The sequence below is a fragment of the Eleutherodactylus coqui genome, chromosome 6, assembly GCF_035609145.1.
Source record: "Eleutherodactylus coqui strain aEleCoq1 chromosome 6, aEleCoq1.hap1, whole genome shotgun sequence".
In the NCBI taxonomy this organism is placed as follows: Eukaryota; Metazoa; Chordata; class Amphibia; order Anura; family Eleutherodactylidae; genus Eleutherodactylus; species Eleutherodactylus coqui.
This window is the reverse complement of record NC_089842.1, coordinates 84,397,607-84,469,695: the sequence shown is the minus strand read 5'-3', so window position 1 is coordinate 84,469,695 and position 72,089 is coordinate 84,397,607. Positions and strand designations below refer to the sequence as shown.

Sequence of the window (72,089 nt, the reverse complement as noted above, 5' to 3'; positions counted from 1 at the left end):
CGATTTCGCGGTAAATTGCGATTTTGCGCGATCGCGATTTTAACATTACAAGTCCCATAGACCCCTGCAGAGAAAAAAATGCTGCGAATTTCGCAGGGAAAAAAATCGCCAGTGGGTGGGCGCCCTAATAGATACCCCCACAAATGACCCCATTTTAAAAACTACACCCCTAAGTGTATTCACTGAGGGGTGTCATGAGTATTTTGACCCCACAGTTTTTTTTCAGGAATTAATTCAATTTAGAGGAGAAAAAATAAAATTTCATATTTTTGCAAATATAACATTTTAAAGACATATGTTTTTCCTATAGTGCCCATGAAAATGAGGATTTACACCCCAAAATGGATACCCCCGTTTCTCCTGTGCTCAGAGACATACCCATTGTGGCCCTAATCTTATGTCTGGATGTACAACGAGGCCTAAAATGAAAGGAGTAGTCAGTGTCTTTCAGAACATAAATTTTGCTTGAAGGCGTTTTAGGCCCCATAGCACATTTGTAAAGCTCTTGAGCGGCCAAAAATAAACAGAACGCCCACAAGTGACCCCATTTTGAAAACTAGACCCCTTAACGAATTTATCTAGGGGTGTACTACCCATTTTGACCCCACACTTTTTGAATGATTTCAAGCAAAGCAAAAGGAAAAAAATGTGATTTTCGTTTTTTTGGCAATTCTGTCATTTTAAAAACTGCTTTTTTGTACAGCACACATATGAATGAAGCCTTGCACCCCAAAATGGATACCCCTGTTTGTCCCGTGTACAGAGACATACCCATTGTGGCCCTAATCTTTTGTCTGGATGCACAACGGGGCCCAAAATGAAAGGAGTAGTCGGTGGCTTTCAGAACAGAAATTTAGCATGAAGGTGATTTAGGCCCCATTGCCCACTTGTAGAGCCCTTGAGCGGCCAAAACGACAGAGAACCCCCACAAATGACCCCATTTTGAAAACTAATCCCCTTAACGAATTTATCTAGGGGTGTACTGTGTATTTTTACCCTACAATTTTTGAATAAATCTAAGCAAAACAGTAGGAAAAAATTACAATTTTCATTTTTTTGGCAGTTGTATCAATTTAAAAACAGTTTTTTTTTGTACAGCACACATAGGAATGAAGACTTTCACCCCAAAATGGATACCCCCGTTTGTCTCGTTTTCAGAACCATACCCCTTGTGGCCCTTATCTACTTAAAGGACACATGGCTAGGCCTATAATGGAAGGAGCACCTGCTGGATTTTTTAGGGTACAACAGAATAAATTCCAGGCTCCATTGCCCAATTGTAGAGCCACTGAGCGTCCAAAACGATAAAGAACCCCCACAAATGACCCCATTTTAAAAACTAGACCCCTTAAAAAATTAATTTAGGGGTGTACTGCGTATTTTGACCCCACAGTATTTGAATAAATCTAAGCAAAGCAGAAGGAAAAAATTACGATTTTCATTTTTTTGGCAATTTTGTCAATTTAAAAACAGGTATTTTTGTACAGTGTACATAGGAATGAAGACGTTCACCGCAAAATGGATACCCCCGTTTGTCCCGTGTTCAAAAGCATACCCCTTGTGGCCCTAATCTACTTAAAGGACACATGGCAAGGCCTGTAATGGAGGGAACACCCGTTGGATTGCAGGGCACAACTGAATAAATTCCAGGCCCCATTGCCCACTTGTACGGAATAAAAATTGACACCTTAAAAAAATCCCCCCCCCCCACACACAAACACACACTCCGCGCCCTTTTTGGCATTCCCCAAATTATTGATAAAAGTAATAATGTGAACTGTGTAGTATTTCCAAAGACAGGGGAAATTACGGAGGCTGGTTGGGATGGGTACATGGGGCAATAAAACCATGTATCTCCCCTCCTCTCATGCTTTTTGGGGGTATTTTGTGACCTCAGTAGCGGGTATGGGGTGTAAAAAGTGGCGGTCTGTGAGTCTCCGTAAGCCTGATGAGGTGCAACGGTCTCACACAGAAGACACTCAACAAGCTGTTCCTGGAACTGCATGAAGGCGAGCGTTCCCGGGGCATCTTGTAAATTACGTATTACAGGTAGTGGTCTGAATAACGCTGGGCTCACGCAGCCGTAGGTGAAATCCACATGCAGAGGCCTGTAGCGGATCCCAGCTGTGAGCCGGCCGTGACCCTGCGTACGACCGCGTTAAGGTACTGTGCATAACTGCCTACTCACACAGGGGGTGATGCGCAGTACATTTTTTTGTTTGTATTTCCCGCACCGTCACTTAGCAATGACGCAGGTACCCGTAGCCCGTATACAATGTAGTAGCGTATGGGCTGCGGGTATATCCGCGACCATAGAGTATAATGGGCTCTATGTTGCGGATATCTGCGGTAAAATAGAACCTGCTGCGTTCTCTTTTCTGCAAGTGGATTACACAATTCCGACCCACTAATGTGAGCGGAATTGTGTAATCCAATGCTTCTGATCTGCGTATTACCGCAGATCAGACGCATGCGGAATCATAATTTCTATCCGGTCATGTGAGACCGGCCTAAGGTAGATCGCTACCTTTTTATCACGTGACCAGCGACCACTCAACAAGGTCACTGCTCCAGGCTCTCGGCAACCGTTGGTCGCCAGGAGTTAGGAGATTTCAGGTTTCCTGGGCTCCCCGACTCCCGCAGATGTGTCCGGTGTTTTGCCGGCAGTTGCATGTGCAGAATCCGGGAAAGTTCACGGAGGAAGATCGCGTCGGGGTGCACATACGGAGGCCTCCGGTAAAAAGTTCCATCTCATCTCACCGATCGCATCGGTGAGGGGAGATGAACCTTCACCTTTTTTTTACTTTTACGTGATCGCCATTATCCATTGGATAACGGCGAACACGTGATCAGAAACCGCTCACCGCAGCCCCCCATGAATTCTCCAGGCTCTCGGCTACGTTTTGTAGCCAGGAGCAGGGAGATTTTAAATTACCCTTGCAATCCACGGCTTTTGCGCTGCGCCTGCCACTTTGGCGACGGGCGCGTGCGCAGAAGCTGGGGTAAGGTCAGCAGATAAATCCACGGGCCTTATGTACATCATTTCATCCTCCCTCATAGATATGATCCATGGGGGAGATGAAACGTAAGCTTTTTTAACTTTTTTAAAACTTTTTTTTTTTTACTTTTTTAAACTTTTTTTTTACTTTTTACCCTTTTTTTTTACTTTTTACACTTTTTTATTACTTGAAATGATCACTGCTAACCATTGGATAGCAGTGATCATGTCCCCGGTGAAATCTCTCTGCTCCTGGCTACACATGGCAGCCAGGAGCAGAGGGATTTTAAATTTCCCGGGGCTCGAGCCCCTCTGTGAACGCGCCCAATGATTGACATCGGGCGCGCATGCGCAGACGGGGACTTCGGGTCCCGGGACATTGGCGGACCTGAGGTGAGTATTTTTACCTCCACTCATGGATCGGATCCATGAGCGGAGGTGAAACTGGAACTTTTTTTAAATTTTTTTTAACTTTTTCGCGATCGCCGCTATCCACTGGTAACATCTCCTGGTTCCCGGAAGTCTTCAGGAGCCAGGAGATTTTAAATTTGCCGGGGGCTCCCGGGCTTCTGCGCATGCGCGTGACGTCATCTTCTAGCGCGCATGCGCAGAAGATCGGCGGCGGGTCTGGGAGGACCAGATCTCCGGGGGACACCATGGACAAGCCGGGTGAGTATTTTCAACTGCCCTGGTGGATTCGATCCATCAGGGCAGCTGAATCTTTACCTTTTATTGACTTTTTTAAACTTTATTGCGAAACTTTATTGCAATCGGCGCTATCCACTGGATAGCGCCAATCTCAATGCCGTGGGGGACTGCCCGCAGTCCTGCGGGCACCTACAGCATGGAGCTGTCACGTCCTCAGGCAAGTGGGCATTAATCCAAAGAGGACGCATAAAACTACGTCCTCTAGGATTAAAGCCCACTTACTAAGGACGTAGTTTCCCGATGGGGCCGTCACTAAGGGGTTAAAGGGGTTATCCAACCTTGTAAAATTAATGGCTATCTATACCTGATTGGTGCAGTTTCGCCACTCAGGATACCCGTCGATCAGTTAATTAAAGGGGTTGTCCCGCGCCGAAATGGGTTTTTTTTTTCAATAGGCCCCCCGTTCGGCGCGAGACAAACCCAATGCATGTGTTAAAAAGAAAAAAATGTTTAGTACTTACCCGAATCCCCGCGCTGCGGCGACTTCTTCTTTACCTTACTAAGATGGCCGCCAGGATCTTCACCCACGATGCACCGCGGGTCTTCTCCCATGGTGCACCGTGGGCTCTGTGCGGTCCATTACCAATTCCAGCCTCCTGATTGGCTGGAATCGGCACATGTGACGGGGCGGAGCTACGAGGACCAGCTCTCAGGCACGAGCGGCCCCATTCACCAGGGAGAAGACCGGACTGCGCAAGCGCATCTAATCGGGCGATTAGACGCTGAAATTAGACGGCACCATGGCGACGGGGACGCTAGCAACGGAGCAGGTAAGTGAATAACTTCTGTATGGCTCATAATTAATGCACGATGTACATTACAAAGTGCATTAATATGGCCATACAGAAGTGCTGAACCCCACTTGCTTTCGCGGGACAACCCCTTTAAAGGGGCCACGGTGCTTATATGAGCAACGTGGCCTCTTAAGTGTCCACACTAAAGAACACCATATTATTGATAGCAGCTATTCTGAGTGCTAAAGGCTGTCCTATTGAAGTGTTTCTGCCCCTACAGTCAGCTAATTGGTGAGGATCCTGAGCGGCAGACCTCCACCGATCAGATATTGATGGCATAGCCTAAGACAATTTTATAATGTTGAATAACACCTTTTAATAAGCATAAATGTATGGCAACTCTGGGAACCTTCACTAGGCTCTAAGCTCTTGTGCTAGCCCACTGGCACTCCACCATTGTGTCACCCCTCCAGGTGACTCTTTTGCTTTGACTACGGCATCTAAATAATTACCTGCCACAACTGGAGCTAACTTTAATTACGGCAGTTGTCAGAAGCTATCAACTGCTAAAAATAGCCCAAAAAATAGAAAGTAAAGCAGCATGCACAGTGCACAAAAAACCCCAGAAGATACTCATCCTAACGGATTTGTTACTTTATTAGGTTCCCGCTAAAACCAAGGCAACGTTTAAACCGCCATCCGCGGTCTTTATAAAAGCATATATACACAGCTATAGACATATAATAAACAGAAACAAAAAGCCCAAAATAGCTCATGATGTATATTTACGCAATACAGTTGGAAAGGTGTTAAATAGAGATGAGCGAGCCTACTCGGCCACGCCCCTTTTTCGCCCGAGTACCGCGATTTTCGAGTACTTCCGTACTCGGGCGAAACGATTCGGGGGGCGCCGTGGGTGAGTGGGGGGTTGCAGCGGGGAGTGGGGGGGAGAGGGAGAGAGAGAGGGCTCCCCCCCTGTTCCCCGCTGCTACCCCCCACTCCGCCAGCCTCCCCCCGCCCCCCGGCACCCCCCTGAATCTTTTCACCCGAGTACTGAAGTACTCGAAAATCACGGTGCTCGATCGAGTAAGTACTCGAAATGAGTAGATTCGCTCATCTCTAGTGTTAAAATGTTCTACTCAAAATATTAGGGTCTCAGCAATATTTCCTTTATGCTCCAGCACATACTGCCATCCTGCATACTGGCAACAGGTGGAGTATATCAAAGTTCACAAAAATCAACAAAAGTTCACAGTAAAACAACATATAAAAAAATAAAATAAATATTGTTGTTTGTATAGCGCCAACATATTCTGCAGCGCTTTTAGGTAATTTATTTATTACCTCTCACCAAGCTGGGTTCTCTTTTTACCAACCTCAGAAGGATGGACAGCTGAATTAACCCTGAGCTGGCTCCCTGAACCAAACAAGGATTGAACTTGCAACTTTCAGGTCATGAGCAAGAACTCACTGCATTTCTGTTGCCTTTACTCTTTGAGCCACACAAGGCTCACCAGTTTAGAAGCACAAATTAATAGAAAAAAAAACATTAAACATAGCCTTTAGTTAAACTTAACAACTTGCAATCCTAAACAAATGACATCTGTATAGATAATTATAATGTAAAGCTTTAACAATTGCGAAATCTAATATCCTAAAAGAGCTATAGATCATCTGACAATGGCATATACATGTTGTTGTAACTTGCAACAAATAAATATACACTGAACGAACCTATGTACAAATAAATCATCTGTATTGAACAACAATCATATCTAAAACAGTAAAATAAAGGTGATGAAATATGCATGTTTAGACAGCCAATAACACATAAATAACATTGGCAAGTGCATATTTAAATGGAGCCGGTCATCAACTATAATCACCATAAACTAAGTTATGGTGCTTATAGTTTAGGTTACGTGGAATTCAGTGAGCCTTTTTTCACACTCACTTGGCCCACCGTTCCAACAATGTCCCCTGGTGAAGTCAGCTCATGCATAGCCAGCCTGGCTCTTTTCAGAAGGCTTTGCACACGCTCCTATAGAGATGAATGGAAATGCACAGGCACTGCCTTCTGAAAAGAGTCAAAATTGCTGTGCAAGCACCGACTTTGTATATAGGTGATGCAATACATAAGCACACAATAGCACATAATATATAACTATATACATAGAATCTTATCACCAGATGTTATTGGCCATTTGTTGAAATAATTAACATGTTGTTATCATGTTAATTATCAAAGTCCTTGCATGTCCCAGTCATACAAGCTTATAGACATCGTATTGGTCAATGTCTGAATGCTGCCATATGATAGACTGTCAGGTATCTCAGTGTAGTCTTATGGCAGGAGGGCCTTTTTGGAAGTAAAGATATTGCATATTGTCTGCCTATTGGACACATACATTGTGAAATACAAAATTGGATGTTACATACTGTTTATGCTAGCTCTTAAATCCGGGCTACCATCCTACCTCAATTAATGACCAAATAAGCAGAGGCGCCAGGATACTCAGAAATTAACCGCTCTAATACACAGAGAGGGAAGAAATCAGTTGTGTACCTCTAGTAGTGATCTACAACTCAAAGCTAGAGGTACTAAGGAAAACTGCAAAGAAACTCCATCATACCCTACACAAGGATGTCTGTCTGAGAACCATATTCACGGACCTTCCACTTCTGTGTTACAGGTAACCTCCAAATCTCAGGAACTTCATAATCAGGAGTGCATTGCCCTCTGACACCTACAAAGGAACTTATCCCTGCAATGTAAGGAGCTGTAAGACCTGCTCACATGTACTGACCAAGGACAGGATATAAATCCCCAACACATAACAGGACTATAAGATCCTGGGGACATCCACATGTTCCACATCTGATGTTGTGTACCTGATCCTGTGCAGTAAATGTCCTGTTGTTTATGTTGGGGAAACAGGACAAAAACTGAAACCCAGGATGAGATCGCATCACCACACGATGAAAGAGAGAAAGACAGAATTACCTCTGGCTGAGCATTTTTCTAGTCACGGACACAACATACGAACGTTATTATACTTGAAGGCAATTTCAAGTCCCACTGTCACAGAAGAATTTGGGAATACAAGACATAACCACCTTTCATACTTTCAAAAATGGTATGAATCTCGGAGGTGTTTTGGCGTCAGCAGAGATTATGAGATACAAGAAACCCATAGCAAAGGTAACACGTTGGCCTGGTGGTGACCCCGTAATGTCAATTTAGAGACCATAAAAGTTTCACATCCCCTGTCACTGGACTCATTAAGTAAATACTGTTCTGCTCATCCCTTTCCAATATTTATCTAAGTGCTATTAATCACTACATGCCAGTGCCTTCTTATCATGTTCTGCAATTCATTTTAAGCGCAAATTAATCACACCAAGTTTGTGCCCTCCCATATTTTCATGTGTATATGTATTTATATAAATGCGTATTTAGATCTGTTCCATTATGCCTGTGTAAGTTTCATGGACCAGAACTACCACCAAGACTTAGTGCTTATTTACATGCAAAGATTATCGCTCAAAATTCACTCAAACAATGCCTTTTGAGCGATCGTTTTGCATAAAGTACTAATGGGCACTAATGCCCATTAGTACTTTATCAGATTCATTTGCATGTAAATGAGCCTCCAGCATCTGTTTGCATATCCTAGCATATGGCCTGGACTTTCCACTTAGCTGCATTGTCTTCGCACAGGCTGTGATCTGAATACAATGTAATCACCTTAGCCCGTGGAAAACACAGCATGCGGTCCCTCTTATCTTCTCTCTGGCTGAACTGTGGATTGTATGCTCACCTAAAAATCATCATTCACCTGAAAAGTGAAAGATCTGAGCATTTACATGCACCGATTACACTTGCCAACAAAAAAATATTTTGGAATGTTTCCTTAACTTTATGAGTCAAATCTTACTAATTTTGGGTGAGAAAAATGAATATGACAAAGAAAAAAAATTATTAGCTCTAGTTTCTCTGATCTACAGTAGATAGAAGTATGTTATTTTAACGGATTAAGAGAAGATGCTACATTTTAATTACATTTGCTAGCAACATTGAAAGTGCATTTGAAATTTTTTTTATTGACAGTTACATTCTAAGAGTTCTAAAGGGATGGAAGAATTCCTGGCAGGTGGTTCGGTGTGAAGAGAATCATGTGGTGACTGCATGAGATTGTTTTCTTTTGGCTTGCCTCTTGTGAGTTTCGGAACATCCCTACACACAGACCAGCAGTAATCCACAAGCATTGCTTCATTCCAATGGGCCTGATATCTTTGTTCCATTACAGAAATATCCTGGGGGAATCTTTCTCCGTGTTCATCACTGACACCTCCACAACTAGAAGAGAAAAAGTCTAGGTGGAAGTGGGGAAAATGGACTTTAAGGGACCTGTTGCATCCGAGTTGATGGTATTTTTCCAGAAGTTCTGTCACCAACTGAGTGTAGTTATCATCTCTTGTGTTGCCTAAGAATCCACAAATAATTCCCTTTAAGGCTTGCCAAGCTTCTTTTTCTTTTCCCTCCAAAACTTGGTCAAACGCAGGATCCTTTACAAGTTGTCGGATTTGTGGCCCAACAAAAATACCTTCCTTAACCTTTTCATCACTCAATCTAGGAAATTTGTCTCTTAAGTACGTAAATGCCTGTCCTTCCTGGTTCATACCTTTGACAACATTTTTAATTAAACCCAACTTTATATGAAGGGGTGGAAGAAGAACCTATTTTGGGTCCACGAGAGGCTCGGCAGCTACATTTTTCTTGGTAGAGTCAAGATTTCTTGCAGGCCAGTCCGCTTGCATGTAATGTGATTTCCTATCCCTACTGTCCCACATACATAAAAAGCAACAGTATTTAGAATACCCCAGTTGCATCCCTAAGAGTACAGTGAGGACTTTTAGATCACCACAGATTTTCCACTTGTGTTCAGCATATTTGATTGAGTTGAGGAGGGCTGTCATGTTTGCATAAGTTTCCTTCATGTGAACTGCATGACCAACAGGAATAGAAGAAAGATGGTTGCCGTTGTGAAGCAATACAACTTTCAAACTAAGCTTGGAGGAGTCTATGAATAGCCTCCATTCAGTTGGATCATGGTTCAAATTGAAACATTTCATCAAGCCATTAACGTCACAGCAAACAACCAGATTGGTTTTCTTCTCAAAACAAGGAAGCAGATCCCTCTGCACCCATGCAAGAAGATGGTTTAAAGGACAGAGAGTATATACCATTCTACCCAGAGGTACACGAAAAAATTAGATGGTAATCAAATGTATAAAAGATTAGATATATATGATACATACATGCTCATATTTAGATGTGAATTTACAAGAAAACCAACCCCCCCCCCCCAAAAAAAAATATTTTAGGGGGGAAGGAAATATACTTCAGATGACATTTCATAAATATGCAGAGAAAAATATATATATCAGTCTGTAAACATAAATGTTATTAATAAATAATATCACACACAAAGCGCAAGGGTGTTTTATATATAAGGAAAATAGCAATAAGCAAATAGACACCCTGGATGTAAAAGGACGGAGCAGGAGACCATCAGAGGACCAGAACAAGCAAACCTTAAAAAAAGCAAAAAGGAACAACATAAGAAAGTACAAATACTTACACCTACTAAATACCCTAAACAAGACTGTAATTAAAAAAGAAGGTGGGGAGGGGGGGGGGGGGGGGCAGAAAAAAGAGAGGACCCCTATAGGGACCTATTATATTTAGGTCATATAGTGATAGTTGATATAAAGTCCCTTAGGGATTAAAGTATTAAAATTCTAGATACATCCTAATTCTTTTTTCTTTAAGTATTACCTGTGCGCATAAGTGGATTTATGCTTTGTTATACGAGAATGCACTTCCATTGTCATCTCCCCGATGTACATCACCCCACATGGGCATGTAATAGGGAATATCACATAGCATGACAGACATGAGTATCTATTTTTAATTTCGTACTGCACCCCAGTTTATGGATGATAGACAATATCACCCTTTATGATATTCCCACAGCAAGAGCAGTTGCAGCAGGCAAAGGTACCGTTTTTAGCTGGTGCAAGTTTCTTCCGTCGCATCAATTCACCTGCATTGAACAGTGGTTTAACAAGTGTATCTCTCTAATTCATATTTCCCCTGTACGCCATGATGGGAATAGTCTGGAACTCTGAGACACTATTACAGCCCCTAGTGAGCAAAGACCAATGCTTTTTAATGATGTCAGAAATCTGTCCACCACAAGGAGTGTATGTAGAAACAAAAGGTATCCTCACAGATTCATTCTTCTTATCTTTAGGGACCAACAGTTCACTACGTTTTTTCTCTTTAACATCTGCAATTGTCTTCTCAATAAAGGGTTTGGGATACCCCCTAGGGAGAAATCTGCTGCCCATCTGATTAAGTCTAGAATCAATATACTCCTTATCAGTCACCCGCCTTACACAAAGGAGTTGGCTCCATGGAAAGGAGGGTATCATAGACTTAGGGTGATTGCTATTAAAATGTAGGATACATTTTTTATCTCTGGGTTTAATAAATCGGTGGACAGTGTCTCATCTACTCTAATCACATAATGTCCAGGAATTCAATATTCCTGGCAGAGTAGCAAAGAGTAAATTGTATCTCCTGGCACACAGCATTTAGGGACTAGTGGAACTCAAAAGGCTCTGTTACACTTTCCTCCCAGATCAGAAAAATATCATCAATATAATGTAGCCAGGTTTTAACCCTGGACTAGTAAGGAGACAGATACACATTATCTGCTTCAAATTTACACATAACCATGTTCACATACGTAGGTGCGACTTTAGATCCCATGGCGGTACCCTGTCACTGCCTGTAGTGCACCCCTCCAAAAACAAAGTAGTTGTTGGATGGGATGAACCCAAGCAGCAACAGGGTAAAGCCAATACAGCCAGGGGACCATCCTGCTTTGGTGATATAGTGGTTAACAACTTCAAGTCCTTGTTTATGCTCTATTGAGGTGTAAAGGGGAGAAGGAAAGGGATTTGTTATTTGTATAGCGCCAACTTATTCTGCAGCGCTTTCAGGTAATTTATTTATTACCCCCCAGCAAGCTGGGTACTCATTTTACCAACCTCAGAAGGATGGAAGGCTGAGTCAACCTTGAGCCGGCTACCTGAACCTGCGGGGATTGAACTCACAACCTTCAGGTTATGAGCGACAGCTTAGGACTGCATACTGGTGCCTTAACATGAGGCCCAGGTGTAAAGGGACACCATGTCAAAAGATGCCAAAATGGACATTTCATTTACACCCAAATCACCAATCTTGGTTTTAAAAGTCACCAGTATCGTGGACATAAGACTTAGCCTGCTCTGCATGTACCCCCAAAATCTTATCCAGAAATTTAGTTGCATTACTGAAAATGAAGTCACAACCCGAGACTATGGGACGCCCCAGTGGATCATTTAAGCTTTTATGGATCTTAGGGAGGGCATAAATGGTGCGAACCCTGGGGTGTAGTATGTCTAGACATCTGACAAACTCAGAGTCAATCGTATCCTCAAGTAAAGCGTCATTCATCAAGTATATTCTTAATTGTACCTGGAATTTAGAGGTGTGGTTGGATGCAGACTTTTCATATACTTTAGCGTCATCAAGTTGTCAAAGTATTTTATTTTTGTATTTACCTGCATCAAGCACCACAACTGCTCCGCCTTTATCAGCCGGCTTAATGACTATGTTACAGTCATCAGATAACACTTTCAAGGCCATGTTCTCAGCTTTAGTTAGATTATAATCAAGCCTCTTTTTAGATCTATTCTGCTGCATTCTCAATCTATGCACATCATTTTGAAGCAAGAAAATATAAGCTCTCACACAATGGTTAGAGGCAGTAGGCTGAAAGCTACTTCTGTTGCGCAGTCCAACACCAGCATAGGAAAAACCCTCACAGGTGTTGGACTGTGCAACAGTGCCACCACCTGGTGGCTCAGGAAAATAAAAAAACTTTTTAATCACAAATTTCTAAAGAAGGAGTATGCATGCACACTATGCAGTGGCAGCTGATGCATCAAAACTCTGTGATATCTGATTGATCCCGCGCATGGGCACTGGTATTTTTCTGACACATCAGCTTCTGATACATGGAAACATCACAGTATTTGATTGATCCCGCGCATGTGCATTGGCTTTTCCCGGACGCCATGACACGGGACACGGCAGAGGAGACACCATTTGTCGCTATGGACCTAACATTTGACCATATATGGTATGTGGCTTTAGTTTGCACCTGTATGTTGTTGTACACTGATTACTGTGGGTGTGTACTTATTTGTGATTTATGGAATGTAATTCCATAAGTGTTTGCTACTTAATTGTTGTACTGTGTATGTACATGGAAGCTTGAAAAAGGCCTCCTATTGGCCAAAACCTAGCTTGCCTTTTTAAAGACCATGAAGCAATAAAGGTTACTTTTTTATTCAATTTGTATTGTTTATGCTGCCACTCCTTTACACTATTCTTAGACTGTATATTGAGTTTTGAGGTTCAGATTCTTATTTAGTGGCTTGCATTTTCTTCCACCTCACCCGCAATAGGTATATACGGAGTGCTGCTTGATACTATTTTTTAACCTGGGTATGTGTGAGCACAATTCATTCTAACCCCCTCCGTCCCTTGTCAGTTACTTTAATCAAGCACCAGGATTGGTTGGTAGGGAAAGTATGAAGGGTCAGAGCTTCGGTGGACAAGGGGGTCATTTTGTCAGAGTCAATAAAAACTGTGTGCCCCTGATTTCACTAAAGCTTTTTGTTCTGGACTCTTTATTTCACCGTTGTATCATATTAAGAGGCACTGGTGTCATGTTGAAAGTTTACTATTTGTGGTCACTAACCACCTTTGTGAAAATCCGCCTACTGGGTGAATTATCATTTAACACAGAGTAGCCACCACCGTGACAAGGCCTGATCTAGAACTTCCACTCGAGTTACTTCTGCGGGCTTTAGCTTGGTGCACATGTGCACAGTGTACATACCTGTCCCAGGGTCATGCAGTCCGTGGTTCAGGAAGCATAAACCCTGTGACAGGTTCCCTTTAACCCTTTCCATTCCCTGTCTGATGTCTTAAGACATTAGGATTTAAAGGGGTTGTCCCGCGGCAGCAAGTGGGTCTATACACTTCTGTATGGCCATAATAATGCACTTTGTAATGTACATTGTGCATTAATTATGAGCCATACAGAAGTTATAAGAAGTTTTTCACTTACCTGCTCCGTTGCTGGCGTCCTCGTTCCCATGGAGCCGACTAATTTTCGCCGTCTAATGGCCAAATTAGCCGCGCTTGCGCAGTCCGGGTCTTCTGCTTTCTTCAATGGAGCCTCTCGTGCAGGATGCCGGCTCCGTGTAGCTCCGCCCCGTCACGTGCCGATTCCAGCCAATCAGGAGGCTGGAATCAGCAATGGACCGCACAGAAGCCCTGCGGTCCACGGAGTGAGAGGATCCCCGCGGCCATCTTCATCAGGTAAGTAAGAAGTCACCGGAGCGCGGGGATTCAGGTAAGCGCTCTCCGGTGTTCTTTTTTAACCCCTGCATCGGGGTTGTCTCGCGCCGAACGGGGGGGGTTGAAAAAAAAAAAACCCGTTTCGGCGCGGGACAACCCCTTTAAGGCTGTACAGCTCCGATGCTGGAAGACGTCCGTCGGGGTTCTCTTACTGTATATTGCCAGCCCCTCTGCTGTTGGAGCCTAAAAAAGAGAAAAGGGCAGAAAAAGAGTAAGCCCCCTAGGAAAACCAGGATACAAATTGGATTGGAAAGGGTTAAGATACACCTAAGGCAACTGATCTTGGAAGCATAGTTTCAGATGGAGAGCTTTGTTTGATTATATTTTCCCCATCAGTATGGGCTACAATAATCATCTGATATATTTTCAGAGACCTGCATAATAAATCATTGGTTTGTTTTCTCCTCAGATCCCCATGCCTATATGTCCTAAAGGCTGCTTTCTTCACCAGCAATTATTTTTACCCAAAGGATCTAATACTGACAGAAAGTAACAAGTTTGTGCCCAGTCATTGTATAAATTGTACCAAATTTTGTAACAGATGAAGAAATAATATTAAAAAAATCGGTGTCTGGGAAGAGTTAAGCCTGAGGTTTAGAAGTAGAGATGAGCGAGCATACTCGCTAAGGCAAACTACTCGAGCGAGTAGTGCCTTATTCGAGTACCTGCCCGCTCGTCACTAAAGATTCAGCTGCTGGAGCGGGTGAGCGGTGAGTTGAGGCGGTTAGCAGAGGGGAGCAGGGGTGGGAGAGAGTTAGAGAGGGATCTCCCCTCCGTTCCTCCCCGCTCTCCCCCGCTGCCTGCCCCCCGCCTGCAGCCGAATCTTTAGAGACGAGCGGGCAGGTACTCGAATAAGGCACTACCCGCTCGAGTAGTTTGCCTTATCGAGTATGCTTGCTCATCTCTATTTAGAAGTCAATCAACTTGAAGTCTAGAATGGAGCTAATGACAACACATTTTAGGATAAATCTTTTCCATTAATGTGATTCTTCATCTGAGCCTTTATCAATCTCTGAGGTGTTTCCAAAATCCTGGATGAGATTGTTATCTCCCTGCACTTGCTAATGTGCAAAACAATTGTGGAGTCTTCTCACAATTTTACATATTGTTGACTTAAAACAATTACGGCTATGCAAGATAGATGTTTGTTTTTTATATATTATAGCCAAAAAATGAAATTACAGATGATATATGTTCCCGCGTACGGTACATACCTGATCACATCATGCCAAATGAAGCTACCAAGTACAGTATAAAAGTCTCCTCAAAACCAGTCAAAACAGAACTAAGTGCATCAACTTTGTAGTCTATTTATCTGACTTCAATATGAACTTGAGTCTCTTCAACCGTGAAGTACATATTTGTTAACCTACTCTTTGTAATCGGTGAGATCACTTCTAATAATATAGAATTATATTGCTAGTATATTATATTATCATTTTCAGTAACTTTCCAAGAGTTAGTCATCAGTCCGCCTTCTAGTTCTTCCACTTTCTCAGTGTAGATATCTCTAACAGAATACATATGATACCAGTAGGATGGGAGGCATTAAATTGTCTTTTTATAATAATGCAAATTAAAACTTGCTACTGGTTCCTGCCACGTTCTTTGCAGGAGAAGATCAGAGCGTTGAGCACATGTTTGGCCTTGTATGAAAGCTGATGTACCTCTTAAGATGTGTTATCCATTCACTGCAAGTTAGTATTGCATTTCCTCTGTAGAAGAACTGTAGTTCATTTAGGTCACATGACCTACAGTACAGGGATGGGGTCTTGAGTTAAGGCCACTCTTCAGGCACAGAATGATCTTACCTTCCATTATAGTATCATGATGTTCTTCTCAGCTTAGTAACAAGAAACAAAGGTCTCTTTGGAATAGATGTTAAAGGGACACTCAAACCAGAGGCAGCATAAACCCAGGATGCCTGTTGCCCTTGTGGGTGTTTTATTCTGAAACACTGCAGAATCTCAGAATTAATATATTTTGACATTTAAGTTGGAACTGAACCCTACGTCATGGGGGCAAACCATGTGGGCATCTCCTCTTCCTGCTTGTGTATATCTTCTTCTAATGAGCACAAGCAGCAGCTTATTCCACAGTGCTTTCAGGTAATTTGTTTATTATTATTTACTCATTTTACCAACCTCGGAAGGATGGAAGGCTGAGTCAACCTGAACCATGCAGGGAATGAACCCACAACCTTCAGGTCATGAGTGAGAGCTTAGGGCTGCATTCTGCTTCCTTAACACTATGTGCCACACAAGGCACAGCATAAGAGTGCTGGTGAAAAAGACTGCTTAGTAAAATAACTATTGCACACAGGGAGTTGAAGAAAAATGGTTGTTAAATTGGATCTAAAGAGATTGTAATTAATCTCATTTTACTTAATGATAATTTATAACCTTTGAATGCTGCCCAGACTGCAGGCATGATGTTATAGAGCAGGAGGAGCTGAGCGGACTTATATATAGTTGTATGGGGAAATGTTCAATATAACTTGTATTTTATTCATTCAACTCTCTCCACTTTCCAATGGGCAGTCCTATCAGTGATTGGCAGCTCTGAATGATTGTACATACAAGGGTAGCTGTCAATCACTGATAGGACCGATCATTAGACTGTTTAGATCAGAAAGTACAGAGATAAAAATGAATAAAATTCAAGTTCTACTGAATCTTCCCCCATAAAACTATACATCAATCTGCTCAGCTCCACCTGCTCTATAAACATGATGCCCTCAGTTAACACAGCATTTTCAAGCTGACAGATTCCATTTAAATGTGACTGAAATAACAAGATTTGTGTGCTGTATAGAAATGAATGTAGTCTTCACAAAAATACAGAATTCATATTCTAAAATCCTTTATGCTGTCACTGCTTCTTCCAATTTGTAAGTCTCTGTAGTCTCCCAGAGTAGAGCAGGGGCCCCACAACTGTTTCTTGTCTCCTTCTTGTTTGTTGCATGTGTTTAGTGTTCATATCATCAAACTGTAAAGTGTCTTTGTTCCCTAACACCATAACCTGCTCGTAGTTGGAGGAATAAAGAGTGGGTGGGTTAGGGACAGGTGGAGAAGTGAGAGAGAGAGAGAGAGAGAGAGAGAGAGAAGATGAGATGTAGTCGAGAAGGGAGGACGTGTGTAGGAGGTTTAGGCTTCGATGCCATCACAGTCCGTGAAAAGGCCAGAGAAACCCATCTTAACCGAGAATTGGGTTGAGATTCCTTCAGAAATGAAGTGCCTGTGGAACGTTGTAAATGAAGTCAGCAGAGTATGCTACCCACGCGACTGCTTATTCACAGAAGAGTGCAACAGGTCCAGCTTCACGTCTTCCAGTTGGACTACAAGCTGGGCATGAGTGAGTGTATGGAGTGTTTGTTAGGTTCAAGATGAGAGGGACTAGGAACAAAAAGTCTGTCCATTCATTTCCTGGCACACTGAAAGAACTCATTTAGGAATCCACCATCAGATAACTGAGACTGCTGGCAAGTGTGTTTATGGGACGGAGTGTTAGCAAACAGAAGGTGGCGACTTTCATGGAAAAGATGGTTCAGATCTGTTGTTACCTAAGACTGTTTCAGCATGTACTGGGGAAACCCATGTTATCAATGTTAAGTAAACGTGTGCCTCCGATTTAACCAATGGTTGGATTATTGACTCATTATCCGATTTGTCTGTTTTATTACTTTAACCCCTTAATGACGCAGCCCTTTTTTTCCCCCATTTTCGTTTTTTCCTCCCCTCTTTAAAAAAAATCATAACTCCTTTATTTATCCATTGACGTCACTGTATGAAGGTTTGTTTTTTGCAGGACGAGTTGTAGTTTTCAATAGTGCTATTTAAAGTACCATATAATGTACTAAAAAACTTTTAAAAAATTCTAAGTGGAGTAAAATGAAAAAAAAAACAACATTCTGCTATCTTTTAGTGCGTCTTGTTTTTACGGAGCATCAACTGCAGCAAAAATGACATGATAACTTTATTCTTTGTGTCAGTACGATTACTATGATTCCAAACCTGTATAGTTTTTCTTTACTATACTACTCTTTTTTTTTCAAAGACATTTAATTTTTTAAAATTATTTTCTGCAGTCATCTTGTGCGCGCAATAACTTTTTTATTTTTCCGTCGACATAGTTCAGCAAGTGCTCATTTTTTGCAGGATGTCTTGTACTTTCTGTTAGTACGAATTTAGAATACATACGACTTTTTGATCGTTTTTATTGCATTTTTTCAGGGAGACAGGGTAACTGAAGAGGTGCATTTCTGGCGTTCTTTCTTTTTTTTTTTTCGGACAGCGTTTACCCTGCGGGGTAAATAATGTGGTACTTTGATAGATCAGACTTTTGCGGACGCAGCGATACCAAATATGTATTTTTATTTTAAGAGTTAGATTTTTTAATTACAGATATGGCAAAAGGGGGGTGATTTAAACTTTTATTACCTTTTTTTTTACAATTAAAAAACCTTTATTGATCTTTTTTACTTTACTTTTAAGTCCCCATGGGGGACTATAATATGCGATGCTTTGATCGCTCCTGCAGTATGACGTGATGCTATAGCATTACGTCATACTGCATTCTGACAGGCAGCCTATCAAGCCACCTCACTTGGATGGCTTGATAGGCAGTCTCCCAAGGCAGCCCTGGGGGCTTTCAGAAGGCCCCCAGCTGCCATGACACCTGCACGGCTCCCCTGATTTCACCATGGGCATTTAAAGAGTTAATAGCCGCGAACGGCCGATTGCAGCTATTGCCCGTGGGTGTCAGCTGTAGTAAACAGCTGATGCCCGCGCTGTATGAAGAGCGGTCGTCCCGCGACCTCTCTTCATACATAACCCAACGCTCCAGGACATAAATGTATGTCCTGGAGCGGGAAGAGGTTAAGAGGCACTGTCGTCACGTAAATAGAGATGAGCGAGCATACTCGTCCGCGCTTGATACTCGTTCGAGTATTAGGGTGTTCGAGATGCTCGTTACTCGTAACGAGTACCACGCGGTGTTCGGGTTACTTTCATTTTCTTCCCTGAGAAATTTGCGCGCTTTTCTGGCCAATAGAAAGACAGGGAAGGCATTACAACTTCCCCCTGCAACGTTCAAGCCCTATACCACCCCCCTGCAGTGAGTGGCTGGCGAGATTAGGTGTCACCCGAGTATTAAAATCTGCCCCTCCCGCGGCTCGCCACAGATGCATTCTGACATTAGTTCAGGGAAAGTGGTATCTTGGTGGAGCTGCTATAGGGAGAGTGTTAGGAGTATTTTAGGTTTCAAGAACCCCAACGGTCCTTCTTAAGGCCATAGAAATCGCAGATCGCACCTATGTGCGATCTGCGATTTCTGTTTTCTTCTCTATATGCGCTCAATGGGGCCGGCGGCAGCAGCGCTGACCCCATTGAGAACATATAGAAGACAAATCATTCTTCTCTGCCACAGCTGTAACAGCTGTGGCAGAGAAGAACGATGTTTGCCCATTGAATTCAATGGAGCCAGCAATACAGCAGGTTCCACTGAAAGCAATGGGCTACCGGCGTGCGCGGGGATGAATTGTCGGGAAGGGCTTAAATATATAAGCCCTTCCCTGCAATTCATCCAGAAATGTGTTACAATAAAAATATATACCGGCGTATAAGGCGACGGGGCGTATAAGAGGACCCCCTAACTGTCACCTTATACGCCGGCAATACAGTGGAGCAAAGAATAAAAATCATTACTCACTTCTCCTGGCGTTCTGCGGTGCTCCTGCAGGCTGTCGCTCCCTCCTGGTTCCCGGCAGAGCATTGATTTCTCTACGAAGGGCTTTAAATCCCCGCCTCCAGAAACACACGTGCCTTCAGCCAATCACAGCCAATGACAATGATGTCATTGAATGGCTGTGATTGGCTGTGTTTCTGGAGGCGGGGATTTCAAACCCTGCGTCCAGAAAGCAATGCTCTGCCGGGGACCAGGAGGGAGCGACAGCCTGCAGGAGCACCGCAGAACGTCATAAGAAGTGAGTAACGATTTTTATTCTTTGCTCCACTGTATTGTCGGCGTATAAGGTGACAGTTGGGGGGTCGTCTTATACGCCCCGTCGCCTTATACGCCGGTATATATTTTTATTGTAACACATTTCTGGATGAATTGCAGGGAAGGGCTTATATATTTAAGCCCTTCCCGACAATTCATCCTGCGATCGCCGGCAGCCCATTGCTTTCAGTGGAACCTGCTGTATTGCTGGCTCCATTGAATTCAATGGGCAAACATCGTTCTTCTCTGCCACAGCTGTTACAGCTATGGCAGAGGAGAACGATCTTTACGCTGACAGTGCGGGGGGGGGGCCCACTCTTGCCGGTATTGTGGCTTAATAGTGGGTCCTGTGAACTTGAGATGCAGCCCAACATGTAGCCCCTCGCCTGCCCTATCCGTTGCTGTGTCGTTCCCATCACTTTCTTGAATTGCCCAGATTTTCACAAACGAAAACCTTAGCGAGCATCGGCGATATACAAAAATGCTCGGGTCGCCCATTGACTTCAATGGGGTTCGTTACTCGAAACGAACCCTCGAGCATCGCGAAAATTTCGTCCCGAGTAACGAGCACCCGAGCATTTTGGTGCTCGCTCATCTCTACACGTAAACATATCAAATCAAACAGTTATCATTCTTTCTATTATTGCACCACTGTGCGCTGCCGGGCTGGGCCATGCCTGGGTGCTTTAAGGAGGGACAATAGAGCTGATGTTGACAAAACATTTTAATCTCCGCTGTCTCTTCCTGAAGGCCTGAGCTCGGTTGCCACATCTCTATCTGTAAAATTCCAGTTATCTTCATTCTCTTGCCACCTATAGCTTCCTGCATGATCAACCCTCTCCTATCCTTAAATGCTCTGTGCTACTGGGGATTTGCTCGTCCCACTTTCTGCCTGCATCGGCTTGCTGACCTACTATATGCAATCCAGTTGGTTCAGCTTGGGAAAAAAGATGCTTAGCATGTGCAAATATAGATGTGGTCAATACAAAGAAATAGCACATGATTTATTCTTTCCAAGAACTCTAAAAACCACAAGGGAACATTCTTTAAATGTAGAGAAAAGGCATTTTAGTCAAACTCTAGAATGCTTTAGTCAAAGGGATAGTAATAGCAGGCACAATGACAACATTTAAACCAGGCCAGATGTGTATTAAATAACAAAATGCATTGATTGTTATAATTAACCTAGCAAACTACAATGTGTAATTGATCCAGAAAGGTTGAACTTGATTAACTTTTTTCAAAATGTGTAACGGCAACATGGAATATGTAGCTGCAAATTATATGAGTTTCTACCAACACCTTTTGGCTATGTTGCCCGTATTTATAATCTGCAGGTTGACTGATACGTTCACATCAGTTTCAGAGGTTGTATTCAGAACCTCTGTAGCCGATTTCCACTAGAGAACAGGACAAAATAGAGCTGCAAGCAGGGGTATTTCATCCTGTAAATTCCGGCAAAATGTTGGACTGTTGGACAGAAATCGAACAGACCCCCATTATAGTCAATGGGGTTCCTCACTAGTGTTGAGTTTCATCATAGGATGGAACTGTTCAGCCAGGGGGTGACGTTTTACTGCTAACCGAATAGAGCAGGAAAACTTATTCCCCTTATGCCGATGTGAGCGAGCCTTAACATGTGAATGTAAAATGATTAGGGTTGCGTTCACACTAGTGTCACGGCTTGGATTATTACCAGGAGCCATGAGTGTTATAATGGATCTTATTGAATAATAACAAGTCTGGAATAGTGCATTAGACCATTCTGGCACTGAAAAATAACCTAAATCTGTCAGAATGAACCCTAACCCCAGATAATTCTATATGGTATACCAGAAATAAATAAGTGAAATGACCAGAAATTACATTCTGAAAATCAACAAAAAATCCAAAACATTTGACCAAAATGTCTGCATCACATTTTTAAGGGCTCTTTCCCACAAGTGTATATTGGCCGCTGTTTACACAGCCCGGCGATATATGCTATGATATGATGCTTAAAGCACGTGAACGGGTGCACAAATCTAACGTTTGTGCGACCATTCAGACGACATGCACCCGGCGCATATACGCCGAAGTCACCATACCGTTGCCCTTTCCTTCCCCTCGCCGACTCAGCTCCTCTGTCCATTCGGATGCATCAGATTGTAGCGTATATTGGCGGGCCATGAAAACGGTGGACGATATATGCTCGTAGGAAAGAGCCCTAACTGTAATTACAAGAAGGATGCCATAACAACTAAAATAACCATGGCCACATAGCATGGCTGTGTTCTCCCAATGCCACTAGGAGTCGTCTCGATGGAGGAAGTTTGCGTAGTATTGACTGGTATGATAACGGTGCTATGGGTGAAAACTGTTGTGGAAGTCGGATCTTGATTGCAGAGGTTTCCTGTGCAATACATGGCATTGAGGGATATGCTATACCATTTTCCATTCATCTTGATAGTGGGGAAATTGGAAAGATCAGAACATTGTTTAACATAGAGTGTAGAAAAAGAAGTGCTTCCTAGAAGACACAGAAAAAAAAATAACATAGATTATTACATAAGCTTAAAGAGGTGATCCACTTTAAACAACCACTTTCCTTCATTAGGGCATATGAATTTAGCAGAGGAGAGTCCGCTCACTTGAGTTCCTCCTATATTAGCCAACACAGAGTGTATATATACATACAACAGACATTTATTGACTTAACAGCTGATTGATTTGGAGAGTTGCCAAGCATCTTCATCCTCCTGTGATGAACTCATTATCGCGGAAAGTGGATAATGGACTCAACTTGTCTAAAGTGGACAAAGCTATTAGAACTGGCACTGTGTACATATGCAGCAGATCTGGATTTGAGATTTAGCTCCTTGTATGATTTGTGCTTAGTAATTAGTCAGATGGATATCTCCATGAGTTGTGCCAAGTGTCTAACTTAACTTTGCTTCATTTGAAAAATTGACCTCCAATATAGCAAAACAATGCAGTGAAATTATATAAAAAGACTAGTAATTATTAGGAAATTATAGTACCAGTGTTTATGGTAGCGCAAGGCGCGACACAGCTCTGCTACATGGTGCATCCATTATGATTCCCACATATCACACACAGCTATACCACATTCATCCTGATTCACACACACATAGCTGTGGTACAGCCATGCTAATTTCTAGACATCACCAGCTCAGCAGACTCCAGGATACAGTGATCAGCCCCCAGTCATTTGATCCCTGACTCCACCCACACAAGTGATCACAGGACGGTGACATCATCACAGGTCCTGATGGCTACTGTTGGCTTATCCAGTATACAATACTTTCTACAAAATTACTCCCACAGCAGTGATGTCACCACAGGTCCTTCAGCCCACCGGATCTCTTTTACCAAACTGCACAATGGCTCCTCCCACAACAGTGGCATTACCGCAGGTCCTTTAGCCCACCAGATCTCTGTGGTGGCAGTAGATAAGTGTCTTCTGTTAGGACCACTGAGTTGTGTCTGAGATAATAACAGCTTAGTTGTATTCTCATTTTGTTATTTTCCTCCTCCCCTTCCAAGAGCCCTAACTTTTTTGTTCTTCAGTTGGTCAGGTTCTTTGTTTTTTATATATATTGTAGGACCTGCAATGACATCACTAAGGATGGAGCGATGATGTCACCAGGGGCAGAGCATGAGAAGCACCCTTACACATACATACATATAACAGATAAGTGGTCATTAGTAGTTTAACTTGAAAGTCAACTGCAGTCTCTGCACCCCCTAGAGTTACTCACTTGATGATGCAGGTATCAGTAAACAAATTTTCATAGTTCTACTGTATATCTCTGTCAATACTATAAATAGTAGTTGTCTCCAACCTGTGACTTTCCATCTATTGTGAAAATATACCTCCTACTATCTAGCTGTTAGACATATAGCTCAACCATCCAGAATTCAATGCGATAGCCTCAGATTTAGGCGGGCTTTTTGGTCATCTTGAGAGACAGGAGACATGTCGTGCCCCTTCCCAAACCCCACAGCCAGGCTTCCACTCACAAACTTTGTTGGCAGTTCTCCATTCTTTATCACTCAGCTGAATCCTGAGGGATGAAGAAAGAATGACTTTCGACTGAAGTTTGAGAGCAGAGGCTCAGTGGTGGAGTGTGGTGTGGAGGCACCACATCATAGTGGGAGCAATATTAAGAGAAGCTAGAGAGAGTAGCACTATACCTTAGTGTGACCACAGAGTGGAGCAGTAAATCTAAATGGGGCACAGAGGGAAGCATTAAAACTAAGTGGGGCCACAGAGGGACCACAGTTATCAAGTGGGGCCAGAGAGGGGTACTGTTAGGAAATGTTGCCACAGAAGGTGCATTATGACTTTGAGGGGCCACAGAGGGCTCATTATTAGTGTGCCACAGAGAATATATTATTACTTTATGAAGCCATAGATTAACCCATCCTAAGATGAGTTGACACAGGCTACCATTTTGTGGCATTTCTGGAAATTCCTTTTAACCCCTAGTAAACCTATTGTTTATTTTTCCAATACATCTATCATGGGAAATTAAGCAAGTTTACAACTAATTTTAGTTAAAATAAATCTTTTTTTTTGTTTTGTGTCTAGAGTTATCATGCAGAACTGAGTGTCAAAAGTAATAGACTACAAACAAACCTGTGCAGCTTAATTCGGCAGTCACACACACTGTCTCCTACTTCTTAGGGCTTAAATAGATGAACGTATGCGCAAATACGCTGTCCGCAATAGAGTGTATTTGTCCGTGAACAAGGTGGTAGAAATCTTTGTTGATGTGGCGTATTTTTAACTGTCCAAACCCCACGCTTTTGTGTACAGGAACCCCCCCCCCCCCCCAGAAAATAAGGCAGGACCTATCTTTTCTTACATTGTATACAAAATAAAGAAACATGCGACCGTGATAATGAATCCATTGAAATCAATGCTTTGTTTTGTCATGTTTTGCGAGCATAATTTTTGAGCGTGCAAAACCCTCTGCCATCATGTTCGTCTGTTTAGCCCCCTACTGCCAAATATTGTGTAGGCTGAAAAGAAGCAGCATAGATAAACTGGAGAAAGTTGTCTGTTACCTTGGAGACTTATAGATCCGCATAGAGACTATAAACACAAAATAGTAGAAGTTTTGTAATTGAGGGCTCCTTCACAAGGGCGAATTTGCGTTTGTTTTTGCGAGCACAAAATCGCTTGTGCAAACCGCTGAGGATAGAACCCTTAGATTTCAATGGGTTACTTCCCATTCAGCATTTTTGCGCTATATTTTCGAGTGCGCAAAAATATACGTGACGTGCTCTATTTTTGTGTGCATTTGCACACCCAAGGCAACATAGAAGTCAATGGGGATGCGAAAATGTACACGTCGTCCGCACAAAATCGCACACTGAACTGCGCAATTTTGCTGTGTTATTTGATAACCCCGGGGACTAATTAGGCAGCTCAGCCAGTTTAAACACAGGGTGGGTGTATCCTTCGCGAATGTGAACGAGTTTGGCAGCGCCAAAAAAATAAAGTAAGCAGCGCAGATATGTACGGTTGATAGTGCTCCCTTCACAGCGCAATCAACTCGCGAGCATGTATACGCCTACACGCATCTGCAGGAGCCCTATGACTCTTTTGCAATATTGCATTTTTATTTTTTTATTTTAAGTGCTTGGGGAAAAAAAGATGCTACAATGTGGATTTGCCATTTAATTAAAATAGGTAAATAGCAAGTAACATTAGCGGCATTTGCTTTGTATCGTTTCGGCATCACATAACCGAATAATTATATGGATGTCACTTACACCTGTCGACCTCATTGCCTGCTAATGTCAATAGGTAATGAACGAGTAACAGTAAAGTCACAAGCTGAGGATAATTATCATTCACATTTATATAATGGATGACAGAATGGAACAAATATTACTTTGGCTTGAGTTATATGTACAGGTCCCCATGGGATGTGACTTACCTATAGTGAGATTCCCTGAAGCTTCATAACAAGTTGTGTGGCCAGCTGTACAGTTCACTATCTCAGGTTTGCATTTCGACTTCTCAGTGCTGAGGCAAGACCAACATTGAACCCCACTGGTTGAGATATCTGATGACAGAGAGTGACACACAAGATCATGTCAATCCTTTCTTCATTATAACAGGTTTAAATAAAATATACAGTCATTATAATTAAACTAGAGATTTTTCGAGGTGTTGGCGTGTAAGTTACAGAAGCACGTCACAACTAATGGCCAAGAACTATCCATTGTGGTTTGGGACAGGATTATGTTTAATGCACGATGGCTCAGTGATTTGTCATGTGGAAAAAAGCTTATAGATATGATACAATGTGCTCTCCTAGTACATATTCCTATAGATATGGTACAATGTGTTCTCCTTGTACATGTTCCTATGGATATGGTACAATGTGCTCTCCTTATACATGTTCCTATATATATGGTACAATGTGGGCTCCTTGTACATGTTCCTATAGATATGGTGAAATGTGTTCTGCTTGTTCATGTTCCTATATATATGGTACAATGTGCTCTCCTTGTACATGTTCCTATAGATATGGTATAATGTGCTCCTTGTACATGTTCCTATAGCTATGGCACAATGTGCTCTCCTTGTACATGTTCCTATAGATATGGTACAATGTGCTCCTTGTACATGTTCCTATAGATATGGTACAATGTGCTCCTTGTACATGTTCTTATAGATATGGTACAATGTGGGCTCCTTGTACATGTTCCTATAGATATGGTACAATGTGCTCTCCTTGTACATGTTCCTATAGATATGGTACAATGTGCTCCTTGTACATGTTCCTATAGATATGGTATAATGTGCTCCTTGTACATGTTCCTATAGATATGGCACAATGTGCTCTCCTTGTACATGTTCCTATAGATATGGTACAATGTGCTCCTTGTACATGTTCCTATAGATATGGTACAATGTGGGCTCCTTGTACATGTTCCTATAGATATGGTACAATGTGCTCCTTGTACATGTTCCTATAGATATGGTACAATGTGGGCTCCTTGTACATGTTCCTATAGATATGGTACAATGTGGGCTCCTTGTACATGTTCCTATAGATATGGTACAATGTGCTCTCCTTGTACTTGTTCCTATAGATATGGTACAATGTGCTCCTTGTACATGTTCCTATAGATATGGTACAATGTGGGCTCCTTGTACATGTTCCTATAGATATGGTACAATGTGGGCTCCTTGTACATGTTCCTATAGATATGGTACAATGTGGGCTCCTTGTACATGTTCCTATAGATATGGTACAATGTGGGCTCCTTGTACATGTTCCTATAGATATGGTACAATTAGAGATGAGCGAACCTACTCGTTTCGAGTAATTACTCGATCGAGCAACACGATTTTCGAGTACTTCAGTACTCGGGTGAAAAGATTCGGGGGGCGCCGGGGGGCGGGGGGAGGTGTGGCGGCGCGGGGGGTAGCAGCGGGGAACAGGGGGGAGCCCTCTCCTTCTCCCTCTCCCCCCCCCCCCACTCCCCGCTGCAACCCCCCACTCACCCACGGCGCCCCCCGAATCTTTTCACCAGAGTACGGAAGTACTCGAAAATCGCGGTACTCGGGCAAAAAAGGGGCGTGGCCGAGTAGGCTCACTCATCTCTAGGTACAATGTGGGCTCCTTGTACATGTTCCTATAGATATAGTACAATGTGCCCTCCTTTAACATGTTCCTATAGATATGGCACAATGTGCTCTCCTTGTACATGTTCCTATAAATATGGTACAATGTGCTCTCTTTGTACATGTTCCTGTAGATATGGTACAATGTGCTTTCCTGGTACATGTTCCTATAGATATGATACAATGTGGGCTCCTTGGACATGTTCCTATAGATAAGGTACAATGTGCTCTCCTTGTACATGTTCCTATAGATATGATACAATGTGCTCTCCTAGTACATATTCCTATAGATATGGTACAATGTTTACACCTTGTACATGTTCCTATAGATATGTTACAATGTGCTCCTTTTGTACATGTTCCAATAGATATGTTACAATGTACTCTTCTTGGACATGCCCACATAGATATGGTACATTGTGCACTTCTTGTACATGTTCTTATAGATATGGAGTAGCACCAGTCCTCTGGAACACACTACCAAAGGCTATCCGTGCAATCCAGGACTCACAAAACTTCAGGCGTGCTCTAAAAACATACCTCTTCAGGAATGCATGCCATATCTCTCAAACCAAACCCCTCTGTATGCTGCAAGATAACATGCTACCTGACCTACTGACTGCAATCCCTGCTAGCCCCCATCAACCACTCCCTGCAGTCATACCGTTTCTGCCATCACACTGCTTAATGTCTGACCATTGTTTATGTGTATAGCATCCCTCACTCTCTGCCTCGCCATACCGTGTACATCTTTAGCCCCTTTTGTATCACCCCATTATTTGTAGTATGTAAGCTTGTTGGAGCAGGACCCTCACCCCTACAGTTTTCTTAAATTGATTACTACATGTAACCGTGGTTCTGTAATGTTTGTACTTTTGTCCCTCTGTATTCCCCGTCTTTGTAAGCACTGCGAAATATGTTGGCACTATACAAATAAACATTATTATTATATGGTACAATGTACACTTCTTGTACATGTCCAATGAATTTGTTACCATCTCATTGATAATAAAGTTTAACCAGCAAGACTTGTTCAGGTAACTTGAAAGTCACAGCACTGAATTCGAACTGTACCGATCTGATTAACTGCAGCATTATATACCCTATACCTCTTGCCTACACCACCATATACCCTTCTGGTGACAACATTTGATTTTTTTTTTCTTCAAGAAATCTAAACCCCACTGTGTATACATTAAATGCTATTGGGTTCCACCCTTACAGTTTATTTGCTAGAGACCTCTGAGCACCTCTAACTTAATTACAATCACCCTGTGCTTTTTCAATAGTTTTGTATCACGAATAAGCTGTATATACCCAATGTTATAGGAGATTTTGAGCCCACTATATAATTCGTGTTATATAGTTATGGTTATATAGTACTTGTGTGGTTCTCTTCTTAGTTGTTATAAATAGTGTCATGCAGTTGTTAAAATAATCGGGTCAGGAGTGACCAACCCTATTAAAAAGAAAAAAAACATTAAAATCCATAGGAGTAAAAATCGAGTTCTCTAATTTGGCCTCCCTGAACAACAGTAGAGGGGGTGATGCTAATAGCCCAGTGGTTCGCGCTATAGGTTGTCAGTTTCAAATGTCCCTCAAACCCAGACCTCCAGCACTGCCAAGCCTTTCTGCTCAAAGCAGAGAGCCAATGTTTGTGTGATTTTCGCTAAAATTCGGATCAGGATTATCCAATCAGATTTTACCAAAAATTGGCTTGATTCTACCGTCTGGCTGATCACGAATAGAAACACTAGTTATAAAATCTACTAAACCATTATATCTGAATCTGGAAAAGCTGGGTGACAGTCAGTAAGGTCACCATTACAGCAACCAGGAGGACATCTGGTTTTACACGAGAAAGGGATGAATAAACGGTAATATGTAACAATTTTTTAGAAAAGGCCAACAAGTACTGGGAAAGTATCTGATTTGGGCTAGAAATGATAATTGTAGCGCTTCTCTAGCTGAAATGTAACTTGAGTGTACTTCTGATGCTTTAAGGGTATGTCCACATAAGGTAGAAATGCTGCGGAAAAATGTCAGCATTTCTGCAAAAGAACTCGTGTCACAATCTTCACTGTAGCTGCGGATTTTGAACAGGAATAACCTGCGAATATGCAGTTGATTTTTAGTAGCTACATCCCTTACCGCATAATACATGGCGCTGTCCCAGTATAGCCCCCAGCAGCTTCCTGTGAGTGTTAAACCATTGGCCAGGTGATCGGGAAGTGTAATTTCGCAGCGTTTTGTCCTGTGTGAACGTAGTCTGAGGGCACTTTCACACGGTGTGGAATTATTCTGCAAGACGCACCTAAGGGCTTCTTCACACGAGCGTGTTTGCAAAATTTTCATGTGCAACATGCAGAGAATAGAAGCTATTGTTTTTAACGGGTTTTCTCTCAGTATACATTTTTGCGCTCGAGAAAAAAAATTCAACATGCCCCATTTTGATGCGCATTTGCATGGGTATGCGACAAAAGCACTGCATGAAGATAGGCACCTAATTTTGCTTAATAGCCATTTCAATCAGTCTACTAGCAGTGCCTGCGCAAAAACGCACAACATTTGCGCAGGCATGCTTGAAAAATAACCAATTCTCCACTGCGCAAATACATTTGACCTGATCAAGCGTTTTTGAGCTTACACTTATGTGAAGGAGCCCTAAAGACATAGAAAATTCTGCACCAAAATCCGCATGTATACATGTGGTCTACAGAGTAGAAATCTGCAGCAGATTAAGCTGCGTCTTGCGAAATAATTCCGCACCATGTGAAAGTCCCCTCCATTCACAGAGCGGCTGTAGTCTGTGGGGCGGGCGCTTGTAAAGGTATCGTCATATACAGTAATTGGGCTCCAGGAATTGGGATAGGCAGAATCTCCATGAACCATCCACTTCATGCCCATAAAACCTGTTTTGCTTCTTTGGCTGGTTTGATAAAATATTTGATATTTGCTACCGTGTCGTCAGGCTGTTTGTCTTGATTTTACAAGGGAACATTTACTTGGCACCTTCTCATTTTCATTATAATTTTTTTATTGCCAAGATCAGATGGGATAAAGGTTGCATCCTGTTTCTTTCCATGCATACAATTACTGTATATACTCGAGTATAAGCCTAGTTTTTCAGCACATTTTTATAAGCTGAAAAAGCCCCTCTCGGCTTATACTCGAGTGAGGTAAACAAAAAACCTGCAATACTCATCTCCCAGCCTGCTTCTGTGTCCCTGGCGCGATGGTCTCCCCGGTGGTGCAGGAAGCGGCTTAAGAGTTCTCCCCGCTATCATCTCTATGCTTAGCTTAGAATTCCCTCACCTTTAGCGATGTGTAGGTAAGCACTGTGATTGGATTGAGCGCCAGCCAATCACAACCATTCAGTGGATGACATCACTGAATGGCTGTGATTGGTTTATCGAGCGCTGGCTGTGATTTGCTGGCACTCGATCCAATCACAGCGCTTACTTACACAGCGCTGACGGTGGGGGCATTCAAGGCCGAGCAGGGAGAGGACAGCATGGAGAATTCTCAAGCAGCTGGTCGCACCCCCAAGGAGACCATCGCGCCGGGGACACAAACACCGGCTGGGAGGTGAGTATTGCATATTTTCTTTACCTAGTATATACTCTTGTATAGCTCAGCTTATACTCGAGTCAATAAGTTTTACCATTTTTTTTGTGGTAAAACTTATTGACTCGGCTTATACTCAGGTCGGCTAATACTCGAGTATATACGGTAATTACTATATGTCTCCATCTATGGTCTCCTATACTGGGAACAGGAAGGAGGTGACGACAGGAGAGGGAAGCTATAGACGTGCCTAAATGTTGTGTCAACCAGCTTTCTACAGACCCTGAATGATATATGCAGGGTAGTCCATGGACAAGTAGCCCAGCAGCATAGGCTTATGAAAGCTGTCTAAAACAAAATCTGTCTTGATCCAATCACAGCGCAGCTTTCATTTTACCCCAGCAGTTTAAGAAATAGCAACCAATCACAGTACAGCATTCTTTTTATCCCAGCAGTATAAGAAATAACAACCAATCACAGCACAGCTTTCCTTTTACCACAGCAGTATAAGAAATGAAAGCTGTGCTGTGATTGGTTGCTATGGGCAACCCAGACAGATTTTCTTTTAGACAGCTTTCATAAGAGTCTGGTATATGTTCAGAGTTATACCTCTCGTCCCTCGCTTCCCACTCTGCCTGTGTTAAAGTCAATGTTCATTGAGTCAGTAAGATCAGGATGAACATATCTATAGGAGCCTTCCAGAAAAAATGGTGGAGTAGATTTTGAATTTGTGGGCTGGCAAGTTAAATACATAAAATAAATAGGTCCAAGTGGGTAAGAAACCAACTGTTTGGATGTGAGGAGAGTACAACATACAGAGGTCTTGTACTTAGCAGCTACCTCTAGGCCAGAGGTGCACAACATGCAGCTTAGAGGCCACATGTGGCCCACAATGCCATTCTGTGCGGCCCCAATCATCTGGACACAGAAATATCTATGTCTGGCTGCTCACGTGTAGTTTCCATGTCAGGGTGAAAATGAGTTGCATAGAGCAGGACAACAGGAAAAGTCAAGTACTAAGGGTGCCCTGTGTAGACATGCCAAGACCCACTATATATTAGGACAAGTACTAAGGGTGCACTGTGTAGCCATTTCTGGGTACCCTATATATTAGGACAATTACCAAGGATGCACTGTGTAACCATGTCTAGGTCCCCTATATATTAGGACAAGTACTAAGGGTGCACTGTGTAGCCATGTCTGGGTCCTCTATATATTCAGACAAGTATTCAAAAGATATAGAAAAGCTTGCACAGTGGGCCGCAACTAACAGAATGGTATTTAACAAGGAGAAATGCAAAGTCCTACATCTGGGCAAGAAAAATGAAAAAAGCACATACAGAATGGGAGGAATTGAGCTAAGCAGAAGCACATGTGAAAAAGACTTGGGTATACTAATAGATCATAGACTGAACATGAGTCAATAATGTGATGCAGCAGCCAAAAAGGCAAACACAATGGATGTATTAAGAGAAGCATAGAATCTAGATCATGTGAGGTCATTATCCCCCTCTACTCTTCCTTAGTCAGACCTCATCTGGAATACTGTTTCCAGTTCTGGGCACCCCACTTTAAAAAAGACATAGACAAACTGGAGCAAGTTCAAAGAAGAGTTACCAAGATGGTGAGCGGTCTGCAAATCATGTCCTATGAAGAACGGTTAAAGGATCTGGGAATGTTTAGCTTGCAAAAAAGAAGGCTGAGAGGAGACTTAATAGCAGTTTACAAATATCTGAAGGGCTGTCACAGTGCAGAGGGATCAGCCCTATTCTCATTTGCACATGGAAAGACTAGAAGCAATGGGATGAAACAGAAAGGGAGGAGACAAAGATTAAATATTAGAAAAAACTTTCTGATGGTGAGGGTGATCAATGAGTGGAACAGGTTACCACAGGAGGTGGTAAGTTCTCCTTCAATAGAAGTGTTCAAACAAAGGCTGGACAAATATCTGTCTGGGATGATTTAGAGAATCCTGCACTGAGCAGGGGGTTGGACCCGATGATCGTGGAGGTCCCTTCCAACTCTACCATTCTATGATTCTATGATTCTAATTACTAAGAGTGCACTGTGTAGTCATGTCTGGGTCCACATATATTAGAACAAGAACTAAGGGTGCCCTGTGTAGTTATGTCTGAGTACCCCATATATTAGGACATCTACTAAGGGTGCACTGTGTAGTCATGTCTGAGTACCCCATATATTAGGACATCTACTAAGGGTGCACTGTGTAGCCATGTCTTGGTTCCCTATATATAAGGACAAGTACTAGGGGTACACTGTGTAGCCATGTCTAGGTCCGCTATACATTGGGAGAATAAAGTCTCTTGACCTGTCTGGGGTGTATATATGTTAGAGACATTGTATATACATGCAGTTCTCTCCATTGTGGTTTATAGGACTTCTGAAATGCTAGGCCGTTACCTCGACATCCACGATCTACAATGGAGAGAGCCACATGCATTGTCGTTTCCTCTCTAGCGTGCTGATTGGGAAAAGGTGACCCCATTCTCCCAATAGGTGGAAGTCCTGAAAGTGAACTACTACCTATTGGGACGTTGCTAAAACGCTCGTCTAAGAGGCCCAATTGAAATGAATGGAGGTTTAGTGCAGCCTTTTTAGTGGGCAGTAAAAACTCCAGCTAAACGCTGTAAAAAACCACCTGTGTGAGAGAGGCCTTAGGTTATACAACAAATGTCTCAGATAGGAATACCCTTGGAAGTGGTTCAGTATGCCAAGATGGCTCTCAGACCAGAAAAAGTTTTGCTATATAAGTCTCTGTAAGGTCTCTTTTACACAAGTGTTTTATTGCGAATATTTTGCCGCAATAAAACGCTGGCCAAAAATCGCGACCATCTGAAGCATTGGATTCCAATGCATCTATTCAGATAGGCCATTTTCACGCGTGTAAAATCAGCCGTCCAGAAAAGATCCATCTGGCCACTTTTACACGCGTTCAGAAAAGATACGGGTAGGACTCGAACTATCTTTTTGCTAGAATACATAGTCATTTCTCATAGACTCTTATGGGAGCCTATAAGACCTGTCAGAAAAGGGGAAGGGGATGTAGGTGGGAGAGAGTTTAACAGTGGCTTGCATTGCTAAAGTCCCCTCCTCCCCTTGCTGGCAGCTTCCATAGGCTAGAGAGAGAGAGGAGGGAAATTAGCATGGCAAGCGCTGCTAAAGTCCCTCCCCCTCCCTTTGCCAGCAGCTCCCATAGGCTTTCATGGGAGTTCCTATTGCCGCGATCAGCCCAGCTGTCTGAATGGGTGTTAAAACAGGAGATTAAGTCGCAACTCGGTCTCAACCTTCTCTCGTTCATGCGATTTACGGTCATGATATGGGCGACCAAAAAGCGCAATGCTCATGTGAAAGAGCCCTTATACCGTGTAGGATTACTATGCAGTGCCTAGAAGGGTAATCATGTTGCCTGGTGTAATTGATCCTCGGTTCTGCCATAGCTCATGTGTGTGTTATATCCTTATAGCAAAATACTTTTTAACGTGGGTGTCGTAAGATCATCATTAACCCTTTCCAATCCACTGTCTGACCTTTGAAGCCATAATGATTTAAGGCTGTACAGCTCCAATGTTGGAAGACATCCGTCGGTGTTCTCTTACTGTATATTGCCAGCCTCTCTGCTGTCGGAGCCTATCCAACGTGTCACCTCATGCAGTACTGGCTTTAGCCAGCATATAGCGCCGTTGAATACCGGCAGAAAAAGAGTAAGGCCTTTAGAAAAACCAGGATACAAATTGGATTGGAAAGGGTTAATCTGCTATCTGAGCAGTGCCAGATAGGCCTGTAAATGATGTGACTTACTGGGGAAATTGGCTGGGAGGAGCACAGAATGACTTGTCTTTGTAAATAGCTTCTATTTGTCAGCTGGGAGTCACCTGCACATGAGCCTTCTGAGAATGTTTTAATAAAGACACTTCACAAGACAAGACATGAAAGATCACAGTGTGCATTTCATGCAGAATATACCGCACGTATGTTCAAAATACACATATGCGGCTTGTAGTCACATGTACAATCCTGGGTGTTAATGAGATTTCCATAAATATTCAAACCTAACTAGACCTGTCACTAGAACCAGTGTATAGTAAAAGTGCATTCACATTGCTTAAAATAAAAGTCTATTTTTTAACCCTTTCCAATCCACTGTCTGATTTCTGAAGACATTCTGATTGAAGGCTGTACAGCTCCGATGTCGAAAGACGTCCGGCAGGGTATTCTTACTGTATATTACTGGCTGTTCTGTTGTCGGGAGCCTCTCCAGCATGTCCCATACAGCAGTACTGGCTCTAGCCAGCAGATGGCGCCATTGTATAATGACAGAAAGAGAAAGCCCCCAAGGAAACCTTGAATCCAAAATTGGATTGCAAAGGGTTAATCTCAAAGTTTTGAGCAGACAAATGTCTTGAAATCTTTAGTGTGATCTGAGCTCTGCTTTTCTAATAAAGAGCACCAAATTATGTGCATAAACATAGTTAATTCATAAAATTCTAGCATATGCAGTGACCACTGGAGGGAGCTTAAAGCAGAGTGTATGATTGTTGTGTTCAATGCAAAAATCATATGCGATAAGCTCCTAAGCTCCCTCTACTGGTGGCTGATGGCAATAAAGATGTAAACATTTTGCTAAGCAGGGGATTTGGAGTTCGGTATCAGAAAAATAGAGCTTTAGCCTCTATGAATATATAGTTAGAAAATCATTAGCATTCTCTTTCTAACCTATTCAGATAAAGAAAAGGCATTCAGAAGCTTGACATTTAGGTTACTATTTGACTATAGCCCTGGAGATAAAGTGACTATGGTAAGAAAGAAGAGAGAAATGGAAGTTTAAACACTGGTTAGTTACAGAGTTAGCAGGCAAAGTCAGCTTGAGAGCAATATGTATTATACTTATTCAATGATTTCTTAATATATACCGATAAGCCATAACATTAGTCACGTGTCTGTAAGGGAGTGGCTGTTGCTGCCACCTTGAACCACATCCCTTGCATCGAACCTGTGTGGACTGACCTGTATTACTGTAATAGGCCTGCAGTGGTCATAATGATACAATTTGGACTGTTCATGTTAACCCCTTCTCTCCCCAGGATGTAAACTGACATCCTGGGTGGGAAGCAGTTCCCGCAATTGGACGTAAGTTATGTCATAGGAATGGCCCATGTTCAGACGCCGAATTGGTGCCCTCTGCAGCAGGAGCCGGCTGTGACTGACACCAGCCTCCCGCTCTCACTCATCCCTGCTGTTAACCCCTTACATGGCGCGATCAATGTTGATTACAACATCTAAACAGTTCCCAGAAGAATGGATCTGTGATGTCATTGGTCCTCCACCATGTAATTGTAGAGGGCCAATGGGTAGCCATGGTAAGTGGACGCCAGACAATGACGTCCAGGTCTGCCATAGCCTATGATCGATATTATTAGCGATAATATATTGAAGCACAGAAGTACTACAATGTATTATCATAGGTTCACAGGTTCACTCTCCCTACAGGGACATATACCATAAAATGTAAATTAAAAAAATATAAAAATGGTAAAAAAAAACACTCATAAAAAAGTAATTAGGAAAAAACCTTATAGACGTACTTTCCCCTCTTAGTTAAATTTTTTTAATATAAATAGCCTACATCTTTGGTATCATCACATTAATAACGACCTGTACAATAAATTGAGCACACTTTTTATCCTGCACAGTAAACGCTGTAAAAAAAAGGAAAACAACAAGGCAAAAATGCTTTTTTTTTTTTTAAATTTATTCTGTCTTTCAAAAAGGGATGGGGCGGAGCTAAGTTCTGCCTCCGCCCCGCCCCCTCCCATTGCAAATAGTGGCAAGGGGCGGAGAGAGGGCAGAGAGGTGGCCGGAGCTCAATGCACTGCTTCCGGCTTGCCTCCTCCCCCTGCAGAGAGAGACAGTGTATATCGGCCAGGCGCGAAAACCCGGCCGATATACGCAAGTCGGAATAAGCCCTTATGCTGTATGATTTTTTTTTAAAAATGGGTAGAACTGATATGTTTTTTCTCCCTGCCCTACAAAAAAAAATAATAAAAGTTATACAATATATTATACATACCCAAAAAATATAACCAATAAAAATTACAGCTTGCCATGCAAAAAACAAGCCCTCATATGGCAATGTCGAAAGAAAAAGTTATAGCGTTTGAAATGTGGATATGAAATTCCCCCCAAAAATGTTGTATCCCAAGCTCTATAATAGGCCATTGTCACTAAGGGGTTAAGTATACTTTTATACTGTTTACCATGCTAATGCTTACCATGTTTCCTTGCAGCTGTTGTGGTGTTTAAACAGTTAACTGCTGGTTACATTATTGGGCAATTAATTATTCTGGTCATAAGTGCAGACGCTGTGTGTACTGCCGCCTGGGCTGCGTCAATGGCAGAGTGCGAGATTATAATGGGGAAGTTCTCGACGGCTACCTGGAAGTCTGCACTGTGGGTCACTTAAGCCCAGAGCAGTTGCTGGGTGGACCAGAATTTATTGGGCCTAAACTGTTGCCCTGATTGAGTTCTGTTCAAGTGAGTGGCCTGTGAAGTAACAGAGACTGTAACCATAAAGCGGAGTGCCCTGCAAACAGACTTTTCATTGTTCTCCACAACTACTCAGTTAAATGCCTATTCAGAGCCTGTAACCACCAAGTCCTGCACCCACCTTGTTAAGGCTCTGCATCCATTAGGCCGGTTTCACACGGGCGACAAAATCGCGTGATTTTCTCACGATGTGACAGTGCTACAAATCGCATGTATGTGAAGCCCATGCTTTCCAATGGGTTCCTTCCCAATAGTGATGTTTTGTAGCCCATGTGTCCCTAGTGAGCCTTCCTTTGTGCTACATCGCCTGAAAACTTGGTTTTCGTGGGGCGCCATGCAACCTTTACAGTAGGAAGTCCTACTGTAAAAGCCCTAAAATAAGCCATAGCTGCAAAAAAAAAACATTACCTAACAGGCGCTGTCAGCTCTGTGGTACGTCTCCCCTGAAGCTTCGGCAGATTTGCTGGCAGTTCTTCACCGGCGCTTCCTGGTTTGGCGCTTAAAAACCAATCACAGTGAGCGCTTCCTGAAGACGGGGATTTTGAGCCCCTGACCAGGAAGCGCTATGGGAAGACCACAACCAAGTGTGTTGAGGACCTGCGAAGACCTGTTAGGTGATGTGTTGTAGGTTTTTTTATATGCAGCCGGGTCTTGTTTTTGGGGCTTACATTTCAGGCACCCCTACACACACACACACCGAATAATCCCAGCAAAAGAGCGCTACAAAATCGCGATATCGCACAGAACAGAGATGCAATATCACAGTTTTTTTCTCGAGGCGATATGGCTTTCGTCCATGTGAAAGAGGCCTAAAGCTTATACCCATTGTGCCTGTAACATATATATTTTGTCCTTCATATGGAGTTAAGTTTTTATATAGTTGGTTGCTGGCGTCTGCCTCCACTACTTTGCCATCCTAGAGTGGCGCCCAAGGGCATAGGTCAAGGGCCATTACTGACAGAACTGACCTTTTTACAAGTCTAATATTGTGCAGTAATCCCTTGTGCCCTCAAAATAGCTCTAACCCCTCAAGGCATGGACTCAGCAAGACCTCCGTTAGAGGTTCCATTGTAATGAGATAATCAATATTAATCACTTCACTTGGTTTAATGTTATGGCTGATCCGTGTATACACATGGTATAGACAAAATATATTTTAAATAATTAGGACAGGTTACTGTATACAGGCATAGGTGTGCAGTAAGGGGCTTACATATTTAGCCCCCCTGAATATACAGAGGACTTTTCTCTTAGCATTTCATACTGCTCCCTAGACACATCCATGATAATTACCTGGTAATTCTTTGCTTGGATTGATGACATCTTTATTGCACATTTCACTGCTACAAGAACGCCATGTAGAAAAAATCTGTATGCCATGAGCGGTTGGAAAAGAAAAGGAGATTTTTGGGGAACCGCTCCCACATCCCTTCACTATTTTGCTCATCTCCTTGTTTCCTGATGATGGATACACAAGAGAAACAAAGATATCAAATGAGATTTGATACAAATTGCTGACATTGTACTTTACTCCTGACGATCCCTAATCTACCGAATCTACATTGCTGTCAAACCTCGTCGGACATGCGCAGTGCAGATTTTTAAAACATGTGAATGCTCTATTTGTTTGAATGTGTGAGGAATGTCGTGGATCGTCCGTGACGATTGCAGATTCCGCAATTCCCACTCGCTCATGTGGGACCAGTCATAGTAATGGAACAATAATGTAATAAAACTACATACGAGTGCGTTCACACGTTGCAAAAATGTTGTGGAGAAACTGCAGCGGAAATGTTTACTATTAAAGTGAAAGGGGTTAAAGCAAATCCTGTTCACATGTAGAGGAAAAATACAGCTGTGGATTCTCTTCTGTAACTGTACTGTGAACCATAGCCCGCGGTTTAGCTATATTTCTGCAACATGTGAACCCACCCAAAAGCTAGTTTTATATGATGTATTTCTTTAGGGTAAACAGTGCAATGTGGTGGGATCCGAGGGCTTTAGGTTACATTTCTGCCTAAATCATATATAATGGACTTTGAGATATGCACTGAGCCAAGCTGAGTTTTTTCTTTAACATAGCCTATCATGATGTGAAAAAGCAAAATTGATGCAAACCCAAAAAGAGTTAGGCCGGCAGCACACGGGCGGGTTGGATTCTGCATGCGGAAGGCAGCATCTGCGCGTACCTGCTCTGTCTTCATCTTTTCTGTACTGTGTATAGACCCGGCGGCTCGCCGTCGCACATGCACAGTACAGATTTTTTTTCAATGATCATTGCGGACGATCCGTGGGTCGGAGCCTGCATGAAAATTGAGCATACTGCAATTTTTCCTCTGCGAGCGGAAATCAAAATTGTGTTGCGAAAATTTGTAGGAAGCAGCGAATCTCCATTGGAAGTAATGGGCGGTATTTGCAGCGGATTCGTGGTGCGGATGCCAACCGCAGATTCTGCAATACATATCTGCCATGTGCAGACGGCCTTAAACAGCATATGCTACATCTGTATTGTCAATTGTAGTCTAGTCCCTTATGCGATCAAAGTTTGGAAGAATCTTGAAAGTTTGGACCTACCTACTAAACAATGTTGCTTTTTAGAGAACATGTATATTTTAAAAACTACTGTATTGTAGCCTTACCAAGAGAAGATCATTGGAGTACGACTATGGTTATGGTTATGGGTAGGGGTCATATCTACAGTATAAGAACTAAATTTATGGGACCATATATAACAATGATAAAGCCTAGATGGGTCCAGACCTGACTTATAATCCAGAACCAGGGCTGACCAAATCAATCCAACCAATTTAAGAATATAACTTTTCGTGTCCTCCTTTTATTCTTAGTTTATATCAAGTGGAAAGAGTTTGAAAATCTGTTTTAAAGAACCATAAAAAAATTTAATTAGCTTTGCTAATCAGCTATCAAGCCAGGTGGATTGTTCTGTCTGCTCTTGGTTTTGCATAATTCATGTTTTTTCATAAATTGTCTTGCCCAAAATGTGAAATATTTTTACCTATATCTACAGAGAATAAAACTGCTGAACATATATTTTCATCGTCTTTACAGGTTACGTTTTTTGAGTCCATGCATTCCACCTCTGGTTCATTGCAGCTCAAACAATCCAAACAAAGGCCTCCTGTAATACAAATAATATACAATTATATAGATTATCTATATGCAGGAGTAAACACAGAACGCTTCTGTGCGAGAACAAAATATGGTGCCTTGCTCTCCAGTAGCTCATCATAAAGTATCCCTTTATGTCTCTCTAACAATCAACCAATATTTCTGAATGATAATAAGTCATTTAGGAGAAAACAGGAGCATATCATTTTGACACATCTGAAATTCTGTAGAAATCTCTCTAAAATCAATCAGCAAAACAACTTAAACGGAGAAAACCAGATTGTTCCCAATAACACCTGTAAAGTTACTAATAATATACAATGGGGTGTTTATAGCTAAAAATGTTCCAAATTCCTATCTGAAAATGAAAAACCACTAACTATTATAGCATTATTATTATTATTATGTGTCTATTAGAAACTTAAAAACATATATTTTACCTGTGGCTCACCATCAGGGCCACAGGCTTTATCTGTTTGTTATTTTACTCTATGTTTGGCACACTAGGTAGCCTTATCTTGGGGGCCTATTGTTTGAGCAGAAAAATTTGTTGAAGCCTATTTTTGGCTGCCTGCTTGAATATTAGATTGGTTGTCTGAACTTTTGATAGGAGTCTAGCATTTCTACATTAGTGTTGCTGACATTGCAACACTTTTAGGAGGATAGGTATGCAGCTTTAAATACAGGATCCTCTTTAGCTGACCTATCTGAACATGCACCTGACTTTCTATTAATGTCAGTGCATATGACTAGAAATTCTACATTAGTGCTGCTAACATTGCAACACTTGTAGGAGGATAGGTATACAGCGCTAAATACAGGATCCTTATAGCTGACATATCTAAACACGCATCTGACTTGTGACTACTGTCAGTGCATAAGTTCTTTATCCGAGTCCTCCTTCCTTCTTTACCAACGTAGCCACTATACCATCGTACCCTGCTGGCTTTTTGTCTAACGGTGTCTGGTATATATATATATACATGTTGGCGACATCTTCGCAGACAACCCACTTTCTTGCCAATTTAATCCTACTGATTATATATCCTAAAAGAGGAAGATAGCTTAGTCAATTAAATGATTGACGCTATTAATCCCACTAAAGATTTTTTGGTCAAATATACATCTGTGGCTCCTGATGAACCGCTCTAAAGCGAGCGGAGAAACGCGTTGAGCCGTATTTCTCTGTGACTTCACCAGTCATTCAGAGCCGTAGTTCTCTGCGACCTCTACATACGACTGTCACCAGTCATTCAGTGCAGGAACTCTGTATATGCACTAAAGTTATCCACTTATACTGACCATGCTATTGTGACCATTATCTACATTGGAGACATTGGATGCATAATTCAAACTTGCACCGAAATATATCTTCTCCTCTTTTTTGTGTTAATGTATGTTAGTACTGTTAGTCAGCCCGTATATGTTTTTAAGAGTTTCTAATAAACTATATTCTTTTAGTCTATACCTGTGAAGGGCTTTTAAGAAAAATTTACATATAGACTTCCCGTCTCTGTGATAAGTATTATTATGTGTCCTTGCGATTCTAGAAAAACAAAAAGAAAATTACCAGTCATGAGAAGGCAGCTGACAATGAAACCCAAGAATGGATTGATGTTTGATGCCATTGCTGGAACCCCAACTGCGGAGAACGTTTTGATAGATACCAGGAGATGGTTCCTACAAGAGAGAAAAAATAACGAAGCAGGTTCTCCAAGAGTCTTATCAGAATGATGTCCTTGGTTCAGAAGCTACGCCCAAGTTATGGTGCGTGTACGTTCAGCTCTTTCTACTGGATGAGTCTTTCTGGGTGAAATGTATTATTTGTCACTGGATATTTTATTGTGTCAAACATTAACGCGTATAGAGTCACATGTGAGATATGGAAGATGGTAAAAACATGTTGCGAGGTAAAACATTCATATTTTACTGGTCAGAGTGGTCAGGGTGGCTTACTGGACTTTGAATAATACAAAGGAGAAAAGTTTTAGTAGCTGTTAAGTTCATATTAGGAAAATCATAAACATAAGTATACTATTCTATTTAGACCTCATACATCTAAAGAATGGATATACTGTAACTAAACTCTACAAACATTTAAAGAGGTCACTGTAAGTGGGGGTCCATGGTTTTTATGGCAAATGTTATACACACACATGTTGTATTTGGTTTCTATCCTTTACGGTTTTTGTCGGCTATATACTACTTTACTGTGTTTCTTTAAAGAGGACGAGGGTTTGGGGAGCGGCCAGACTTTGGGAACACAATCCACTACCAGAAATTGGAAGTTGAGCAGAGTAGGCAGGAGCTCTAAGGTGTGAAGGTGTTGTACACAGGCTAACTCCACCATGCAGAGTGGATGCATGCTGCTATGCCTAATGGTCAAGAAGGCAGCAAGTGGTTTATAGTTGGCTCTATAGGCCCAGTTGGAAGTTCCCACTCCAGCATGAAGTCCAGGGTCTGCCATTTCATCAATTCCTCCCATCACAGTAGTCTGCAGAACCATGGCCTTCAAACACAGTGGTAGGCCTAATCAGCTAACGGACTATCATTACCCGGAACCCAGGTTTTGGTTAAGGACTTCTCCACAACTTTACCAAGCAGGATATTTATCCCAGCTGCAGGAAAATTGAGACTGATTTTGTGCAAACCGGTTTCCATAAACTACCAGTAAGTGTGGCCCGAAAAAAAAGACCTTTGCTGTTTTCTGGACTAAAGTGTGCATGCCTTTCCATAGTGCGAACCGGACTGCATCACCAGCCTCTCCCGGTGGATGGAGATAAACCCCAACCTTTCCCAAGGTCCATCCCAACATCACTACACTGTGAGATGCAGGTGTATAGCTATTGGGGGCGTAAAGGCAGCAGTTGCCCTGATGCCTGGGGGGACCTAAAAGTCTCTCTGCCCCATAAGAAGACACCAGTATTATAAATGGCACATAGGTGGAGGCCCTGTTTCAGAATTTGCATTGGGGCCCAGGAGCTTCAATATAAACTTCTGTGGAGATAATTTATGTATCACACCTCCTCATGCCAGATCTAGAAAGCACAACACTTCTCAGCACTTCTACTGTCCTATTATACAGAGTTTAGGCCAGTTCCCCTTATCTATGGAGTGCGTATCTAATAAACAACATAAGATGAAATTTATGGGGGCTTGTGCGAAAAAGAACTCAAGCAGTCTTCCATAGTAACCATTGGGGCGAGATGTCTTCATATGTCAACCTGCCTTTGGGCTTCTAAACTAGATTTCATAACTGTAGTATTTGGAGAACATGGACAAATAATTCCTGTTTTTGGTTTAGTTATTCATGATCAAATTGTGGTCAAATTTTGGACATCAAAGCTGAGAAACAAGAGTGAAGCATGCGTCAATAAAGCTAGGGAACATACTCAATAATGGACAGAGCTCAGAACTGACTGTATATTTGATCCGCATACCGTTCTTCCACTTTTACCTGGTTTTGTGTTTTATTAGCAGAACTGTGACATAAAGACAGTAACCAAGAGCCAACTTCCTCAATCATTTTACGCACAGTAGCTCTTGCCACTCCTTATCTTCTGAAATTTCACCACCGCAGGAGAGTTTATAAGTAATTCGTCATCAGGGTCTGCAAGGTGAGAAACAGCATTTTATTGTATTTTTTGTTATCTGATCAGAGGGAGTTCACCAAAAACCTATCAGACCATTTGCCAAACTATTTTATTCAGGGAGCCACAATAATGAGTGCATCAAAGGGTCCTATATTCCTGTTGGCTGACACCAACTGCCCAGGAATTACTGCATAAAACCAAAAAGATAAGGTACCTATTATTTTACAAGCTTCATTTAGGATTCCCTTCGCCTCCCTACAGACTTACTAATTATGTCACAGGCCTGAAAGGGTGCATAATATAATTTTATCCTCTGCCACAGGGAAGGGAGATTATGATATTCATGTTGTAACATCCAAAAAAATGAAAAACATTCACTTTTGATTGCTAACCAAATTTGTATAATGAGAAACAAGACTGAAAATAAAAGACATAGGATAAAGCCCAAGAGATTCTGACCACTTAAAGGGGTTGTGCTAAAATAGAAATTTGTTAGTGAACAGCATTCTCATTGGTGGTGCTATGACTGCTAGTACCACCATCAATCCCAAAAACAGAGGTCCTAAAGCTCCTTCTAGGAATGGATCGCCAGTTGTGCATGCATGCTGCTGCTCCATTAATTTCAATGGAAGCGTTGCAGATAGGCAAATTCAAGCACTTGGTTACCTCCAGCGCTTCCTTTGAAATCAATAAAGTGGCAGTGCACCTATGCAACTGTCAGATGATTCTTGCCGGAACCTTTGGGTCACTTTTTCTGGATATTGGCGGGAATCCCAGCAGTCCGACTCCCACTGATCAGATAGTTGTCCACATATGGTCAAGCCATCATTGGTCCAGCAACATTGTCCTCTATAAAAGATGTATTGACAGGCTTTTCTCTGTTTCTGACTGGTCTTCTGAAGAATTCAAAGCTTTCAACAAGTACTTGGACAATACTCATTGGAGACTTTCATTCTTACGGAAAGATTCAGAAGTTTCTATAGAATACCAGGATCTTGTACTCATATCAGGCAGAAAGCTAGTATCAAAATGTATAGTATTTCATGCCAGAAGACAGTAACAGCCTTCTAGTTTATAAAAGCTCCAACTCCCCAAAATGGAAATTAAACATTTTGCACTCCCAGAGCAGGCTAAGGGGGAAGGTTTAGCCTAAAATGAAAGAGAACAACTTTCCAGACAGCTAAAAAAGTATCTTTCTCTGAAACTTCCAGCAATAGAGAGAATGGGAATCCTTGCAGTGATCATCCCCAATATAGCTGCAATTTCATTAAAGCTTACAAGTTCACATACTACTATCGTGGCAGTATTAGATGAACATTAAAACATTTTTCTCAGTGAATCATACCTCTCCAAGACACTTCCAACAAGATCCAATATTATTTACAAGAAAGCTCAAAGTCTGAAAGCTGCATTAGATTCAAGGAAAATCAAAGCATTCAACAAAAAACTATTTGACATTCTCCAGCTGTTACCCAGTGGCAGTTTCAAATGCTGCTACAGACAATGTAGATGCTGTGGCATGAACAACAGAAATAAATTTTTTATGATTAATCTGACTTGGGAACTTTTTCCTGTAAAATCCCTCCCAATAGGGGTTTTATGGGACTATATTATCAGCAGGGGTGCCCCTCTTCAAATCCCTGCCGATCAGCTGAGTGAAGTGGCTGTGGCGCTCAGGTGAGCTCTGCAACCTCTTCTTAGGCATGTGATGTCACATTCATCAGTCTCATGGCCTGAGAGCAGCTTAGTCCCATTCAAGTGAATGGAATTGAGCAGCAGTACCAGAATATAGCAGTACATAGAATATACGGTGCTGTGCCTTGTATGGACTGAAGTTACAGCGCTGCTCACTTGAGCGATGCTGTCACATCAATTGTATGATCCATAGGGATTCCAAACGGTGGAACCCCGCTGGTCAACTGTGGATGATCTATCCTGTGGTTAGGACGTCACTAGTGTAGTCCCAGAAAGCCCCTTTAATTGCACCTCAAATTTTGTTATACATCTTCAATATTCATGTGAGTTACAATATATAGGGAAAACTGTATAATATCTACAATGTAGAACAAACAAACACAAAAGGAAGGTCACTAGTTGTTTTATTAAATATAGTGTATGCAGACACACTGCTATCCTACATGATTGTGATTGTTATCGCTTGTTGGTAAATAAAATAAAGGTCTGCGACTGCGACAAATACGTTTGCATACTAAAAAAATGGGTTAGATCTTTTAACTTAACCTATTTACTCCTAGTTAATGATGAGCGAGCATACTCGCTAAGGGCAATTGCTCGATCGAACATTGCCCTTAGCGAGTACCTGACCGCTCAGGAGCAAAGATTCGGCTACCGGCGGCGGGCGGGGAGGAACGGAGGGGAGATCTCTCTCTCCCTCTCTCCCCGCCCCCCCCCCGCTTCCCCCTGCTGACTGCCGCAACTCACCTGTCAGCCGTGCCGGCACCTGAACCTTCTCTGCTGAGCGGGGAGATACTAGCTAAGGACAATGGTCGATCGAGCAATTGTCCTTAGTGAATATGCTCGCTCATCTCTACTCCTAGTGCAGAGGTACACATCGCATATACAACTTATAGATGGGCCCTTCACACATATAAATTCACAAATTCTCCTTGTCTCAGACAACTTTAAAAATCACTGTACACAAACCATCTTTCAATTCAACGTCCTCATAACCTTCAGCACACACTTGCTTTCATTCACTTATCCACTTTTTTCCTTCACAATCTGTTAACAAGCTTCCACATTCACTTTCTCAAACTTGCTTCTCTTTTAAATTTCCTTTATTTCTCTACACTTCCACATTCTGTATCAATCCACCTATACAACATACTACAGTCCATCTGATTCATGCCTTGCCCAACAGGCACTGGTCCATAACATTTCTGTTACTGTATCCCATATCTGTTTCAAAATGTGCTGTATATGATCCTTCTCAGGGCTGCATATACTATATAGATATCTGAGGCAGCTGGCCAGTTAAAGAGGAGACCTGCACAGGGCTCTCCCTCTTTCTACATGCCTCTCAATTTTGAAGGAGCAGGCAAGGCTAATGGTGTTTATGGGCAACATCCACCAGGATGGGGTCTTGACTGTGAGCCTCCATATACATTAACAGACAAAGAAATCACGAAAAGCGGCCATATACTTGTCAATGTGCTTATACAAAAGGGCAAGTAAAAGCACCACGTCCCTCAACATGCGGACAGCCAAACTGCTATATGGAGGAGCAATTGCACAGGTGCAAGGTACCGATGAATAACCACTCATACACCTTCTTTATATTGAGGGGAGCAGCTGCTTAGTACTATTCTTGCACAAAAATGGCATATGCAGGGTGTCAGGCCACATAGTACATGTAGTGCAGCATGCGGGCTTACAACTTCTTAATGACACCATGTTTAAATCCAGTGGGCTGCCCTGAACACCAAAGGTGAACCACACTTGCAGTGGCACCCTGGGCTCCCTCAGTATTCAAAACAGCATGGCATGTAACTGATACATACTGATAAATACGAGGTATTGGTTACTATTTTGGCCAAAATACACAAGGTTACAAGCCCAAGTCAAGGGTTCTCACTTACTTGTGAGACCCTGCACTAACATCAATCAAAATCACAGTAAAAGGAAATATAGTGCAAATTATAAGATTATAAAAGTTATGATAGTACATAAATGTCCTATTGGCTGGTTTCATCAGAGTCGGGAGCCACTGAATCTTCAACTTGCAAAAAAAGGAAATGCAACTCACCTAATGGAGTATTGCAATAGCTAGGTGTTAAGTGCATTGGATAGTTTTTGTATCTACAAAGGCCAGATCAGTACAATTTCACAAGCACTCTGGTTCTTTAGACACTTGTGAAATATTCACCACAAATATGTTATTCATCTCAACGGACTATCTGTGTCATGATCCACAAACCTCTTACCAGATGCAATAGACCAATGCCTTGCTTCTTCCCCACTACTGACACCCCCACCGATCCTGAGAATTCCGGTCACATGTGCTTCTCTTCTTATTACTGCAGGGTCGTTTCTCCCATCCACATTGGCGTCAGACTGAATGGTCACACATGGTTGGCCGTGTGGAAGAATTATTTAAGAAGTACACCTAAATCAGTTAAAATTGATAGAAGAGTCACAAGTGACTTTGCCGTTAAACAAGAACTCAGTACAGAAACCTGAATCAAGCTAATGGCAATAGGGTTCTGAGATCCAGGCACCCGACACCACACTTTTATTGTCAATACATAGTAGGTGTGATCAACATACAGATATGGGAAGGATTATTCAAATGTCACATATACATGGTATAAAATTATATAGTTCTTGGCTACAAAATGAAGTTCCCAGCCATTCAATCTTGAATTTGGCGTAAACACCTTGGAATTCGCAGATGTCATATAAATGTCATATTAACTCCTCCACGGTCAGTGGCCTATTGCAACATCCTGATATTTCAACACTTTGGAAAGTACGTAAGTTTTGGGGTCTGCACATGGTTCATGTACAGGGCATTGTGTTCTTTTCTGAAGGCCTTAAAGGCATCCTCAGCCTGAACCAAGCTTTCATGAACCAAACTAATAAATTCATTCACAGCCGCAATTCCATTCATTTCAATGGGGCTGATGGAAATTGCTGAATGTTTCTGCTTGCTTATGTCAGGCAGTTCCATTAAAAGTGAATACAGCAGCACTGTGCATGGGTGAACGCCAATCCATTTGGTCTCCTCCTCACTGTGAGGATGCGGTAAGCTCGCAGCAAGGAGGAGGGAGGACATGGGACACCTGTTTTGGGTATCGGTGGGTGTTTCAGTGGGGAGACCCCACCAGTCATAAAGCTTTTCTCTATCCTCAGCAAAGGTGATAACTTAAGCTTTTGGGATAACCCCTTTAAGAGTCCAGTGGGCAATACTATCAGCTACATGTTGGAATTGATCAGAGACTTACTGAATGTAAACCACCCTGGTCTGTTCTTTCAGTCAACCAGCATTGAACACCCAGCAAAGAACTGAAACTGTACCTGAACCAATGAAGATTTATGTAATCTGCAAACCCCTTTCCTTAGCAGAGAAAGGTGGCGAATGGAGAATCTATGTCTCTATTGTAGGGGTTCAGGACATTATGCTATTAACTGCCCCAACAAGTTCCCAAAGACTATTGCCTTTAGTAGTGCTAAAACCATGGGCAAATCTGATGTTCCCAAACAGCCAAGCTTGGTGTCCCAGTCCATCCAATCAATAACTCAAGATAAAGATGAGATATGTCCCCCATCTTTTCACTTTGTCATTCCCATACAGGTCCTAATTGGGGACCAAAAATTACAATGCTCCGCTATGTTAGATTCTGGAGCTGAAGGAAACATCATGGACTTTAAATATTGTCTTGACAACAATATCTCAAGTAGGACCAAAACCATACCGATTGCTATGGAAACCGTGGATGGATCACCAGTCTTCGGGGCCTGTAACTCATGAGACAATCAAACCTGAAGTCATTATTATGGAATCTGATAACCATGAACAATTAGTTTTCATCTTATTTCTCCTCCCACGTTTCCAGTTATTCTAGGAATCCCTTAGTTTTCTACCTACAATCCTTCTATCAACTGGGACTTAAGGATCATTACCTTCTCCTTTCAGTACTGTAAAGAAAGGTGCCACTCTCGAACAAACCCAAGTATGTGAGAATAGTCAACAGAATTGCCACCTCAGTATCAGCAAATTAAATAATGTCTGTAGCAAGAAGAAATGCAACCAACTTCCCCCTCATTGGCCATATGATTGTCCAATGAAATTGATCCCTAGAACAACCATACCTTTCAGGCAAATTTACAATCTTTCCAAACCAGAGCTAAAGATACTCAGATAATACCTGGATGAAAATCTAAGAAAAGGTTTTATTCAACCTTCTTCATCCCCAGCTGGGGCACCTCTGTTCTTTGTAGAAAGAAAAGACTCAACCTTGTGGCCATGCATTGATTATAGAGAACTAAATAAAATTACTGTCAAAAATTGCTACTCTTTTCCCTTAATCCCAGAATTGCTGGAAAGACTCCATTCTGCCAAAATTTTTACCAAACTAGTCCTGAGAGGGTCCTATAACGTCTTAAGCATCCGCGCGGGTGATGAGATAACAAGATATGTACATTTTGAAAATCTGGTTATGTCTTTTGGCAATGCTCCTGTCACCTTTCAGCATTTTATTAATTATGTGTTTTGAGATTTTTGGGATCAATTTGTTTTTGCTTACCTCGAGGACATTCTTATGTTTTCTGACAGCTTGGAGGAACATCACAGTCATATCCAGCTAGTCTTGGAACATCTTGAAAGCAATCATCTTTATGTCAAACTTGACAGTTTCCAACTCTTTGGATATATCATCTTGCCGTGAGAATGGAACCTAGCAAAATTAAAGCTGTGGTTGATTGGCTCACTCCAAGAAATGTAAACTACATGCAACGCTTTATAGGATTTGCGAATTTCTACTGATTCATATAAGACTTCTCAAAAATCATCTTACTAATCACTTCGCTCACAAAGAAAGCCAAAAAATATTCATGGTCTTCAGAGGCATAGGACGCCTTTGAAATACTGAAAGCTCTGTTTAATTGTGCACCAGTACTGGTTCATGCAAATCCGGAACTTCCCTTTGTTGTGGAAGTGGACGCCTTGGATTCTGCTGTGGGAGCAGTCTTGTCTCAACAAATCAGAGACAAGATGCAACTGCACCTATGTGCTATTCTGTCTCATATCATGTCACCTACTGAAAGAAACTATCACATTGGAAATAAAGAACTGCTAGCTACCAGAGTTTTCCTCTTCAAATGGAGACCCATTTTGGAAGATGCCAATCATCCTGTAGCAGTCCTTACAGACCCCAAAAATGTAGAGTTTATCCAAATAACTAAAAGACTATCATCAAGACAAGCACGGTGGGTCTTGTTTTTCTCCAGATTTAATTTTATCATTTCTTATTGGCCTGGTTCAAGAAATAGAAAGGCTAATGCCTTGTCCAGAATTCTTACTGAACCGGGGGGGAGGTCTAATACTGACTATACAATTTTGTTCCACAAACGTTTTTGGGAATACTTCATTCAAAAGAAGTCCTCAGGGCTCCTTCACACTGGCGATCGCAATATTGCTGCGACTTTTTTTCGCGATCTTTGAGTATCAGTGCTGCTTTTTCTTGCAAAAACATCACTGCCGCTTCTGGTTTTTTTGGCTCGTTCTTTTCACATGATTTTTTAGTGCAAAAGTCAATAGGATTTTTTAATGTTTAAAATGCATTGCACAAAAGTCACAAGTTCCTGATTTGCGATGTGATAAAAGGGAGGCTCCATAGGAAAAAATGGGAGATTAAAAAACACAAAAAGCAGAAAGTATATTTGGTGGGCGTCTTGCTTCACTCATTAGAAGACCTTTAAACTAGAACAATATGGGAAGGGAAGTGAAAGGCCAGGTAAAAATATACAGCTAATTCATACATTTGAGAACCTCGCTATTAGGCCTTAGTCAGACGGGCGTTTTTTCACGCGATTTGCGCATGCGCATGCGTCCGGTGATTTTTTTAAAACCATTGCTTTGCAATGGTATCGGACACATGAGCGCTTTTTATGCGCTCGTCCGATAAATTTTAGAACAGAAATCACAGATCGCACCTATCTGCGATCTGCGATTCCTGTTCTCTTCTCTATATGCGCTCAATGGGGCCGGTGGCAGCAGCGCCGACCCCATTGAGAACATATAGAAGACAAATCATTCTTCTCTGCCACAGCTGTAACAGCTGTGGCAGAGAAGAACGATGTTCGCCCATTGAATTCAATGGAGCCGGCAATACAGCAGGTTCCACTGAAAGCAATGGGCTGCCGGCGTGCGCTGGATGAATTGTCGGGAAGGGCTTAAATATATAAGCCCTTCCCTGCAATTCATCCAGAAATGTGTTAAAATAAAAAAAATATATATACTCACCTTGTCCCGGCAGACGGAGTATAGCGCGGCCGGCCTGCAGTGGGTGTGAAGGGGGTGTGAGTCAGACCTGTACCTGATTGGTCCCGGCACTGAGCCAATCAGAGGCAGGTCTCACTCACACCCATTCATGAATTCATTTTTTTTTTTTTACACATTTCTGGATGAATTGCAGGGAAGGGCTTATATATTTAAGCCCTTCCCGACAATTCATCCCGCGCTCGCCCGCAGCGCATTGCTTTCATTGGAGTCGGCTGTATTGCCAGCTCCATTGAATTCAATGCGCTGGACAGCTCCGGCCCATTTCTAATGAAACGCGGCTAGGAGCAGATTTTCGGGCGATTTTTCGGCCCCAGTCACGTGATTTGCGCATGCGCATCTGTCATGCAATGCGCAAATCACGCGAAAAAACGCCCGTGTGACTAAGGCCTTAGAAGTGTAAAGAAAGAACAGAAATAAAAAAAACTGATGGAAAGTAGAGGAGCAAGAGACACCGATCACAAACTAAAATGTTTCTACACAAATGCACAGAGCATGGGAAACGAACAAGGAGGATTAGAGCTCCTAACACAGGAAGAGAAATATGATGTTATAGGCATCAGGGAAACTTAGTGGAATGATATACATGATTGGAACACAAGGCTTGAAGGATACAACTTATTTATAAGAAATAGACCTGAAAAAAGGTGAGGAGGTATTGCATTGTATGATAGGCAAACATTCATCTCCACAGAGATTCAAGTTTCAGAGCATGGTGGTTCTGTAGAAACTGCTTGGGTAAGAATACAAGGAGACAACAACAGAATGAACACCATTGTGGGAATTTACTATAGGCTGCCTGGACAAAGCAGAAGATATGGAGAAACTCTTTGTACATCAGATGGCCAAGCTTTCAAAAAAGTATGACATAGCGATTATAGGAGATTTTTTTTTGCAAACTCTTTTTTATTGGCATTTCAAGGAAAACATACAGGAATAAAATGTAAACATTGTACAATATTTTGGTCATATGATACACACTTTTGTTACTGGAGCGTTTCTGCCTCTGAAGAACATAACTGATTGTCCATTTTAATAGTTCCTGTAAAGAGAATAGTGTCAGTCTCTTATAAATATATATATATTCAATTTTTTTTGTTTAAATTCTTTATTTATAGTTTGAACTTGGGTACAGAAGGGAAAAAAGGGAAGGTGGGTATACAAAAAATGCATCACAATAAAATTTGTTATCATGTACGATTGAACATGGTGATTGTGTTACACAAACCAAGGGAGGATGAGAGTAGGAAAGTGGGGGATGAACAAGGAAAAGTTTCTGGTAGCTTGCTTTATGATCCGAATTAGTAGTCGTGTTGCAAGGTAAAGTAAGATCTTTATATAAGAAGGGGAATTAGCTGGCTGACGTATTTCAGGATGAAGATTTATTTATTCATGTAAGAGATCCATTTGTTCCAAATTTTAAAGTACTTTTCTGGCTCCCCCTCTTGCATGTATCTAGTTTTTTCAAAGCTATTTATTAGGTTGATCTCATTCAGCCATTCATAGAAATTTGGGGGGTCTACATCCTTTCAGTGTCTTGGAATTAGCATTTTTGCTGCATCCAAGAGGAGAGGGAGTAGTGGATCTCTTTTTTCCGATCACCTCTGGGGGATTATATTTAGAAGGAGAAGTTTGAGTGAGAGTCACTTCATAGCCCAGAATTGGTTTTAGTGCATTCTGTATCTCCTGCCAAAGGGGGGTCAGCAATGGGTACGAAAACATAACGTGTGAGAGAGAACCCTCTGCTTTTTGGGCATCTCCAGCAGGTCGAAGGGTATTTCGGATCTATTCTATTGAGTAACTCTGGAGTCTTGTACCGCCTGGAGATTATTTTATAGTGTAATTCTTGATATTTTGTTGAAACAGAGCTTGAGTGTGAATTGCTTAGTATGCTCAAGGCTTCCTCTTGGGAAAATATAGTTCCAAGCTCTTTTTCCCAGCTAGAGATGTAAGAAGGGTTTTCCTTATTGTGGATGAGGGTGTTGTAAATTTTAGAGGTGATCCCCTTAAAGGGGCGGGATATCCTAAGGAGTTTATGGGAAAGTAAGTTATGATTGGTACTAAGTATGTCTGATTGAAAGAGGGATAGTGCGTCCTTGATTGCCTTATAGTCCTTAAGCTGGAGTTGCGGAAAGGGGAGCATCTCTTGGAGATCTTGGTATGTGATGAACGAATCGTTCTTGAAGAATTTCAGGGCAGGCATATTATATAGGTTTGGGTTTTGTGAGAGATTTTTCTTGAGGCGTTTGAGTTTGTTTGGTAATAGATTTAGGTAGAAAATGTACTTTCTTATTGAGTTTGTGCCAGATTTTAAAGGAGAATGCTGTGAGATGGTTGTTGATTCCCTTTAGTGAAGGTTTATTATGTGGTGTGACCCAAGGTAAGGAGTAGAGTTGGGTCTCTAGTGAGTGATGTTCTATTTGGGCCCAAAGTTTATTATTGGAGGGGTGTATAAGATCAAAGATGTGGGCAAGGTGTATTGCATTGTAGTACTGTTCAAAGTCTGGGAGGTCGACACCGCCTGATTTTTTGTGTCTGATTAAGGTTGAGTATTTAACTCTGTGATCTTTATTTTGCCAGATAAATCCAGACACTAGACGCTTTAATTTAATAAAGAAAGGCTGCGGGATCTCTATTGGGAGAACTTTGGGCAAGACGACAATTTTGACTAGGTTTTTCCTTCCCATCCATGACATCTGCAGCGACATCTTTTTCTATTTTATCTAATAGGGGTATGAAATTTAATTTGTATAGATCGGCTAAATTATGTGAAATTTTGGTTCCCAGATACGTTACATGAGAGCATGTGTTTTTAAACGGGGATGTTTTAGATAATCTGGACCAAATTCTTTCTTCTATATTTATATTGAGGGGCTCAGATTTTGAGAAATTGAGCATAAAATTTGAAATTTGATCAAAGAGGTCAAATTCCCTCAAGAGTGGTTTGAAAGACTGTTGTGGATGGGAAATCATTATCAAGACGTCATCGGCGAAGGAAGCTGTTTTGTGTTACACTTGTCCGCAACTGAGGCCTGTAATTTGTGTGTTTTGCCTTATTCTTTCTAGAAACACCTCCATTGACAGAACAAACAGAAGAGGGGAGAGTGGGCACCCCTGTCTTGTGCCATTCCTAATGTTAAAGGCGGATGAGAAGCTTCCATTAATTTTGATTTTGGCTGAAGGCTTTTTATACAATGCCATGATTTTGTCTATGAAAGTGTTAGGGAGATTGAATTTTTGAAGAGTCATTTTGAAAAAAGCCAGTTGACCCTGTCAAAGGCCTTCTCTGTATCCGTTGTAAGGATCGCTAGGGGGGTTTTAGTTAGTTTGGCCTGATGTATCGTGTTGATCAGTCTGGTGGTGTTATCCTTTGCTTCTCTGGAGGACGTGAAACCCACTTGTTCCGGGTTGATGAGGTTTGGGAGAAAGGGCTTGATTCTGTTGGCGAGAATTTTAGCATAAAGTTTGAGGTCATTGTTAATTAATGAAATTGGCCTATAGCTGCTGCAGAGGGAGCTGTCTTTCCCTTCTTTTGGAATTAAAGAAATGTGGGCGGTGAGTGCGTCTGTTGGGAAATCGTTTGTGGCATTAATGTGATTAAAGTACTTATGCAGTGCTGGGATTAGGATCTCTCCGAATGTTTTAAAATATGTGGTGCTAAACCCATCTGGGCCAGGGCTTTTACCTTTGGGGAGAGCCTTGATGACATCTTCTATTTCTTTTAAGGAGATTGGGCTGTTGAGTGCTGATTTCTGGGAATCTGAGACCTGTGGGAGACAGACAGAAATTAAGATTCTTTGAATTTGCTCAAATCTCCGTGGGTCCAAATTCTCTTGACAGTCTATGTTGTATAGATCTGAATAATAGGATTGGAAAATTTTGGCGATAGTGTCTGTTGTATGATGGAGTTGGTCATTTCTCTCTTTAATTTTCATAATGAAGGATCTGGAGTTTTGTTTTTTAATAAGAGAGGCTAATTTTTTCCCACATTTGTCTGCTAGAGCATAAAGTTTGAATCTAGCATAATATAAATATTTATCAGTGTTTAGGTTTAGCAGCTGTCTTAGCTTCGTACGTAATTCAAAAAGGTCCTTTTCTACGAGGCACGAGATCGTTTTTTTATGTTGTGATTCTAGTTCCATTTGATGTGTCTATGCAAGTTTGAAGCGGGACATTAAAATCACCGCCTATAATTAATTGTCCCTCTTTGAATTTTTCCAAACGGTCAAAGACCGAGAGGAAGAAGTTTACCTGGTTGTTGTTTGGCGCATAAATATTAGCCAGAGTGTAAATTTTGTCACAAAACGTGCCTTTGAGGAAAATGTATCTTCCCTCTGGGTCCGGATAGATGTTAATGAAATGGAATGGTAGGTCTTTGTTTAAGGCAATTGATACTCCTCTGTGTCTCTTGAGAGGAGAGGAGGCATTGTACCATTTGGTGAATCTTTTATTTTTAGACAATGGTATATAGCCTTTTTTGAAATGCGTTACCTGGAAGAAAACTATATCGGTTTTATTTTTTTCTAAGTAATGGAGGATTTGGGATCTCTTATGGGGGATGTTAATACCTTTAACATTAAAGGTGGTGATTTGTAACTTAGCCATTAATTCTTATAAAGGGTGTTGTTTGGTATGTGGTAGGATCAATGTAGCTACTCAGAATGGGTGGGAAAACATAGGGGTAAATAGAACAGTGTATCATCATATTTGAGAAAATGAGATTAAGAAATAAACAATTGGCAACGTTTTGTAGCTGAGTGCGAGTATTTAGACAGTGTCTGCTCACACTCAGGTTCAAAAGCAAACAATCAAAGTTTGTGGGGGGGCCCGCAAACAAAGAGGGATCAAATGGGATCCCTACTCTAACAGGGATCGGTGGGAGGAACCGACTAGATCAAATTAGATTTGCTCTCATCAGGTCTCCCAGCGCAACCGGAAATAATTTGAGAAAATGCAAAGGTAAACAGGCAAATGCGAATAGAGAAAAAAATCAAGAAATCTGTAATTATCTCCTCAGAGGAGAATAGGAGTTGAAGCGGAAAATAGAGTCCTATCTTGTCAGGTGGCGTCTGGTGGGGGGCCTCTTCTGGGAGACCTGGTGAAGTCTTGCTCCATTCTTCTCGATTTTCTAGGCTTGTTTGGAGTGACCTGAGTCCAGGAATCTATTTTGGGGAGAGCAGGAAGAGCCAGTGAGTCCTCTGCTGATGTCCAGTCCAGAATTTGAATGTGGGAAAGGTTTAGCTTGCTTAGAACCAGCGGGAGATCTTCTGGGGTTTTTATGACCCAGGTTCTGTTTGGGCTTGTGATTGCTAATCCAAATGGGAAAAGCCATTTATAGGGGATACTTTTGTCTCTTAGTTCTCTTGTGAGTGGTTGTAATTGCCTCCTCAGGTCTAGTGTGAGTTTGGAGAGGTCCTGATAGATTTGGATTTCGCTATTGTCGTATTCAATTTTTTTCGCAGTTCTGGCTTTGGGTTTAAAACTCAGGAGGCAGCAGAGGATGTCCCGAGGCTTGTCTGATTTCACTGATCTGGGTTCAAAGACTCTATGGGCCCTTTCCAGGCTGAGGTCAGCGTCTTCATCTCTCTCCAGGAGACCGTTGAAGATCCGACCGAGAGTGGCTGAGATCTCTCTGTCAGGGGTACTTTCTGGAATGCCGTGTACGCGGATATTGTTGCGTCTTGAACGGTTCTCTAGGTCATCTATGTGTATTCGCTGGAGATACAACTCTTTATGTTTGTTGATCAGGGTATCTTTGACTCTTTCTGCGTGATTGATCATTTTTGAGCAAGAGTCTTCAAGGGTATTGACTTTGGTGTGTACTTCCTTGACGTCTTTCCTTAAATCAGAGATCTCTTCCTTCACAGTTTGTGTGAATTCTTTGAATAGATCCTTTATACATTCCTTGGTTGGCAGCGCCTTAATATATTTTTTTATGTCTGAATTGGAAATTATAAGCGAGTCGTCTTCTGACTCGCTTTCTGAGCCTTGTAAGGAGGCAGTGTTATTCTGGTTATCTTCTTCTAGTGGCATCTGCTTGGATTGGAACGAGAGGGAAGTATCTTGGGAGGCAGTCCCAAATGTTTTCACTAGAGCTTGAGGTCTTCTAGGTGTTTTGAGGTCTTTGGCGCTGTTGCTGCCTATGGATTTTGTAGTTTTACCCATTTTGCCTGTCTTGGTATAATTGCGCTGAGAGAAATGGGGTGAGAAGATTAATTACATATCACGTATTTCAATAACAGCACTTCACGATCTTTGCATTTGCGGAGTTATTGTATGTGGATGTGGTGTCTTTTACTGCTGGGTGAGGCCAAAGTCCATTAGTGGGCCGCTCAGGTGTCAGGTAGAGCTACGAGGTCGTCCTCGGCTTTGTGTGCGGTCAGCTTAAGGCAGAGCAAAGTGTGTCTTCCCCCTTTTTTTTTTTCCCCCTCTATTGGGGCTTGGAGTACTTTCTGCAGGGCCTCTTTCTTCCAAAGTAACCTCTGCCTTTGCTAGTTCTTTATGGTCGGGTTAATGATGGTATTCCATCCCCTTTAGGTTTAAAATGGTGGTCGGGATCCGGCGTCAGGAGAAGTAACAGTGGTTTGCCTCTCCTTATAGTCACTTGAGTAGGGATGAGTCTATTCAGAATGACCTTTCTATATTAATTTTTTGTGGGGGGGTTGCATGTGCTGTGGATAACAGATGCCTCCAGTAGTTGTCTTATCCCCCAAGGCTATGTTGGCCCCTGTGTTTGGAGCTTATAGTGGTTTAGGGACCTCAGAGCAGAGAAAAGTGCTCTGTATAATGGCGGCTCTACGTGGCGCCCGGTGATGGTGGCTGTTTTAATCTGCCCCCACCGCTTGTGTTACTGAGATGTGCTGTGTTGTGCAGAGGGGGGATAACTTTACTCCGGTTAGTGCTCCGGCCGTCTCCCCCCGGCTCTGCTCTTTGTGCTTACTGCGGCCGTGCAGGGACTCCAGCTGCGGCGGGCTCACCCTCCTCTCTCTCTTCCCCCGCTTACTGTCTCCCGCGCTCCGGTCTCCCCGTCTGCCAACAGTGCAGGTGTCCTCTCCATGCCGTTTCACTAGCAGCCCCGCTCTTCTCACCTGCCTCACGCTTCTTCCTCCGGCAGATATCGGGTGGTGTCGGGCAGAAGCAGCAGCGGGTCAGCGGCAGTGTCCTCGTCGCCGAGCGGCTGTGCGGCCGATGGCTCCTCGGGTCTCTCGGCGGGAAGCTGTACGGAGCTGTACGGAGCCTGTCCCTGCGGTCCTCTGCCTTCACCCGTCACCTGGTCCACAGGGAATGTGCAGGTAGTGTAGCCTTGTTTGTTTAGAGCTCTTTTAGGGGCAATTACTTGCTAAAATCCGCTATTTATGAGCTTCTGCTGGGAGCTCAGTCTAAGTGCGTCCGGCCATCTTGCCTGCCAGGCACGCCTCCCTATATATTCCATTTTTTAATTTGCCACCGCCCCATTTACCTCCCCCCCCCAAACTTCCCCAAAAACCTGTAACTAGTAACTTACTAAACTAACCCACAGTGTTTCCTCCAGCGATCACCCCCTTCCATATTTTGTCACATGATCTTTAGCTTACCCAGTTGATTCATATCATTCTGTCCATAGTACCATGTTGTATTAATGAACTGATTCATGCACTCCTTAATTTCATTAGGGTCCAGAAATTTTTTCATGAATTCTCTCCATCTTTTGAAAAATGTTGGGGCTTGGGTCTCCGCGTGTCTCTCTATCTCTATTCTGTCCATTTTCATCAGATATTTTAGTTGTTGAATAATATCATTTATTATTTTGGCTAGCAACCAATTGTTCAAAAGACACCTCTTACTAATTGGTAAAATAGTGTGGGTCATTTTGGGGTTTTTTGCTTGATCTGGTAGTTGGTGGAGTATACAAATTTGTGGAGTTAGTTGTAAAGATTGTCCCCCTATGTCTTGTATCAGTTTGCGGGTCTTATCCCAAAACATTTTAATTTGGGGGCACTGCCAGATACAATGTAGAAAGTCAGAGTTTGCTTGTGAGCATCTGGGACAAGCTTGTAGTCTAGCTGGTACATTAGGGTTCTGTGGTTTGTTAAACCCCATGGATTATTTTAAAGTATGTTTCCCACCATCTCTCGTTCGATATCACTTGTCACACATAATTACAACTCCTGATCACTTCCTCAGGTAGATTTGAATCCTGTAAATCTCGTGTCAATTTTTTGAATAATCCAGAGTTATTTTCCTGCATCCATCCCTCCCTAAATCTAGTGTATAAAATTGAGGTTGAATGTTTATATAGATTATTGACTAAGATATTAATAGGGTTACGTATTGCTTCTTTTGATACATCAATTAATCTTTCGCGTAGAAAGTTTCGTACTTGAGCAAATGGCAGGAAATGGGATGGGGGTAGATTGTATTCCCCACACAGTTCCCCAAAGGTTTTGTATCTGGGGATCTCTGGGTGCAAGAGGTGCAGAACTTTCATTATCCCTCTCTGTCACCACTTTTCGAACATTTTGTTTTCCCTCCCCTCTTTAAATTTTCGGTTATCCCATAATTCCATATGTTTGGAAATTTTATATGACAGTCCAAACATCTTACGAGTTACTTTCCAGGCTTTAGCCATGATGAAGTGTTTACATTCAACCGGAAGGTTAGTATAACTTGTGTGTATGAGAGCATTTAGGCTCCATGGGTCAAATAGTCCCACTTCAAGGGCGGCATTTGAATAATCACTAGAGCCCCGTAGCCAATCAAGGAAGTGTCCCATAACACTGGCGACATTGTACAATCAAATGTCTGGAAAGTTGAGGCCTCTTCCACTCCTAGGGAGCATTAGTTTTTTCAATGCAATGCACGGTTTCTTATGTGACCACACAGAAGCCAAGAATGCCATATACAGTTTCCCCAAATCACGCCTCTGGAGTAGAAGCGGTATTGTTTGCAGAGGGTATAGGAGTCTTGGAAAACTGATCATTTTTATTAAATGGCCAAAAAAGATAGTGGGAGATGATTCCACTTATCCTATTCTTTTGTTATTTTAAGTGTTATTGGGGAATAATTCAGTGCATACAGGGATTTCGGTCTCTTGCCTATATTTATGCCCAGGTATTTAATACAGTCTTTGGCTATGCTAACCAGGCAGCTCTCAAGGTCTTTATCCATAATTTTGCCCCGTGGGTAGATAACTAGTAATTCATACTTGGTAATATTTACTTTGAAACCTGATAGTTTCCCGAAACCCTTCAGTAAGGCAAAGACCTTTGACAGATTGGATTTTTTTTTTTTAACTTTGTTTTATTTAACACATTGCAAAATCACGGTACAGAGCACATTTGCATGAAAAGAGGAATATTGTACATGGCATTGATTGTAGCTGTACAAATATCATGTATACGTAAAGTACACTTATTGCTGAACTGTACCTGTATAAATTGGCAATAAAAAAAAAGGGGGAGAAACATTGCTTTTTGTTTTGTTTTGCTTAGTTTCAAGTCAAACAGTTGAACAACAGTAAAGGGGGGAGAAAGTATCGGAGAGCCCGTGCCGGGCAGCCGCTCAGTACCTGGCAGAAAAATGGGAAATGCATTAAAGATGCGGGTGGAACGTAGGGAGGGATAAGGGGAATCTGAAGTTCCGAGGGGGGAGAGAAGGGGTGGAAGCCCGGATAAGACTCATATTGTTGATAATGTTTGTCGGTTGATGAGCCAGAGGCCCCAAATCTCCTGAAACCTACCCGGGCATCCTCTATTCTTATAAATGATTTTTTCATATGGAGTGACATCGTTTATTAGCTTTATCCATTGTGATAGTAGGGGTGGGTCTGCAGCCATCCAGTGCAGTACCACCACTTTGCGGGCCAGAAACAGTATTTTCCTGAGGAAGGTGCGTGTGTATTTGGGCCATTGATCTTCCGGCAGTAGGCCGAATAGAATTACTTTGGGGTCCATTGATATGTTAAATGGGGGTAGTAAAAGTGCGTTTGTAAAGGTTGCAATGTCGGACCAGAAATTGTTTACTGGTGGACAGTCCCAGATTAAATGCCAGAAGTTCGCCCCAGGTTGATGGCATCTGTGGCATGAATTTGATGGGGCGTTACCCATTTGGTATAGTCGATTGGGGGTGAGATAAGCTTGATGGATTATATAGAGTTGAATCAATTTATTATTCACGGCGGGCGAGACAGACAAATGGGATTCCATGATGTCTGTCCAATCATCAGTTGTGAGGGATGGGATGGAGATTGTCCATTTATTAAGGACTGGAAGTGGGTGGAGGTTTATTTTGGCTGAAAGTAAGTGTGTATAAAGTGCCGAAATTAAGCCCCTGGGTCCTTGGGATTTAAGGATTCCAATGGTAGGGAAGTTGGATATCTGAGTAGAGTTGGGGGGGAACTGGGTGGTCAGTGCGTGCCTAAGTTGAAAAAATCTGAACAGCTGGAGGTGCGGGGATTGTAACAGATCGCGCAGTTGAGTGAATGTAGGGAATACACCGTCCTTGTATATATCTTTGAGTGAGGTGACCCCCAAATTCTTCCAGTATTGAGGGTCTGGGACTGACAGCAGAGCCGACAGGCCTGGGTTATCCCAGAGAGGAAGATCGGATACCGTGTCATCAAAACTCTGGATAGATTTTGTCTCTCTCCACACACTCAACGCCAGTTTGTGGATTGGTAATAAATCTGAGGGGTTTGAGCATTCGGGGAACTCCAAATACACCAACAGATTGCCGCCTTTCACTTGATGTTCAAGGTATTGATCTGTGATAGGTTTTACTGTGTTTTGGAACCACGGGCGGATATTGCGGAGTTGACCAGCTAGATAATATAATCTGAGGTCTGGGAGGGACATACCCGCTTGATTCTTGGGTCTCTGCAGTGACGTCAAACCTAGTTTGGGTCTCGATGAGCCCCATATAAATGAGGAGATGTGGGAGTTTAGGGATTGGAAATACCGTTTGGGGACGATCGTAGGCATGTGTTGTAGTATATATAAACATTTCGGTTGTATAGCCATTTTTACTAGGTTTATGCGACCTGCAACTGATAGGGGCAACCCGGACCACTGTTTAAGTTTGTGTCTTATGGTCTCAAATAGAGGGTTAATATTTTCTTCTAGGGCTCTATTATGGCTTCGGGTTATGTTTATCCCAAGGTATCTGAACGTTGATACCACCGCCAGGCCACATCTAGCCGTTGAGGGGTCTATCACAGGGTTATGGTCCATGTATAGGATCGTGGATTTGGACCAATTGACTTGTAGGCCTGAATATTGGGCAAATTTGTCAATGTGTTGTAGAGCATGGGGGAAGGAGGTCTCTGGATTTGACAAGAACAGGATCGTATCGTCAGCGTAAAGGCCCACCTTGCTCTCCAGGCCACCCCACTTGATTCCGGTTACAGCCGGAGTGGCTCTCAAACGAATCGCCAGCGCCTCTATGGCTATGGCGAATAAAGCCGGGGATAGTGGGCAGCCCTGGCGGGTGCCCCTGGTCAATGAAAATTCGGCTGATGGAATGCCGTTTACAGATACATTGGCGCTTGGGGATTTGTATATTATTTTGATCCAGTGTATGAACTGGGGACCAAAACCGAAGCGGTGAAGGCAAGCCTCCAGAAAGCTCCACTCCAGGGAGTCGAAGGCTTTCATCATGTCCAGTGATGCAAGGGCCCAGGGCATATTAAATTTGGTACCAATCTGAATGGCGGTTTGGACTTTTCTTATGTTGATCGTTGTGGATTTCCCTGGCATGAAGCCGGTCTGGTCTGGATGTATAATAGAAAGAATGACTTGATTTAGTCTAGTTGCTAGGACTTTGGTTAGGATTTTGTAGTCTGCATTGACTAGCGAAATGGGTCGATAGGAGCTACAGTCCAACGGGTTTTTGTTGGGTTTTAGCAATACGATTATAGTGGCTTTATAAAATGAGGGGGGAAGGGAGTTACCTATTTGGGCTTGAAGTAGTGTTTCGTGCAGTAGTGGGGTAAGATGTTCACTATATTTTTGGTATACTTCAATGGGGAGGCCATCTGGGCCTGGGGCTTTGTTCAATGCCATATCTTGGATGGTTTGCTGGACTTCCTCTAGGGAAATAGGGGCCTCTAGAAACGCTACTTGTTCAGCCTCGAGTGTTGGGAATATCAGATCCTGGAGGTAGTTGAGGGAGTCAGAAGTGGTTTTATTAGTAGATGAGCTGTAGAGGTTGGCATAGAATTCTCTAAATCGTTCTGTGATGGACTGGGCGTCGGTGAGCGTCTCGCCTTGTGTGTTTTGAATTTTAAGGATGGTATTAGAGTGGCCCTCCCGCCTGATGAGGTTAGCCAGAAGATGGCTGGATTGGTTCCCCAATTCAAAATAGTATTGTTTGGTGAAGAATAATTTCCGTTTGTTTTTTTCATGGATTTGAATTTTATGCAGGCGGGACATGCCGAGCCATGCTATTTTATTGGAGTCTGTAGGGTCGGAAATGTATAGTTTTTCTGCCTCCATAGCCCGGGCCTCAATGTCGCGGTCAGACTGGGATGTGGATTTTTTAATATGAGTGATGGTGGATTTAAGACAGCCTCTGAGGTAAGCCTTGAGGGTATCCCATTTCAGGGCATAGTGGGTGTTGTTGTTGTGGACGTCTAGAAAGGTTGATATGTGGGCGGGTGTTTGGTCGTCGGTATCAATAAGTTTAAGCCAGAATGGATGTATTTTCCAGTTAGGGATGATTTTGTTTTGGGGGAATTTAAAGGTTAATAGTATCGGGCAATGGTCCGAGATGCCCCGTGGGCAGTGTGTTATATTGGAGAGATAGATTGCTAGAGATGGGGAGCCGAATATATAGTCAATTCTAGACAGAGTGTTATGTCCCTGGGAGTGGCAGGTGTATTCCTGGGTAGTGGGGTGATTGATGCGCCAGAAATCCAACCATCCCACACTATCAGTAAGCTGTTGCAGAGAGGATTTAGCAGTGGTGGGGGCTGTGGATGGTGTATGGAACCTATCTATATTTAAATCCATTACTTGGTTAAAGTCCCCCATACAGATGACGCTTGCTAGGGGATATTGGTGGGCGAACGCGATGGCCGCTTGTACGGGGTACTGGTTGTTATGGGGTGGGTTATATATACATAAGATGGTATAGGGCTTAGAGTCTATTTCAGCATATGTAAAAATGAATCTCCCTTCAGGGTCTCTACGGGTGTTAATTGGGTTCCATCTTACTGCTTTGTGAATAAGGAGTGAAACTCCCCTGGAGGAGGAGGTGTGGTAGGAGTGGCTTACCCATTGGACCCAAGGTTTTTTGAGTAGTTCGGCTCTTTCTGTGGTGAGGTGAGTTTCCTGTAAACATACAATGTGAGGATTAAATTGTTTAATGCATGAAAACACAGCTTTACGCTTGGCGGTGGTACCCAAACCTCTCACATTCCAACTAAAACATATTAACGCCATTTAAGTGGTAAAAGAACCCGGTGGTTCACGGGTAGGGCATTTATGAGCGGCAGCAGTTTGCATGTACTAATGGGATAATAGCACCGGCACGGACTCTCCGGGGGTTTAACAAAAACTGAACTGTGATCACATAAACAGTCAACTTGTGACATTCCGTTTAACAATTATAACGGGAATGTCAAGAGGAAAACTTTAAGTTACGCTCTATCAAGAGAGTAACGGTTGTTGCTAGAAGGGGAAATTCCTGTGGCCTTAAGGGAAGTGGTGGCCTCGACTGAGACTGGTGGGTTTTGCGTCTTAAGGTCCCAATAAGGGGCTTATTGATTATTAATTGCCCATTGTTCCCAATAGGCCAGGGGAATTACAGAGTAACATTACAAATGAGATTTAAAGTATAGCTACGGCGTGTTCAGGATCCAGCGTCCGCGGATGGTGTAGGATGCATCTGGAGCCACTCCATGGCTTCGGTTGGTGATTGCATAAAGAGGGCTTTCCCGTCCGCTACAATGCGCAGGCGGGCTGGGTAGGCCATGGAGTAAGGGATATTCCTGTCCTTGAATTTTTTCTTGACCTCTATGAAGGTGGCTCTGTGCTTCTGTAGATCCGCAGAAAAATCAGGAAAAATGGAGATCAGCGAATTGTTGTATTTGAGTGGGCCTTTAAGTCTGGCCTGACGCAGTGCGATGTCGCGGTCTCTGCAGTTTAGAATCCTTGCCAAAAAGGGGCGTGGGGGGGCACCCGGGGGTGGAGGTCTAGCCGGGACACGATGGGCTCTCTCTACGGTAAAGGAGGCTGAGAAAATGTCGTTCCCTAGTGAAGACTTTAGCCAGTTCTCTGTGAAAGACTCCGGTTGGGAGCCTTCTGCTCGCTCCGGCAAGCCGATTATCCGTAGGTTGTTACGACGTAGGCGATTTTCTAAGTCATCCATCTTGGACTGGCAAAATTCTGACTGTTTGGTAGCTTTGTGTATTGCTGCTGGGAGTGGTTTCAGGGAGTCTTCAATGCTGGAAACGCGGTCTTCCATCTCGCTCATTCTGCCTCGCATATTTTGTAAGTCCTGTCTCAGCAGGGAGACGTCTGTTTTGATTTCGTCTATTTTGCCCGTGAGGGAGGATTTGCAGATATTAATGGCTTCAAGAAGTTGCAGCATAGTGGGTTCCGGGGGCTGCCCCAGGTCTGTCTCGTTCTCTCTCGCCTGGGTGGTGCGTGCAGGCCGTGGTGTATGTTCAGGTGTCTCTGTCCTGGAGAATTCTTTAAGTTTTTCGGCCGCAGTGCTACCCTTGGCTCGGGTACTCATGTTGAACAAATATTAAACGGGAAGGATAGTTGAAGCTGTCGGAGTATATCTCCGTGGTGTTATTGAGAGAGAATATATAGGGCTGAAAAGGGGCCCCGCCCGTGCCGCTAGTAGAGCTGGGTGTCTTGAAGCTCTCAGCGGCGCCAGCTGGGCACAACCGGCCGAGGGGGTGTGGGCCCTTGATCGTTGTGTAGGGGTCTGGACTACTGACCAGTCGATCTGGCGGGAGACGGTAGTTGAAGAAGGCGTTAGGGCTAGGCCCCAGAGATTTAATGTGGGTCCTGTAGTGGCTCCTGGGGAATGGCCCTCGGGTCCCAAACAGATAGATGGCTTGATGGGTTTATTGTTTCGGCTGCCTTCACATGCGCCGTTTGTCAGGGGCTATCCCGGGTGCACGGGTTTGTGAGGGGTTGCAGTGCTGTCGCTGATTCCCTTTATGGAGTGTTCTGCCAAGGGCCTTATCTGGGGGTGCTCCCAGTATTGGGCGATAGCCTCCTCGAGTGCAGTTTAGGGGATGTCAATCTCCCGGGCAATGACCCCCCCCTGACTTTACTCACTGTTCGCGGTCTCTCAGAGCAGGGGCCCAGCGGTGGATGAGCCTTGCCACGGGTCCCGTGCGTCGGCGGGCAGATCGGCACAATGCAGCGACGCTGCAGCTCCGGTCGGCGTGCTGTCAATCCACTGGGTCCCGTCCGGCAGGAGAAAAAGGTCAGCCCGTGGTGCGCTCAGGGCCCGCCGGGAGCGGGCTCGTCCGGAGCTCCGCTAGCGGGGGCGCTACAGGAGGGGTCTCAGCAGCAGGCCAGTAGGGCCCCGGCGCCTCCGCTGAGATGTCTTGTTTGAGACCGGGAGTCCGCACTTCCCGCGGGGGGGGGGGCGGCGATGTGATGCAGCGTGGTCGCCTGCACCGCCGATGTTCCCGAACCGCTGCACCGCCGGCTCCAGGCACCGGGAGCCGGTCTCTCTGATGTGCCGGGGTCAAGTGTGTATGGAGGTTCTGTCGCGCGGCGCCGCCGGGTCGCGGCCGAGAGTGTCGGCAGGGCGTTGGCTGGCGGTCACCCCGCGCTCCGTCTCGAGTCACCCACCGTCCAGCGGGAACCCAGAGGCGCCGCTGTTTCTTGTTCCGCCGCTGCAGCAGGGTAAATATGTCCTGTCAGTGCCTCAAAGAGGTAAGTGGAGTGCCTTAGGCCAGGATTATTGCAGGATAATAGAGATCCCCTGGGGAGCTACACTTAAGTGCGACCGGCCATCTTGGTCGCAGGCCACGCCCCCGACAGATTGGATTTTAGTTGGGCGAGTGCTAGTAAAATATTATCGGCGAATATCATGGTTTTCACTGTTTTACGCCAAACCTTTATCCCTTTATTCTTTATGTTCTTTTCTATTAGTCGAGCTAACAGCTCAATCGCCAGATTGAATAACAGTGGGGACAAGGGGCATCCTTGCCTAGTGCCTTTTTGTAGAGGAAATCTTAATGAGAGCAAGCCTGGAGTATTAATTTGCGCCTGGGGGGAGGTGTATAGCCTCCATAAATAAGAACAAATAGGGCCCATAAAGCTCATTCTATCCATTGATTCCCTCAACCATGACCATAAGACATTGTCAAATTCCTTTTCTGTATCTATCGTAAGGAGAACCTAAGACGGATGACTTGTCGGGTGTATCTTGATATAATCGAGGATCGTTAAGATCTTCTGTATATTTATAATGGCAGATCATCTTTTTGTAAAGCCTGTTTGCATTGGAGATATCATTTGTGGCATGATAGTGGCTAGGCGATCTGCCATCATTTTGGCCATTAATTTTAAATTAGTGTTGATTAAGGAGATTGGCCTGCAGGATTTTGCATCAGTTGGGTCCTTTCCAGTTTGGGATCGAAGCTTAATATATGCTCTATTCATGTCAAGGGGGATAGGGCTGTCTCGCATATATCTGTTGAATAAAGTTTCAAGTAATGGAGTAATCTGGTCATTTAATATTTTGAAGAATTCCCCAGTGTATCCATCTGGTCCTGGAGATTTATTATTCCCTAACCCCTTGATACCTTCTTTAGTTTCCAATTAGTGTGGGCCAGGATATATCTGAGAATTTGTCGTCCTGCATGATCATTTGCGATTGTGATTGCAAATAGCATTTTGAGTGAAACTCAAAAAATATATTATATATTTGTTTGGGGTGCGAGTGAAGTTCCCCTTTAAAATCCTTCAAATTCATGATGCTAGATCTCTGAAAGGGTCCTCATGCTTGATTAGCCATGATTTTGCCTGCCTTACGCGGATAGTCAGTAGTTCTCTTTTATATAACAAGGACTCATAAGATTCCTTTGCTGCTATCCATATCTGCTCATGATGGTTATTTGGTTTTCTTGAAATCGGGAGTAGGGGCTTTGTAATTGGTCGCTAAACTGACTCATTTTATCTTTGATGTTTCTTTTTAGGGGAGTTATATAGGCAATTGTCCTGCCTCGGATAACCGCCTTGGCAGCGCCCCATAATAACTGAGGATTATTGGAATGAATGTCATTGTTTGTCATATATTTAAGCCACTGTCCCTTTAATAGTGCACAGAATATCTCATCCTCCAACATAAATGATGGGAACCTCCATAAAAATCCATGCCTCTCGGGAGCTCTTCGCACAGGGACAGCACCACCAAAGCATGGTCTGAAATCACCATGACTCTGATATAAATTTTGGCTATTTTTGGCATCAGGTGTGGCGACATAAATATGTAGTCAATTCTAGACCACGAATTATGTGCATGAGAAAAATGAGTAAACTCCCGTCCTTCTGGGTCCACATGTGTGAACAAAGCCTTGCAAATTGGAGTCATGATATCTAGTGTTGCTGCCCTGAGCTGCCTGAGCACGATGGTCCTCTCCTGTTCTAACTACTGCAATAAAGTCGCCACGCACCAATTTGCGATCTTCCATGTCTGCCAGTAATTTATCTGAGAGTTACGTCAGGAACTGTTTGTTATTTGTGTTAGGGCCATAAATGTTATGGATGCTAAAAGTTTTCACTCCTATTTTGACATGTAGAAACAAAATCCTCCTCTCCAGGTCGTGTCACTGGTCTTGAACTTTAAGATTTAAACCTTTCTTGATAAGGATCAACACCACTGCTTTTGATTGTACTGCTGGTGAACCATACACCTCCCCTACCCATAGTCTGCGCATACGAAAATAATCTTCCTCTGTTAAATGGGTTTCTTGGAGTAATGCTATATCCCCCTTAAGACGTTTTAAGTGTCGGACTACTGTTGACCATTTCTGGGATGATCTAAGACCTTTGACATTCCAGGAAATGATATGCATATCAATTTTGGTTCTAAACTTACACTAAATAGGAGCTGTCCGCCCAAAGGCACCCCACAAGGGTATTCACAGTTTAAACTTTAAACCTTGAACTTTTAGTTAAAATTCTTTAAACTGACAACTATTCCCCTTACTTCCGACTGTCAATTGCTTACTAAATATTTAGCTGGTGGAAGAAACAGGGGAGAGGATGCAGTCTCCTTTAGTGTAAAATGCTTAGCATAGGCCCGAAAGAAGAACGCATGATTTGACCTCCCTTAATTCCACTTCATAAGCAACGTTTGGGGGCAAATTCTGACTAAAGTTGCTTATTTGCAACCATTCTGTCTTTACAATGTCCATTTTTTGTTCTGCTCCTCACGATATGGAATCAAACGGAACATAACACCGTTTCTGTTGTTATAAAAAAAATTTCCCCGTTCCAGCAAATTGCAACCTGAATTAATATAGTAAGACTATGTAATATCAAAGTTAAAAGCTAAGGAACCATATTAAATGTTTCAACAATCTTTCAGATCAAACGTCCTACATCAGACTCTCTTGAGTGCTTTTCTTTTTCCCCCAAATGTCTCTCCCGCAGCATAGCATACTCATGGCTTACCCACGACCCCATCAGGGGACTTCATGGGGGAGACTCTGCGAAGGGTGGTACAGGATGGATGAGATTTTAGATTGCACGATGTTTAGAGGTTAGAGGTAACTTGCATTAACTAGTGCAGTGGAGAGGTATCTGGGAAGGCCAGCTGCTGGGACATCCAGAGGCCATCCTAGAAGGAGGAAGCTACTGGCAGCGTTCGAACCCAGGAGCTGTGTGTTCCAGGTGGCAGCTGTTACGATGCGGCTGCTGCTGGTCCTCCTGGGTGCGGCGGTGTGCAGGGTCCCGTGGTCGGGGCGCGTCCCCCCGGCTTGTTGCCCAGGTGCCGGGTGCACGGGTGCATGGCCGGCGTGGTGCTGGCATCGCGCGGCGCCATGCGCGCACACACCTGTGAGTGCAGCTGCCATGCACAAGCTCTTTTTCAGTATGTTCTGTTGGGATTTGGCTGCCACCCTCTCTCCACCCCTGGGCAGAGGCTTTTGCTTAAAGGTCAGGCAGAGACTGGCAGTCACAGCCAGTTATTGGTTTCCCTCAGTGTGCTGGCTAGTCTGCCTCAGTTGGTCTCCTGTTTCTGTCATCTTGTCTGCTATACTTTGCTATTATCCACCAGGTTTTTCCATCTGCCTCAGTTCTGCTTAGTTTTGTTCGTGTTGGTTATTTACATCTGCCTTTTCTGTCAGTATTCTACCCTTTCCATCCAGGTACGCCAGCGTCCCTTTTTCGGTCCCTAGTGAGAGTAGGGATCGCCACCCAGTTGCCCACCTGGAGTTAGCCAGGAGTGGAGGCAAGTAGGCAGGGACAGAGGTTGTAGGTGAGATCTAGAGCACCCAGGCTGGCGTATTAAGGGTAGTATACCGTAACAGCAGCTCTACCTGTTGAGCTATCCAGCCCTCTGAAAAGCTCCCCTGCTAACCCCCAGTTCTTGTCCCTGTTTCCTTGATTGCTCCACCCTGTT

At 42.9% G+C, this 72,089-nt stretch overlaps 1 protein-coding gene across 3 annotated transcripts; it reads right to left on the bottom strand.

Annotated features, from left to right (window-relative positions):
* Window positions 1-20,593: 20,593 nt before the first annotated feature.
* Window positions 20,594-48,699, bottom strand: LOC136631378 (ly6/PLAUR domain-containing protein 5-like). 3 transcript variants are annotated; one of them, XM_066605653.1, is made up of 7 exons: window positions 48,436-48,699; window positions 44,356-44,508; window positions 42,469-42,578; window positions 40,786-40,908; window positions 39,063-39,227; window positions 25,939-26,067; window positions 20,594-22,496 (listed from the first exon to the last, which is right to left on the bottom strand). In XM_066605653.1, exons 3-7 carry the CDS (start codon window positions 42,524-42,526, stop codon window positions 22,204-22,206), a joined length of 768 nt encoding a protein of 255 aa, XP_066461750.1. In that variant the 5' UTR covers window positions 42,527-42,578; window positions 44,356-44,508; window positions 48,436-48,699; the 3' UTR covers window positions 20,594-22,203. The 3 variants fall into 3 exon arrangements, with proteins under 3 accessions (XP_066461750.1, XP_066461751.1, XP_066461752.1); XM_066605654.1 differs by having other exon boundaries at window positions 44,434-44,508; XM_066605655.1 differs by lacking the exon at window positions 44,356-44,508.
* Window positions 48,700-72,089: the final 23,390 nt, after the last annotated feature.

Coding starts and splice junctions, on each gene's coding strand:
- LOC136631378 (XM_066605653.1), bottom strand. CDS start 42,526: ATGGCATCAAACATCAATCCATTCTTGGGTTTCATTGTCAGCTGCCTT. Junction 40,909..42,468: donor CAGCTGCCTTCTCATGACTG/GTAATTTTCTTT, acceptor TTTGTATTACAG/GAGGCCTTTGTTTGGATTGT. Junction 22,497..25,938: donor TTCAGGGAATCTCACTATAG/GTAAGTCACATC, acceptor TGTGTCTTCTAG/GAAGCACTTCTTTTTCTACA.